The sequence below is a fragment of the Giraffa tippelskirchi genome, chromosome 11 (genome assembly GCF_054371585.1).
Source record: "Giraffa tippelskirchi isolate mGirTip1 chromosome 11, T2T-mGirTip1v1.2.pri, whole genome shotgun sequence".
NCBI classification, from domain to species: domain Eukaryota; kingdom Metazoa; phylum Chordata; class Mammalia; order Artiodactyla; family Giraffidae; genus Giraffa; species Giraffa tippelskirchi.
Window position 1 is genome coordinate 149756685 of NC_137285.1, and position 72089 is coordinate 149828773.

At 43.8% G+C, this 72089-nt stretch overlaps 1 protein-coding gene, 1 long non-coding RNA gene and 1 pseudogene across 8 annotated transcripts; 1 reads left to right on the forward strand and 2 right to left on the reverse strand.

Moving 5' to 3' along the window:
* Positions 1–579: 579 nt before the first annotated feature.
* On the reverse strand, positions 580–28391 carry PATL1 (PAT1 homolog 1, processing body mRNA decay factor). 7 transcript variants are annotated; one of them, XM_081544580.1, is made up of 19 exons: positions 28240–28391; positions 26209–26320; positions 20572–20789; positions 20189–20269; positions 19189–19383; positions 18153–18254; positions 17614–17703; positions 17161–17381; positions 15489–15578; positions 13155–13335; positions 12559–12682; positions 11645–11742; positions 11148–11207; positions 9958–10106; positions 8531–8690; positions 4795–4950; positions 2691–2779; positions 2443–2592; positions 580–2125 (listed from the first exon to the last, which is right to left on the reverse strand). In XM_081544580.1, exons 1-19 carry the CDS (start codon positions 28252–28254, stop codon positions 2104–2106), a joined length of 2313 nt encoding a protein of 770 aa, XP_081400706.1. In that variant the 5' UTR covers positions 28255–28391; the 3' UTR covers positions 580–2103. The 7 variants fall into 7 exon arrangements, with proteins under 7 accessions (XP_081400706.1, XP_081400713.1, XP_081400709.1 ...); XM_081544587.1 differs by having other exon boundaries at positions 2688–2779; positions 28240–28370; XM_081544583.1 differs by lacking the exon at positions 28240–28391 and adding an exon at positions 27911–28153 and having other exon boundaries at positions 2688–2779.
* A 256-nt stretch (positions 28392–28647) lies between these two features.
* LOC145527122 (uncharacterized) lies at positions 28648–32899 on the forward strand. The gene is made up of 2 exons (XR_014069507.1): positions 28648–29341; positions 32624–32899. It is a non-coding gene; the product is annotated as an uncharacterized LOC145527122 (long non-coding RNA).
* Positions 32900–61784: 28885 nt separating this feature from the next.
* Positions 61785–72089, reverse strand: part of LOC145525307 (olfactory receptor 10V1-like) — a 14589-nt pseudogene continuing 4284 nt past the window's right edge.

Genomic DNA, 72089 nt, shown 5'->3' on the forward strand with positions numbered 1-72089 from the left:
AAGAATTACCACTTTTTTCTTACCTTTTTTTTTTTTTACCTCTTTTGAGAAGATATAAATGAGAGCTAAAGAAATACTAACCATGAGGGCAGTTTAAGGCCAAACTGGGCTTTGTGAAGTTTCTTAAATAAAACTCTCAGCTGCCTAAAGATGAAGGTGAATTATAGTCTATCCACTAAATTTTCTAATTCTGCATTGCAGTTAAAGCGGGGGGGGGGGAGGCAGTGACTGTTGAAAGCATCCTAGGTTTTCTTTTTAAAGTATGTATTTATTTGGCTGTATTGTCTTATTTGTGGCGCACGGGATTAGACCAGGGATCGAACCCGTTTCCCCTGCACTGGGATTGCAGTTTGAGCCACTGAACCATCAGGGGAGGCCCACACCCTAGGTTTTTTAAGGAAAGTTATCATGTAAACGTAAGATCTTTATCTGTCTCCCTTTTGACAAAATAAGAGATAAAAACATCAGGTGATACCATCCTTGCCAATCCCCAGCACCAAGAGGTTTGCTGATCTATCTAAATACGTAGAAACACGTTCAGAAGCATATTCAGAAGTAACAAGCAGAAATGTAGGCACATTTTTTTTCCAAGTATACAATTTGTTTTTATTTACAATACCCTATAAAAATGTAAATTTAGAAACTTCTTAATTAATTAAAACCAAACAAAAAAGATAAAAGCACAGAAAAGGAGAGAGAACCATCGAGCCTTCACTTGATGGGCTGTGAAGGGAAGGCAGGGGGGCCGCCTAGTGGGAAGGCAGGGGAGGATAGCAGAGGGGACGGACACACGGGCCACGGGGAAGTGCAGGCGACAACAGGAGCGGAGGGCCTCACTGCTGTACATTTATGTGCAAAACGTTCACTCGCATATTAAATACCGGAACCTGCCCCCTCCCCCACTACATTCGGAAAGGTGAGAGCAGCAAGGTGCGCTCTGGCCAGTCGGGTGAGAACAATCAGACGCTGTCTGCTCAGGGCCGGCATCCCCAGGGACCCGAGCCCTCACCCGGGCGCCTGCTGAGCGGGAGAGGGTGGCGACGGATGCAGACCCAGGCCCTGGCTGCCGGGGAAGCGCCAGGTGAGCCCAGGGGCCAGGGCAGTGCTTCCGCCCGAGGCGCGGAGGAGACCGAGCGAGCGGCCTGCGCTCCGGTGGGGAGGTGCGGAGGTTCCCCCAGGACACCAAGTGAAGACAGGGAAGGGGGGAGTCAGAGCAAGGCTTGCTGCAGCGGTCTCAGGAAGACAGAGAGGGAAGCGAAGCTGCGCGGCGGAAGCAGGCTCCAGGTCAGCCGTCTTGGCAAGCCTCCTTCCTCCCGAAGGGACGGGGTCAAGAACCCGCGGCTGGAGCAGGACAAAGGCTAACCGTGTGCTGTTTCCACAGAACCGAAGGAAACCCGAGTGGGGAGGAGACAGAACAGCTCAGCCGAGGGCTGGGCACCGGCCGATTGAGAGCTCTGAGTTTATTAAACGTGCTGCATACCCTACATTTTATTAGAACAAGTAGAACCCATCAAATTAATCAAAGATGGATGAGGAACAGATTAAAAACACATCAGCTGGTTTGTGGTTAGAGAAGGGATGGTGTGCCAACTAAATTTCTCAGTCTAAACTCGTTCTTTAAGGACCCTTTGGGGACCACATAAATGTACATATTGGGGTGTGTGTGCACGCATATATATATATATATATATTTCTACTTCATCAGCTTTCCTACAGTCATAGTAATATGGGGCGATGAGGGAAGGAATCCGGTGGCAGGCCGCAACCTACTCTGAGCTGGAGTGGTGGTCGGGGGGTGAAGGGAGAGGTTATATGTATGTCTCGAGGGCAAAGAGAAGGCAGAACGGAAAAGAATTGAGTAGCGTGACATGCAGGACTGTAACACAGAAGGTAAGAAAACCAGCGGAAGAATCACCCAGCCAGACTGCACAGGGCAGTGGGGAGCGCCCGGCGTTCAGAGACAAGCCCTGCGATGGCACTCGGTGCCACCAGGCGCTCTGGGGAGTGAGCTACCTTCCCTCCCTCGTTAAAAACACCACTCCACTGGTGATGGCAGCAGTGCGGGAGGCAGCAAGAGGAGGCACAGGACGCATCTGGAGGCCTTTACCGTATCCCCTGAACTAGCCTACGGCACAAAGAGAGAGAGGAGACCTGTGTGAACGAGTTCAGAGAGCAGCAGTCACCTGTACCAGAACCCCAGCCCTGTGTGAATCCTCCTAACGGGGCACTGAGCGATCTGGACCCCAGCTTTATTTCACTGTGAGGGCTCTGCTGTGGCCACACTGCGTTACATCCAGCAGACACTTGTGTATTTCACAGAAGTCTTTAATCTCTTCCACCGGATTCATGACGTCTCACGCCCCTCTCATCCCCAACCTCCTCAACGTGACTTCTAAAGTGCCAACTTCACTGAGATGTGGGATTCTCCTGTTTCCAACTTACTGCAGTTTTGTCTCCAGCAAGTTCAGTTTCTGTCGGTCAACATAACGGGAAAAGAGGGATACTAGGTTTGTGGGTATCGAGATTGGCTTGGCCAGGCCCGTCTGGGGAATCCGCAAAAGTTCTCGGGTTGCCACGAACATCACCTCCGTCCTGACAGGGAAAACCGAGAATAATAATAATGTAAGAAAAGGAATGAAAAAGAGGACCTACAAGAACTTCAAAAAAGAAACACGGCCCAGACTGACCACGGGTTGCTTTGCGCCGGTTCTACAGCGGGGTCTGAGCTCTGTAGGTCTTCCCCACGGCTCAGGACGAGGAGGAGCAGTGACAGGCCGAACTGCAAGAGGAGACAGAGGGCATCAGACACCACTGCGCCGCCGGGGCCCAGGCGGCCGGGGGGGAGGCGCTGAACCCGGGCACCCCAGCCCCGCCGCCCCTGGCTCCCTCCTCCCACCCTTCAAAGAAAAGCTGACTCCTCCCTGCCACAAGATAAGGGGGGGTTTAGCATTTCTCCTATTTACTAGAACAGAAATAGAAAGCAAAGTTGCTGCTGCTGCTGCTAAGTCGCTTCAGTTGTGTCCGACTCTGTGCGATCCCATAGATGGCAGTCCACCAGGCTCCGCCGTCCCTGGGATTCTCCAGGCAAGAATACTGGAGTGGGTTGCCATTTCCTTCTCCAGTGCATGAAAGGGAAAAGTAGAAAGGAAAGTTACATGAAGACAAATTTTGATACAGAAAATTAAAGTTTATCGAAGAAACAAAAAATAAATAGTTTGAATTAAAAAAAGAGGTGTTAAGCCCCGTGGGAAAATATACAAAGAAAGGGAAATGGAATGATCAGAGTATGAAGAAAACATTTCCTTAAAAAATGACACACATATCTGAAAATACAAAGGCTTAGAGAGGATGTCAATGACAGTTTAAAAGATAAAAAGAGAGGGAGGATAAACAGATTCATCCACCATATCTAGGACTGTTAAAATTTAGCAACAAGCTGTAGAGAGATATGTAAGTATTTATTTTACTCCGTGGGCAGTAACAGCAGAAAACATGGACTTCAAAGGGGCACAGAATGAAAACACAACCATGGGCGAGACCACGGTTAAGCGCGTGAGTCATGGCTGTCGCGGACCACGAAGAGAAGCTGGGCGGATTCTGGGGGTCCATCCCTCCTTTCTGAGTTCGCCTCACGGAGGATAACCCTGCCTTTCCACAAAGTTCCCTTCATGTTGCTGACAGAAAAACAACAGGTTACATAATCTCGTCTGACTTCAGGCTTTCTGACTGCCTTTATCAAAATTAAAGCTAAGAGACCAAATAACGTGGAAGGCACATAACTTATCCCCCCCGGACCCCTGTCTTACGTCCCAAGGCACTGTCACCCTCTCAGGCTCTGAGGTACTCACGGCCCTTCAAGCCAGGCTCTCCAGGTTTTCAGGTGCAGGAACAAAAACCCTTTGGGTCTCCTTTTCCCTTTACTGTAACAGATGGTCCTGAGTGAGCGCCCATTGTGCACCCAGCATAAAACTGCATCGTTCACGGCTTCCTTCTCATCTAAGTGATGCTGACATCACCTCCACTTTACAGATCAGGAGACCCTGGCTCAGCAAAGCGAAATGATCTGATCATGGCCACGAACCTAGGACGCGGCCAACGAGGAGTGGAAACCTGCTGTCTAAAAGCTCACGCTCTCCTCCTGTATTTATGCTTCCCCTGGGAGTCTCTGGATCTTTAATCTGATATAAACGAAATATGACCTGGGATGTCTTGACAGAGACCGCTAATTACCTACCTAATCCGCTTTCCTCCTACTAGATCTGACTTTACCCGTGGTGACAATGGCGTGAACTCAGATGTTTCCAGCTTTCCCTGCACTTGGGTGTGGCGTGTGGCTGAGAGCTGGCCGTTGAGATTAAGTAGAAGTCGGTGGTTAGAGCTCCAGGCAGAGGTCCAAGTGAGGAGGCCAGCTCCTCCACACCCTTCAGCCCTCCAAACCGCTCTCTCCTCCTGACGCGGAGCGGAGCCCGGAACTCCACACCCACCATGGACCCGAGAGGACGCAAGCATGGCAGCTGGTGCTGGGATGGCACAGCGGGGGACTGAAGGAGTCTGCACCCCGACACACACCAGGTTTTCTCCACGTAAGGTACAGAGCATCCTGTCTTGTGAAAATCACTACCATCTCCAGCTTCTGTCACCACGAGCTTAATGGAACTCCTGGCTGAACGTTACACTTCCAACCCCCCTCACCCTCCTGTTTTCCCCCCACGACTGCCACAGCAGCCGTTATTTTTACCCATAACTTGGATTCAGAAGCCTGGCGGGGCTCAGGGGCGTGAGGGGGAAGAGCACCTTGTTCTGGAGCACAGCAGAGAGGTGCGGGTTGGACGGAGCTGGGGCCGCTGCACTCTGAGGTAGGTTCATCAGCTGCTGCAGAAGGCTGGTGATGGTCATTGGTGGAAGATGGTAGAGGAGGAGAGAGAAGGGACTCAATAGGCATGGCAGCACCTACCGAAAAACAGAACAGACAGGCCATCACCGTCTGGCAGCTGCTATTCCAGCTACAGCCCGTGAGTGGGCAGGGATGGAGGGATGCTCACTGCCCCGGGCGAGATGCGACAGAGGAGTGTGACAAGCCCGGCAGATACTGTCAGCGTCTCAGCAGCGGGTTCCACGGTAACTGCTGAGAATTTTTTCCACTTGCACAGGAAACAGCATCACTCGTATGAACCAAGGGTGCAAAGTCACTTCTCAAACACATAACAAGGTACATGATAAAACAGCGGTATTCATTCTACAAATACTCACATGCTTACAATGCACCAGGCACTACGGGCTAAAAACATATGATAAACAGGACAGACCCTCAGGGGTCTAAAATACAGAGAAGCCAGGAGGAAACTGGCAGCTTTAATATCCTGTGAGAGGCATCTAACATAGGTAGATTCTTAAGAGTTATAGAGTTACTGAGAAGTATTTTCAGACTTAATGGTATCTCGATTTATCTTTATAAACGCTCAATGAGGACGGAGAAATGATCAACCAACGTCTATAGATCAGAGAAGCTAAGTGATCAGAAACTCAGACTTTGGTCACAAAGCTAGTAGCTCGAACCAGAATTCAAGGCTGTTGGATTCCAGCCTGCTAGTCCACTCACTCTGGTTTGCCATAAGGCGCAGACTGGGAAACGAACACACAGAGCTACGGGTGTAACTAGGCTATGGCACTGAAAGGACAGCGAGGTGCTTCCAGCACTCAATGGCCGCGGAATAAAACATGACGGCTGCTCCCCCTCCCAGCAGCATTCAAGGACAGAGGAGACGCCTTCACGATCGACTATTCTGAACAGACAGAGCTTGAAAAATTAGAGCATTCCTGTGTGCGTGCCAAGTCACTTCAGTCATGTCCAACTCTGTTCGACCCCGTGGACTGTAGCCTGCCAGGCTCCTCTGTCCAGGGGATTCTCCAGGCCAGAATCCTGGAGTGGGGTGCCATCCTCTCCTCCAGGGGATCCTCCCGACTCAGGGACTGCACCCAGGTCTCTTCCATCTCCTGCACAGGCACGTGGGTTCTTTACCACTAGTTCCACCTGGCAAGCCCAGAGTGTTTTTAAACATACACAAAAGTACAAACAACAGTATAGTGAAGTCCACGTACCCACAACCCAACTTCAACAACAATTCAGTAACAGGTTGCCAACCTTATGAAATCTATGTTCTTCCCATATCACATCATCTTTTTCACAAACAGCAATATTTCAATTCTCTCACAATATTATCATACCTGTGGAAGTTTAACTCCTTAATTATCATCTAATATCTATTCCAAACTCAAATTCTTCCAACTGTCTCAGAAATGTCTAGGAGCCGATTTGTTCTAATGATGATTCAAATTAGACCCACACGTTGCATGTGGCTTTCAGGGTTTTAGAATCTGTTAACAGGTCCTCTGTCACTTGCCCATCTCCTTCTCTCATGCCATTTATTTGAAGAAACTGGGTCATTTGTCCCATAGTTTGAATCTGGCTAATGGCACCTCTGTGGTATCACTTAACAATGACCCAATCTTCAGTCTTTCCCCCATAAAAACTGGTACTAAGGACCAGAGGTTTGACTAAACTCAAGTTCAGCAGAGGGGGCAGGGTGGTGCGCAGCACGGATGCGCCACGGAGAGCTGAGCGCTGCCTGCCGAGCGGCGTCTGGAGGCACGCAGCATCGCGCTGCTCCCCTCCGCGGGGCTAACGGTCGTCTGTGCGTTCAGGTGCGGCCAGCCTGCTCCAACCAAAGAACTGAGAAAATCCCCATTCATCTCTGACCTCCTGCTTTCAGCTCCAGTAATGGCTGCTGCCCAGACGGACTGTTTTTTCCATTAGAAGCTGTAAAATGGTAATTTTCTCATTTCTTTGGAATTTATTAGCTGAAATTCTTCTATAAAGAAGAACTTCCTAATGTCAACACTCTAGTCACCTTGACATTTGTCTGTAATGCGGCAGGATAAATGCTTCTTTTCCTTTACTTACCACTTTTCAGAATAATGAGTTGATGGCCGAGCAAGCTCTCGAAGTGTTTAGTACATTTTTTTCATATCATTTTGAACTCATTAAACATATGTGATCTACAGCAATCCACAGGTGTTAATTTTTGTTTCTGACACAAATTATCCCATTGTGACCAAAAGGAGGTTCCTTCAAGTTGGTCTGTGTGTCTTTTACACAGAACCATAGTAATCTTTCAGCTTTCCTGGCTTCTGACACAATACTCCATAATTATCTTGTACATTTTATGCCTCAGACCTGGAACCTGCTATTACTTCAAACAAACAGTATTTAGAGACATGGTCTATTACTCTTTAACATCTACAGGTAAAGTCTTAGCCTTTATATTCAACCAAGTTTTCCTCACTGGCAGGTAAGCTCCGCTAGAGCAGGCCTCTCTGGATTCCTAACTCCTAGCTCCAAGAACTAGGTGCTATACTTATATGACCTAATCAATGCCTGGTACATAGAAGTGCTTAATAACTGTTTGCTGAGTAAAGAAATTCATTCAATTCTATTATTTCAGAAAAAATAATTTTCACATCTTTCGGGTTCATTCTCATAAATTCTATTATTCTGCATCTCATACTTAATAATACTAGCCCTTTGTGCTAACCGTATCAATTTCTTGCTTTGAACTTCTAATACTATTTCGAATTTTGCTAATCTTTCAAGCACTGCGATAGGAATAAGCAGAGAGCAATTCTTACAAACTTGATAACCATATTTCAAATTCCAGCCCATGGCTTCCCTAGTGGCTCAGCAGTAAAGAATCTGCCTGCCAGTTCAGGAGACATGGGTTTGATCCCTGGTGCGGGAGGATCCCACATGCCTCGGAGTAACTATGCCGGTGTACCCCAACTACTTCAGCCCACACACCCGAGAGCCTGAGCTCCGCGACCAGAGAAGCCCGAGCACCGTAACTCAAGCGGCCCTGCTTGCCGCCACTGGAAGAATGCCTATGCAGCGACAAAGAGCCAGCTCAGCCAAGAATAAATAAAACCATACCACCACTAAAATAAAGAAAATAAACCCCACAAATTCTAGCCCAGTGTAAACTGTTTAAGAGCATTGGCCCAATTCCTGTGGGACATCATCCAAGGAAGTCTACAGGTCAGTGTTAAGCCACTAACAACACCCCATGAATGATCCTTCATATCCAACAAGGTGACCAGGATCATAAACTGCAAATAGAGAGTGGTCAGACCCAGCTGGGGGCCTGACCTTCTCTCTGTCAATACCGACTCAGCAAGTCTAGGGTAAGGCTGAACTATCTGCTTCCAAAGCAGTTCTGATACAGATCACAGCTTAACAACTGTGTCAGGTAAGATGGAATTACTGCTTTCCTCATGTTTAGGAACATGGTCTGTTGGATAAAGAAGTGGCATTAAAAATACAAAGGAGTAAAGTTTTTGCTTTAAATACTTAAATCATTGAGCCAAAGATCAGGTAAAAGAACACAAAAGGGAAAAGGGGTAAAAATAAGTCTGGCTTCTAGAAATCTTATCCACTGTGAAGACCCAAAGGAAAGAGGACCCCCACACGGCGGGTCACCTCATCCTGTGCGTCCTTCTTGATGAGGAAAGGGAGGTTCCTGGCTGTTGTCATGAGAATGTCAGCTGCTTGCTCTGTGGAGAGGAAAGGCAGAATCCGGGCCACCATTCTCTTCCCCTTTCGGATACACATGATCTGTACAAAGTGGTCATCACTCGGCCTGCAGAGGAAGAAAATGCCAACTTAGGTCAGCAAGAACAATGCAAAAAACCCCCTTTCGCTTCTTACGTGTTACTGGATGAACACACTGCATTTTATTTTCACTCTGCAATGATCTGTACTACAAAAATTGAGAATTACTTTACCAACCCTCAACCAAATAATAGAAAGCAAATTCTTCGAGTTTCATGAATACTGAAAATCATTTCAAAAACTGTACATTAAAAAAACTAATCAAACTATAGGCATTGATTTCTTTTATTAACTTGCAAGTAACTACACAAATGACATGGTTAAAACAGCAAAATCTGAAAATATATATAAAAATAATAATATTCATAATCACAGAGACAATTTACTAGTGTTATCATTTTGAAGACATCTCTGCTGTGTATATTTTTGTCTCTCATTTTTTAAAAAGGGGGGCATCTATATAATTTATATGGCTTGTTACTTGATTTTTTTCACTCAACAACTTATGAACACTTTTCCATGGCAATAAATAATACTTTACACAGATTTTACTGGCTGCGTAACAGTCCAGTCTACGGAGAAACCCAGATTTATTCAACCAAGCTCCCTGTCAGTCCAACTCTGGGAAAGATGTGCTAAAAAGAAGGTCCTTTTCAAAAAGTTTTGTTTTGCGTATGTCCGGGCTTAAAAGAATCATCAGTTCTCTTGAATGGGCAAAGACAAAGGAAGCGTCCTCCTGCATTCAAATAAATATTGTGATTTATAGAACATTTACCATTGGCAAGATTGTATTCCAGATACTGGGTGGGAGAGAGATGACAGACAGAGAAATTATACTAAGGACCTTAGTCTCCACTGGAAGACTGACTGGCTTCCATAGCAAGTAAGAACTGCATGGCAATTCCAAGAAAGTATGAATGTTTCCACTTTCCATCTTTAGTAGGAAAGAAAATACATAAAGATTACACGGTTGAACATCAGTAAGCATAAACTAGATACAATCTATAAGCTCAACAAAAGAAACTAAATTATGTTTCCCACTGTCTCCATCATCCAGCACTGTTCCTAATAGATATTGAAGAGGTACTTGCTAAATAAATGAATTCAAGATACACAGATTTCCTTCCCCCCAGCTCGAAAGGATTCTAAAATGTTTTATATGGGGTGGCATTTGAGTTAAGCCAAAAGGAAAGACTCTGAGCTTACTGAAATGGGAAGGAAAGGTAAGGGTAGAACGTATAAAGCTCAAAGGAGTCTAGCGAGACAACGTTTTCACCAAAGGACACAACTCTTACCTCTCCTGCCCAGGCCATTTCCCCCTCAAGTTGTCAAACATGCAACAAATTCTGTGCTTCCTTTCATCCATCAGGGCCGGTCGCTCTTCTTCCAGACTTAGGAGGTAACGCCGTTCGTAATCCTCCACGTCAAGCAATAAACTGTAGGTCTAAGTGAGAGACAAAGTGGGCCTCAGCAACTCAGAGCATCAGGTAAATGACTTCGCAGTTTAGGAATGCCAGGTAACAGCACGAGAGTGACAGCTCACCAAAGTAAGAATGAGAGGGGAGACCCGCTCTTTCAAACCCAGAGAAACATAGTGAAATAACTTAAAAAAGAAACAGGTATCGTTTGCTGTCCCTTCTTGACCTCTAACCCAGCAGGCGACGGCAGTGAAATGCCTGTCCACTTTCCAAACCTCCCAGCAGCAACAGCAGCACTACTAGTACTGTAAACAGCGGGCACCACCGTGGCCAGTGACGCCCTCTCTGTGAAGATGCTTGCAGCTAACTTGACCACAGGGCCCCAGGCACCGCTCTAAGCGCTGTGCAAATACTCACTCACGGGGACACTCACCACGGCCCAGCGAGAAAGAGACTCTTACTGTTTTCATTTTTAAAGGTCAAGAAACCACGCGCAGCACGGCAAGGGTAAAAAACTCACCTCCAGTCACAGACTCGGTGAGAAACGACCAGGACGCGATCTGGAGCCGTTCCCAGAGTCTGTGCTCTCAACTCCCTAAACTCTATGCCCCACAGCGTGGCGTTTTAAGCTTCAACACCAACCGCCTGCTACTGATTTTCCTTAGAACCCAGGACAGTGCCCAGCACCCAGGGAATGGTCAATAAATATATGTGAACTGAATGAATAGACAATCAATTCACAGGAAGAACAAGGTAATTTTTATTTTCATTTTCTTAGAAAAATGCCCTGCCCTGAAACACTCAGCCATTAACTGAACAAGCTTGGACCAAACCCCAGGACTTCTATTGTAACTGCAGTGTTTTCTCCATGAGGCCACAGGTGAGGTAAACCACATTCCTTCCCAGCATGCCCTGTACACAACAGGCACTTTACACAAACATGTACATTAATTAAAATCACAGGACACTAACCGATTGTTTACTTTCCCACGTGTTGTGTACACATACATTTCACAGTTCGTTTAATTGAAACTAACTACAGCAACTTTAGCAATTCTAAAACTTACTTTCTCAATTATGAAAAGGGTTTTTCGTCTTTTGTCCCGAACCTGTTTTTCTTTTGTCTCCTAAAAAAAGACAAGACTTTTCAATGTGAACTCTTTAACCATGTCAAAAATAATTTACTGCTGGTAAATTCTATAGGTAATTCTATTTCTGACAGAACTGTGAGGATTAATAATCAAACAAAAGTAACGTGGACAAAGGTCACAGAGTTGACTGAATAAACCCACACATAAACTATTAACTAAATTCACAGATAAGCAAAAGGTATTGGAAAATGCAATGGAAATGAAGATATCATAGGATAATCTTAAACACATAGAAAATGATAGTTTTAAATACTGGAATAAACAGCTAATGCATTTGTAGCCAGGGTTACCCAGTTCAAAGGCTCCTGCCACCCCAGGTCCTGCGTGGCTGCCTTAAGATTTCAATCCAGGGACCGTCAAAGAAGCAGTGATGACCCAGACTTCCTTAAACACATAATTCTGTGGCTACTTACATCATCCTCACTCCGAGACGTCACAACAGCATCAATCATTTTTCGGGGATTATTCACGCTAGAGACAGTGAGCTTTCCCAAAGAGCCCTCAAACTGCACTGCAAGGACAAAAAATTGCCAACAAATAAAAACCCAGCAACGCAAGCAGACAGCATTCAAAGATCATTACAGTCTCTCTTTTCTGGCCACACTGCATGGCCTGTTGTTTAGTTGCTCAGTCGTGTCCGACTCTTTGTGGCCCCATGGACTGTAGCCCGCCAGGCTCCCCTGTCCGTGCAATTTCCCAGGCAGGAATACTGAAGCAGGGTGCCATTTCCCTCTCCAGGGGATCTTCCTGACCCAGGGATCGAACCTGCATCTCCTCTGTCCCTTGCACTGGTAGGTGGGTTCTCTACCACTGAGCCTCCAGGGAATCCCCACTGTGTTGCACGTGGGGATTTTAGTTCCCCTCACCAAGGATGGAACTCAAGCCCCCTGCAGGGGAAGCACAGGGGCTTAACCACTGGACTGCCAGGGAAGGCCTATGTTATCTAGTCTTTACTCAGGACCTAAAAATTTACTACAAAAATCTATGTATTATCTAAGGTAATCTCTTATCAAAATCTATCCTTTCCCATTTTTTTTTTTGGTTGTAATAATAAAAAGTCTGAAGTATCCCCTATGTATTTTACAGATACTAGAAATTGTAACATTTTAAAAAGTCATGGAATCTCAAGCAGAAATGGACTTAGAAGGTCATCTGTCAAACTATTCAGTCCGTGCTTGAATAAGGCGGACCTCTGCATCTGTCAAGGGCAATGGTGCCTTGTGCGTCAGTTCTGTCTCCATCCCATCATCTACACAGCTGCTGCTATCCTGCCCTGTCAGCAGCACAGCGCACCTCTCCGTCGTGGGTGTGTGGACAGGGACCTCACCTGGTTTGTAGCTGTGCTCCAGCTTGGCCACCTGAGGCGTGATGAGCTTGGTACGCTCCTTTTTTGGGCCGTCACCTTGCACTTCTTCAGCAGCTGACAGTTTCTCCAGTTTTTCAAAGTAATTCTACCACGTGAGAAGATGGTTTCAGTTGCAGCAAGCACAGAATATGGCTGCTCTTTACCATGAAACAATTTATACCAGTGGCAGCAATACTACTCGTACTCTATATACGTATTGGTTTTTAACTTTTGTTAGATTGCGAAGAATTTACTTTATCAAAAAAATCCCACCCTTCAAAATTAGCATCAATGGAAACATCGTTAGACTGCCAAACTTCTTAATTGAAAGAACCAGATTACTGATGCCAAAAAGATTTGAAAATATTGGTTTGAGAGTCTCTACAGTTTAGAAATAAAAGGCATATATGCAAACCTTTCGGTGAATATTTTGAGAGATTCTTCAGCTTGAAAGACGGGACAGAATTCTTACCCACTTGAAGACTAACCTCAGAAGAAAACTCTACCAGTATTTAAATGAGTACCTTCACCAGGGTAAGCGACTAAACTTATCTTTCAAACTGGCACAGAGTACATGCCTGGTAATAAAAATCATCCAGGTAGGGATCAGTGCTTTGCAGCTGCATCATCTGGATCTTAGAGACCCAGTCTTTTTCTCGCGGCAGCATGAGGTTGGCATACGGATCCTTCCGGATATGATCCTGATGACTGCTCCGGTGACTCCCTCTGTCTCCCGCACCATTGAGATTCCGATGCTGACTGCAAAAGAAATACAGGCCACGTGCACTCCAAGTGGATACATGAATTACGCCTTATGACAATACTGCAGTAAACTAGGCCAACTGAAAAAAAAAAGAAGACTCCCCTTTGCTTTTATCAAAAGAGGAGTGAAAAAGAATAGAATCTTAACAGAATTTGAGAGGAAAGAGCTATGCAATACCTAATCAGAGGACGAAACTAAGATCTGGGTGCCTTACCATAAGCTAAGCACTTTCACCTCTGGACGTGTGTATAAGCCCCACAATAACCCTATGAGGTTCCTAAGTTTATTTTCCCCACTTCAGACAACAAGCTGAGCTCAGAAGAGATCAGGTAACTTGCCCGAAGTCGCACACCTGGCAGCAGTGAGCGGTCTGGACACAGGCCAACTTGACTCCAAGTCTACACACTTTTTAAAAACTTGTTGAAAATTATGATATACTTTAAACATATAGAAAAGTCCAACAAACATTATTCAAAAATCCATTTATTCACCATTTGGACTTAATGAAAAAATTACCTGGTCAAATTTGCTTCAGATTTTTAAACCATGACGTTCAAGTAGTAAGTGCTACGTTTACAGCTGAAGGCCCACCTACAGCCCTCAGGATCACAGCTTCCAGCTTCCCTTCCTTCCTACAGGAACCACTATCCTGACTTTGATACACACCCTTCATGAAATATTTTTATACTTTTATTATTTGTACATCTACCTTTAAATATCATACAGTAGTATTCCATTTTACATAAATGGTATTAGGCATAAAATTCTGCTCCTTGATTCTTATTCAATATTATGTGTTTCATACTTGTCCACATTGATAATATACCCCCCCCCGGTATATTCTGAAAAGTAAAACTGCTAGGATTCAATGTATCCACGTTATCAACCTTATTGTTTATTGCCAAATTCTCTCTCCAAAGGCTATACACACTCCATTCCTGCTGACGACGACAGTGTTGAGACACTCCATGTTTGCTGTCTGAGGATATAAGACGGTTATCTGATTTCAATCTGCACTCTTCTGATTACAAGTGAGCCTGAAAATCTTTTTGTTTTTATGAGCTATGTAGGTTTTCTCTATTGAAAACTACACGCTTGTGTTTGATGCCTTTTGTTATAGGTAAGTTTAATATATTTTTACAATTTCATCAAAAATATTTGTAAACACCTTTATTCAGTGATAACTGCTGTACAAAGAACCGTACAATTTAATGTATACAAACTGGTAAGTCTGGACACATGCAAACACTTGTGATGCCATCAGCATAAACAAGGCACTAACTTACACATCCATTCCTTGGGTCCCTTTGTTCTTCTTCCCCTTTTTGGGGGTGGGGTGGGGTAAGATACTGAACATGAGATCTACCCTTTTAAATTCTGAAATGCACAATACCACAATGTCAACTACAGGCCTGAGAAGCTTTGTATTTTAGCAGTCAAATGTATTATCAATCTTTTCCTTTATGGTTTCTATTTTCTGTGTCTTAAAGGCCCATACTAGTTTTTTACCTCTGCAAAAAATATTCCAGAATTTTTTTTTTGAAAGAAAAAGGAAATTATACACAAAGAACCATAAAAGGGAAGGCTGAAAAAAACTTTGAAGTTATGTTTAATTCTCTTCCTTTATGTGTAACAGTGATGATAAAATATAAGCTCCAGGAAAGCAAGGACTTGTTATGTCTTGTTCTTCTTTCCATCCCCCAAACTGACCACAGTAGCTGGTACACAGCTGAGGCCACATAGATAAATATATATTTGAATGAGGATTAAACAGAGGTAAAAATAAAGTGACTGTTGGCTTCACGTAAGACCCAAATGTAATGCTAGAGACTATACTTCAAGATTACCTCTGAGCCGAGACGGTAAACAAAACACACTTAAAAGTACGGGAAGAACTAGGTGAGGAGTGAGTCTAATATGTTGACCACTCCCTCACCCCAGATCTAAACTGCCCTTCAGAATTATATTAACTCGGAAATAAGGTGATAAGCTCTAGTCATTCAAAGCTCGTGCATTACATAAAATAGCACATGATATGGCTTAGCCAGTTGGAATAAGCTCACTATTGATTAAATCTACTTAACAAGTGGGCTCATCGCTCAAACGAGCCCTGAATGAAGACGCCGCGAGCCAGGGGGTTAGGACTCACCCTCTGCCCTGCTGCTGCCTCTGGTGCAGGAGCCGCCGGTGCTGCGGGTGGAGGTGGGTCGTGTCCGGTCTGAACACCGGGGCCTGCGATCTAAGAGAAAAGGGAAAGATTTCAGCCTGTCCTTTTGATGACCTGAAGCTTTAAAGAAATTGGTCAATACTGGATAACTTCATACAGGTTCACCCAAGAGAATGTCGGTGTCCACTCTAGAAGGAAGACAGCTGTATTTTCATGTCTTCCACAAAAGACAATTCTCAACTCCTAAGAAGACAATCATAAAATCTGAGTGAATCAGCAGTAAGCTAGTTTAATTCTCTTTGCTCCTAACTGTTCAAGAGAAGTCTCTAACTGAATTTAATGTACTCAAATTCACCTTTGGAAATGACACTGAAAATACACATGTGATGGTTGATTCACTATGTCAACTTGTCTCAGATACCCAGTTGTTTGGACACTCATCTAGATATTGCTGTGATGGCATTTTGTAGATGCTATTAACATTTACAATTAGCTAACTTTAAGAGATAGAGAGATGACCCTAGATAATGTGGGTGGGCCTTGCCAACCAGTTGAAGGCCCTAAAAGGAAAACCAGTTTCCCAGAGAAGGAATTTTGCCTCAAGACTGGAACACAGGAAGGCCTGACTGAGTTTGCAGCCTGCTCACCTGCCCTACAAATTCAGACCTCAGGTTGCAACCACAACTTCTAACAGAATGTCCAGCCTGCTGGCCTGCCCTATGGATTTTGGACTTCCTAGCCCCACAATCATGTAAGCCAATGCCTTAAAGTAAATCTATTTATTTATTTATATCCTATTGGTTCTACTTCTCAGGAGAACCCTGAGACAATGTGATATATAATAAAACACAATTTCACTGAAGCAGGAACTTAAACCTGTCTTATCGTAAAATCCCAGTGGAAGCAAGCAAGTAGCTAAGCACTGAGATTAGCTGACAATTCAGCATCTATATCTCTGTTCCTCTTTTTTTTTTTTTTTTTGGCTGCATGATGTAGCTTGCTGGATCTTCGTTCCCCTGACTGAACCTGGGCCACGGCAGTGAAAGCACTGAGTCCTAACCACGGGATCGTCAGGGGACTTCCCCCTCTGTTCCTTAGTGTAAGATAATTCCCGTTAAGTGAGAAGCTCTTTGTGCACGTTATGTGCGTGTGTCAAATGCATACGTGAGACATAAGGAACCTTAAAAGAAATGAAAAAGGCGATTATTAATGTGCAAATGTAAGTAGGAAGCATCTTCTTGTTGTTTAGTTGCTAAGTCGTGTCTGACTCTTTGCGACCCCAAGGACTGTAGCCCATCAGGCTCCTCTGTCTGTGGGATCTCCCAGGCAGGAATACTGGAGTGGGTCGCCATTTCCTTCTCCAGGGGATCTTACCGACCCAGGGATGGAACCCACATCTCCAGCACTGGCAGGTAGTTCTTTACCACTGAGCCCCCTGGGAAGCCCAGGAAGCATGTGACTCGAGAGAAATGTGATTCATATGAAACCTTGGAGACCATCAAACATTTCTGTGTTTGGCAACTTGAGGATCAAGTAACATCTCAAAATATTATCATTTGAAAATAGCAAAGAGACTTCCACCTTCTGTCAGTAAACGTCAACAATCAAGAGACTCGGCGGACAAGGGACACACAGCAGCACTCTTTCTGTATACCTTAGGTTTTGCAGGTGGGGTCCTGGGCCAGGGGGGTGCTGCTGAGGAGGTGGTGGTGTGGCAGGGGGTGGGGCGCTAAAGAAGGCACGGAAGCCTGGCGCCGGGGGAAGCATCTGCCCAACTCGCCCCTGCAACAGCTTGGGATTCATGGCGGCAAGCGGGCTGCCCACGAATCCAGGGACCCGTGCAAACTGGCTGGGAGACATCCGTCCAGGCTGCAGCTGCAAGAACAAGATCTTGGATTTAGTTGATTGGCAGGTCCCCTTACTTTCATCCACAGAATAGTGAATACTGCTTCCATCAGTAACTTTGCTTGAGAAAGTAATGGGGAGAAAAAAGAAGAGGCAGTAGGAATTGATTAGTAGCAAAAAAAAAGGGGGGGGGGGATGTGAGCTAGTGAACCTTAGGCAAGTTAGGTGAGCTCTTTATGGGCTGAGCTAATCCTAGGCTTACCTGTGCTCCTCCAAGAAGCTGTGCTCTCTGGAGGGGGCTGAGGACAGGAGGGACGCTGGGGGGGAAAGGGTGGCCCAGCAGGGAGGAGTTCTAAAAAAAAAAAAAAAGGAAAAGTAAACATTAGTCATACCATAAAAACAGGGAAATAACAGGGGAACTCAATAGAAATGTACAATAGACGTGGACAGGAAGACTCTCAAAGGGTAGAGCTGAGCTGCCTACTGAAGGAATGTGAGAGAGTAATGCTAGAAGTCACGAAGCACTAGGGTTATGTAACGTGAAAAAGCAAGCAGCAGAATGAAGGACTGGAATAGCACGAAACCAGATCGTATCAAGTTTAGATCTTTACAGATACGTAATGAGTTGAGGTAAGAAACAGCTGAACACGATGAACCCTGTCTCCTGACCTGGGGACTCTAAGATCCAGAAATTCAAGTATGGAGATTATGAAAAACCTGTATCATTTAGGAGGTATCAATATGGCAGGCACTGATCAGAGAAGACACACTGTGCGTCTCCACGAGGCTGCAGCGACATACCGGGACACTGCAGAGCTGGTTTGGAGACACCCTCTCACCATAGGGAGCAGGATAGCGCGGCGGCACTGGGGGCCGGACATGGACAGGCTTTGGACACAGGATCTACGAGGACAAACATACATAAACCACACTCAGTGAGGTCAGTCTTTTTTCCACCTATACTCCCTCCCCTCAAGTACTGGCAGAGACACAGAACTCAATGCAAAGCCCTACTTCTAAGCAAACTGCCGTGGCTCTGGTCCACGTGCAGAACCTTCGGTTCCTTCCTCTCGCAAACAGCAAGCAACGTGCCACTTTTTAACTGAGGAAGATTTAGCTAATTCTCCAATTATCCCCACCCTTCCACGCTATCTGAGGGAGGTACCAGCAGATATTCTGACTTGCAAATTCTCTCCAAGAGGATATGTTTTGGTAGCAGTGAGGGAGACGGGATGATAAGAAAGCTGGAGGGTTAACTAAGTCCTATCCTGAAGCCCCTGTGATATGGCCGCCATGCTCAGCTCTTTCATGTCCACTGTGACTCCACCGTTTCTGAGGGTATTGAGCCTAACTAGGCCATACCAATACCACCCTCCCCCCATACCTTCCACATTGGCCTTCCTTTCCAGCTGCTGGTTTCAGGTGGAGGGAAGTCTATGGAACAGGACTGCACAGGCTCTAGGGAAAGCAGGGATATCTTAAAGGTAAAAAGGGATGTGGACAATGCTGTGTGTTCCCACTCCCCCCAGCTTTCAGCTACCTCTCTGCCAAGGTTTTGGGCAGCCAGCAAAACACTTTAAAAAGGATATTTACACTAAATGTGGTTAACTACCCTTTTTCTCCCCCAATTAAAAGGCAGCAGCAAAAGGAGCAGCACCAGCAAAGGGCATTGGGGAATGTGTCTCTTATTTGTGCTAACTTCTCCTCTATTCGGCTATTTTTCTTTCTAATCTAATGCCTACCCCACACTTCCACCCTCCTCCCAGTAGCACATTTCCCAAAGAATTTTGCCCAGATTCCCAGCATCCTGGGCTGAGTGCCTGTTGATAAGCGGTACCTGCTGGTTGAAGCTGGGCACAGCCATCTGCTTAGGTGGGGTGCCTATGGGGACAGCTCTAACAGGAGGACTCCCAATGACAGGCGAGGTGGACCGCCTTGGTAATGCGCGCTCGGAAAGGTCCCGATCGTCTTCTGGGCCCTGGGGGGGCCTCTGAGGCAAGGCATATTCTAACACAGACACTGTAGGCATTTCCTAATTGAGGAAGTAGTGTTAAAAAAATTAGCTAGCTTGAAATCTTTTAATCACCTTTACAGATGCCCAATACCTTGAGAAATTATTTTTAAAATTTTTACTTAGTTTTATTTCAGTAAAATTTACCCCCTGTGGCGTATAGAACTAAATTCTGATAAATGCACAGAGTCATGGACCTACCACCATAATCAAGACACAGACATTTTATCACTCCCCAAACTTCCTCAGTATCATCCCTTTGTAGTCAAACCTCCCATCGCCCTCCTCCACCGGCCAACATCACTCTGTTCTGTCCTGACACTTGTGCCTAAAAATGACTGTGTGTGTGTGCGTGTGTTCAGTCGCTTGGTCGTGTCCGAACCCCTGCGGCCCTGCAGACTGTAGCCCGCCAGGCTCCTGTCCATGTATTCCAGGCAAGAATACTGGAGTGAGTTGCCATTTCCTCCTCCAGGGGATCTTCCCGGCCCAAGGATAGAACCCGTGTCTCTTGCAACTCCTGCACCGCAGGCAGATTCTTTATCACTAGTGTCACCTGGGAAGCCCCTAAAATGACTTTAATTGAAATTGAGATAAGGTGTCAAAATTTTCAAGTTCCAATGGTTCCCTTTCAACCATTTCAAAGGAAAGCACAATCACGTGAGCATTACCATGGAGTCTGAGGCTCAGCTATGGCTGCTGGATGATGCGACCAGCACGAGACCAGCAGAGAACACGCATCTCTATGTTGTTCCAGTAAGGAAAGGGTAACAGCAGGAGCCAGGCTTCAGATGCTAGGAATTTTATATAATGAGAAAACGTTTAATACCTGAGCAAGCAGTGGTCCTCGGATTCGCCTCAGAACTTCAGATCCATCCCAGATGCTGGAATTGAGACTTCCTGGTTGGGGCTAGCAAGAAAGGCAAACACACACACCAGTGTGGAATAGTGCAGGCTCCCTGGGGAACTTACCAGCCTGTGGTGAACAAAGCTCCCAAAAAGCTGCAACTGTTGAGGATAAAGAAACTATAACATTCTAGAAAATACCTTATATCCCAACTTCATCTCCAGAATTGCTATCATAAGGAATATTATCACCAAATTTCTACGGCACGGGTAAGTCTCTCCGTATAGTAAATGAAATGAAATAGCAATAGCAAAGCCCAATACTCTGCTTCATCTACTAGTCTGCTCCAGCTCACAGCCACTTACTTGCAACACTGGCCTGGTCTGTACCGCCCTCATGATAGCTGGATCTTCGAGTTCATTTTCAATCACCATCTTACTGAGCCTCTCTGCCAGATTCTCCTCATGGTCACCCAACAAGTCCATCTCATCCCGTTCTCCATTGCCGGTTTGTTCGTTAGCCGCTGCAGGCAGCTTTTCTTCCAGCTCAGCCAGGCGCTCATGTGCTTCCTGCCAATCATCATCTATGAGGAAATCGACAAAGAAACAGAGTTCATATCGGAATAAAAAGTTTCATGAAATTCTTCTGTTAACCAAACAAACAATTCCAACTCCAGAAGACAGGTGGGAAGTTACATTTCCACCTAGACACGTGAAGTAAGGTTTAAACTAAGGGGGCACATTTAAAGTGGGCGTCTCACTATCGAGAACAACAAACACCTATCAGGAATAAAATTCAAATTTTTAGAGTAATAGATTAATACATTAGCAATGGCGTCTAGATTCTATTCTGAAACTGATTTCTAAATTGGTGACATACACGTATACTACAACCTGTTGAGATTCTGTGACATTTTAGGCAAAAACTCATGCTAGCACACAACTTTCTCTTAGATAACTGTCACCTTCTTTACAAGCTTTTAAATCCATTCATTTCATCCAATTAGTGTGTTTTGAGCATCTATTATGTGACAAACACTGTTCCAGGTGCATGGCATAAGTCGCCATAAGAAACAGACAAGGAAAGTGACATCTGAGCAAAAATTCAAGAGTTAGGAAGTCAGCCATGTGGATATCTAGGGGAAGAGTGTCTCAGGAAGAGGACGGTCAGTATAGAGGACTTATGATGAGAGACTGACAATTTTCAAAGCGGCAAGGACTGTGTTTGAACTGGAACGAACAAGGGTGAAGGGTAGAAGAAAAATGAGGTTGGCGAGGATTGGGGGGAGCTCTCGAGGTCCTTTAGAGCTTCTCTGAAATGGGGCCCCTGGAGGTCAGGATGTGGCTGGATTGGTGAAAGAATCGATCTGCCTGCTCTGCTGAAAACAGATTTGGAGAAGGGGGTAGCACCACGGGAAGTATGGAGGTCTGTCAGGAGGCTCCTGCAAGGCCGCCGGGGGAAAGGTGAGGGTCAGCCCTCTTTTTTAACTGTCTCCATTTCTCGGCACTACTATAGTCTGTATCACTGACACTAGGTTATTTTCTCATTTTTTATGCTGACAGAGCATTATTTCACAGATGAATCTTCAGAAGCCTTTATCAGCTTCTCCAGGACTAGACCAAACCTCCATCACCTCTCTCATCCCGGGCTCCTTAAGCACATCAACCATCACTCCCTTCTACCTCCGTCATAACACTACTGTTTTGCTCCTTTTAGCACTCAAATTCAGATACCTCTCTTTCCCTCCTCACTGACGCCTTCTCTGAATCATCTTTTAACTCTTACCTTCGCCTCATCTAACCAAGACCCCGTGTGTTCTCTTGAATATGTTGCATATTTTTATTCTTATTTTAGTTTTGTATGTTCTGCAAAATCCAGCAGAGAGAGACAACAGGTAATTCTCTTTATAACTAACATCACAACACAGAATTCTGAAAAACTGTCCTTAATGACAATCCTCCCCATTTAATTTTTCTATATATCTCATTTAAAGAAAGGAGTAGACGGGAAACAACAGGCAAAGGAAAAAAAAAGTGTCTGGTATATACTAAGGGTGTAATCAATGGTAGCTACTTCAAAAAAAGATTTAGACTTTCATATGCAACTTGTTAAAAGTATCTTTACTCTTTTTTCCTGTTTACAAATGCATGTTTGCTAAAAAAAAAATTTAAACATTATACAAATATGTAACTTAGTGAAACTTCCCCACAATTCTTCAGGAATGTTAAATTTTTCAAAGTAGAAACACATAACTACTGATAAAAACAAGGTTAAGTAGGACTTCCAAATTTATAATCTGATACGATCAGAACCACTGTCTCATCTTGGAGCACTGTGGTAGATCTGAATGTACTATGTGCAGTAAGGGAAAAATCTAGTGTAGATGAAAATTTATAGTACTAAATTATCAGTTATTAAAAAAAACAAAAAATAGCATAATTGAAAATCAACTGTGACATTAATATTTTTGTGTCATCTTTGCTAAAGAGTAAGCTAAGCATGCTGTGAAGGACCAACTGCTTTTTCCAACCTTACTGCCTCAACAATGCCAAAAAAGGAAAAAAAAAAGAGAGATTCTATAAACCCGAATTATGGGATTTTTAAAAAACATTTATTACCCAAATTTAGGAAACTGATTTGTTAATGGATTAATTCTAATGTAGAAGAGTTTTCATTCACTTCTCATAATCCTATTTACTAACTTTACTGTATGTCTCACCAAAGATGATAATCTATTTGTCCTTAGTAATTAATTTAAAAAACACTGATTAGTAGCCATATTCTGTAAGAAAGGCTCTGTTGTGAACTGTTACTTTTTCAAACACGTAAGTAAAGAAATCTAGGCCACAGAACACCATCGTTGTCATTTTTTGTGAAAAATCACCTGAAGCAACACCCGAGACCAGACATGCCCTTGGTATAAAAGGATACTTTACTCTGTCTCTTCTTCAAATGACTGAAAAATATAGTTACTTAAACATGCCCTTGTTTGACCTCAACCCACACTCATCAAAATGACAAAGGGTAGAGGAAAAAAATAACAAGAGAAATGAAGGGAAAGAGATACCTATTTTCCTTCAACTAATTAACCTATACTCTGGGACTTACCTGGTGGTCAGATGGCTAACACTCTGTGTTCCCAATGCAGACAGCCCTGGTTCAACCCCTGGTCAGGGAACTAGATCCCACATGCCACAATGAAGATTCCCATGTGACACAACTAAGACTCAGTACAGCCAAATAAATACAAATGTTAAAAAAAAGTAACCTATACCCAGATGTGAGTTACTAAAACCCTGTCTGCTCTTATAAACACATACTTGTGGTAATTCCCTTCAAATCTGTCTCAGGGATACACCTGAATAACAACAAAATAAAGACGAAATAGAGTTCAATCTCAGTGTCTAAAGATTTCAGCAGCTATCAGTAAAGAGGAGGAAGAAAGAATGAGGATCCTTCCACGTGGAGGCAGAAGATTTCCAAGGATTCCCCAAAGACTGTTAAAACATAACTCATAGTTTACACTGATTGTATTTATAGTTACTTAACCTCTTTGGCACTTTCCTGCTTCATTGGCTAAAATGACGATAATAATAGTACCTACCTCATAAGGTTGCTATGAGGATTAATATATGTAAAACATTTAGAATGGTCCCAAGCATATAATAAGCACCCTGGAAGTGTAAGCTTTCATTTTCAGAGAATGAGTTGAGGTTACTGTGGCCCATTTATTGCTCAAAGATGATGCAAATGTTTTTTCCATGCAAAGACAGACTAGTTTCTTACGGAAAGGTGACATCAGAGCATTTGTAGCCAGTGACTTAAAATAACTACCGTATTAACAGGTATTACTCAAGACACTCATTCCTGAGTTAAAAACCATCGAGTCAAAACATGTATCATAGGTCTAACATTCTACCTCCTTGTTTAAATTCTCTACCCACCTGTGGAAGTATATTAAACAAATCACAGGTGGACTTAGAAAGAAATTTTCTTTTTATAAATGTGTATACTATTTATATCAAGGTGTTAGGAGGAACTAGGATTTTAACCTTACAATTGTCTCAATGTTAAGGGCTCACATTTGGAAATCTTTTCTCCACTATGGACTCTGTAGACCAAGAAGTCCTTAATCAACCTTGTGCCTCAGCGTACAAAAATGGGCTACCCACATGCTATTTCACTACTCTTACTTTTTACCACCTGTTCTTTTACTGTGTAACCTAGGGGCTTTTTCAATGTGTGTGCACTTTTCGCTTTTCCATCCCATAAAATACAATTCTGCATACTTTAAAATTCTTTTAAGGCAATACTTTCCTTATCTTGGGAGAAACACAGAAACTCAGAAAAAAAGACTGTCGAGCACTCTGGAAGTCAGGGAGAAGGCAAGACTATTTCTCTCCTGTCAAGATTCAAAACTGAGGACATTTACTATGTCTCGTCTTAAGATACTTCATTTTAATACAGACGAATTTGCTACAAAATGGTAACATTCAGTACAATATTTTAAGAAAGACTTCCAGAAGCAAGCACACACTTGTTTATACCTTTATTGTATTCTATAGGTTTTTACTAAAGTTTCAAATAAAATTTGCAATTCCCATCAGTTCCCTGCTTTTGTCATTCTCTGTCCTTCCTCCCCTTCCCTGTGATCTCCATGGAGAAAGAACAGCATCTTAGGTCACGTCATCCTCTTGGACGAGCTCATCCCTTCAACTATGGCTGTAATCCAAAAGGTCTTCAGTTCCCTTTTGTAATGAGCTTTGCTTCTACCTTAAATACTTCTCTTGCTGCTCCCAAAAGCGGCAGTTTTAGCTCTCCAGTGAATTCTGTAAACCCTGACTGTACAGAGAACATTTTTTCATTTTTGCCAGTTCACTCAACTCAGCCTAAGCTTAAACAAACTTAAGCCGTTTAGGTCACTGCAAAACCAGTAACCAATACAACACTTTTAAAGACCTCTTGTTTGTTTTTGATAGTCAACATTTTGGGGCTACCCAATACTGATAAGTTTCCTCTTGTTCTTATTACTTAAGTTTGAATATTTGTTGCTTAGACAGAGTTCAAAGAAACTCCACATATTCACATATTCCAGTGTAAATGTGGTCATTGTGGTTTTGCAGCACCATCAGTCAAAGCAAAGATAGCTGCGTCTCTCTCTCTTTTTTTGGCCTTGCACATGCTGGATCTTAGTTTTCCAATCAGAAATGGAACCAGGGCCCTTGGCAGTGAGAGTTCAGTCTTAAGCACTGGACCACCAGGGAATTCCCTGACCTATTCATCTTTTAAGTACAGTTTAATTTTAACTTATTCGTATGCTTGTTCTAGAATCTCAAATTATGAACTTTATCATATAAACTTGCCCCCTAAATTTCTCATCTCAGTAATTGTAACTGTGACCTCTAGTTTAGTTTGGCTCTTTAATTTTTTAATCTCTTCCAACACCTGAAATATTATCTCCAGGGATGAGAAAATCTCATCTGTGCACAGCACTTTTCTAACTTATGAAGACTTTCTATCACCAAAATTCTTGGAATCAAAAATTCTATTTTACTGAATATATTACAGTAGAACAGCAGGATCATGCTATATACTATTGATCAACTAAATTTTAAAACATACATATCTGAATCTGAGTTTTCTCCTAGTCCACTAGTTTTCCTTAAGTTACATGTTCCACAAATAAATATATCTTTCTTCTAGGATTATTTTAAGCCTTTATAAAATGTGTACTTCTCTAATCACTTGATTTTCTCATAGTGTCAACTGAGGGCCACAGATCATAAAGCTGGAAGGGACAGGACTTAGAAAAACACCTGGTTTTGTAAGTGAGGCAAACAGAAGCCCAGAGGAGGAGGGTAGGTGCTTGCAGTGAAGAATATAAGTCTGCCAACTCTTTGAATGAGAATACTCCTGCTAAGACAAAAGTATCAACGCTGATAAAAGACAGCATTTGAAAAGAGCAGGAAACCAAGACATTATAAAAGAAAGCTGTCACTTACCTACTGCACCTGACCCAAATGTATCATCATTGAATTGATCAATCTCTTCGTCCTCCTCTCCCAGGCCCTGAAATGCATCTTCATCTTCATCCAGGGGACAATCCTCCAAAGACTAAAAAAAAAAAAAAGAGAAAAAAGATTAGCTATTCAGGAAGTTCACAACTTCATTTTCAAAATGTTCTAAAAATGTTCTTCTTACCTTACCAATCAACACAATTGCTTCATTATGACTTTCTGTACAGATGGCATTTTTTCTATCCCCCAATTTCCCTCACACTGGAAGATTCAGTACCTTTTCTTTCAGCTTCTCTTTCCTATTTATTTAACCTCTTCCCCCAAACTTCCATTTCTCTATTTATCAAGGCTCTAATAATAGCATTTCCTCATGCAACCAAGAAATTAGGCCTGCAACTTCCTTTCCATCACTGGTTACAATGACAACTGAAAAGGAACACTTTATTTTGCCTGAGTTGTTATTTTTCACTGAAATTCTCATCTTCCCCATGTTCATGTCGTATTCTCAACTATGAATCCCTTTTAAAGCTTTCTCTTCATTTTTCTTCACCCATTTTGTTTTCCTATAGGCTCAGCCTTTGGTGGTAGAAGAGAAAGCTAAGTTTTCAATCACAGTGAACTCTTGAAAAACTGTGATGTGACAAGTTCAAGCTCCGTCTCTACTCCTACAAGTGATGCCAACCTAGACAAGCCACATCCCTTCTGATTAATTCATTCAATACCTCCTGAGCACCTACTGTGTCTCAGGTTGTCTTCAACTTTAAACCACAATCTCTTTTAAGTGGTAATGCAGGGACAATACCATCTCCTTCAGAGGTGGTGTGAGGCTCAAATGAGGCAAAGTTTTAGACAAACACTGGATATAGCTAAACAATGCTAGATATCACCATAACAACCTAGGTGTGTTCCAAACACTCCCTTCCCTCCCCCTTCATTTCACTTTTCAACTGATTAATTTTCCAAGTTTTCTTGGGAACTTTGCCTACTGCATCTCATCACTTCTCTCCATATTTACATAAAGCCAGTTTGATCTTGAGCCATTCCTATCAAATAATAGGACTATGTGTCCACAATTTTCAAAGACTCAGGGTCAGAAATCCACACTCTCTCTGCAGGCACGTTTCTGATATACATTGACTGACCACCTCTCAGCGAGGCTGTTCCCAGATGAAAAGTTAGGTTCAAGGGCCGGTCTACTCATCTTAAGTCCTCCCAAACTCAACACGAAAGAAGCATGCACTGCCTCCCCATCAGAGGCAACTTCTCGAAGCACTCGCAAATCACGAAAGTCCACTGAACCAAATCACTGCTTCTCAAATTGGACAGACTCTTAGGGATCACCTAGACCAACCCTGTCAGTTTTACAAGCCCCAGAAACCCTGTCCAAGGGATCAGGAGTCGCTAGAGGTCACACGGCGAGTTAGCGACAGCGCCAAGACTGGTCCTGCATTCCCGGGACCTTCCCCCAACCCACGTCTCCGTCCACTCGCCCCCGAGGAGCTCCTGCGAGACACGCCCCTCCCCAACCCCCAGTCCTCTTCAGTAAACAGTCCTCGGCCTCAGTCAGAAGGCAAGTCCGGGCCCCCGGGACCTGACGGTCGCCCGTTTGTAAGGGGGAGACGTTTCCGTGTCCAGGGCGGGAAACGCGCCTCTGGCCGTTCCCGAGTGACTCCTCCACAGGAATCACCGGCTGCGGGTGCGAGGCTCTCTCCGCGGCGCTCCTCCGGGGCGGGGGCGGGGGGCTGTGTGGTCCCGGTACTTCACGGGCCCGCCCCACCCCAGCAGAGGTCAGCTCTCTCCGCCGGCCACCGACAGGGCGGTCCCGCCCCCGAAGCTGGCTCACGACCCGCGGCTGAAACCCGCGACCCCAGAACCGACGCCCTCCGCGGGGTCCCCCGCGTCCCCCCGGGCGCCCCCTCCCCCCGAGCGCGGGACCGACGCGCGTGAGAGAGACGGAAAGAGAGCGGGGCTTGTGCGGGAGCGAGGGAGGGGTCACTTCCGGTCGCGGCGGCTCACCTCGTAGCGGAACATTCTTGGGGAGGGGGGGGAGGGAGCGGGGAGGGGAATGGGAGAGGGAGGGAAGAGGCGCCGACTCTCCGGGCTCCTCCGCGCGCGGGTCCTCCACCGGCTCGCGACCCCTGGCCGCCGCCGTACGCCGGAGCGTGCGTGGGGACGTGCGCAGGCGCGCCTCGGAGAGGGCGGCCGCCCCGCTCGGCGCCCGGCGGCGGCGGCTGCGCGGGGACAGATTTGGCGTCCCGCTTCCTAGTCTCAGCGGCGGGAAGGAGGTCCCGCGGCGAGAGACTGCGCACGCGCCGCCCGTCGGGGGCTTCCTCGCGGTCTGCGCTGGTAGCTCCGCCCCTCCTCCGGCTCCTCGGCGCTCGCCCGGCGCTCAGGTTCCAGTCACGAGTTTTCCGTCACCGACGGGGCGGAGAAAAGCCTTGTGATGGTCACAGGACGGGGCTTTGAAGAGTCCCAGGCTTAAGTTAACCTGGGCTGGAAGAAATGGAGATTCCTAGACTGTCTTTCTTTCCAACGTCCAGCACCGTCTTCGAGTTACTCGGCGTTCCTCACGACGGACCGTGTGCGCCGAGCGCGGGGGCGGGCGGGGGGAGACGTTCAGGTCTTCCGAAGGGGCTGCGTTCGTCGCCACGTTCAGCGGCGTCACCCGCTGGGCCGACAGCAGGTCAGGGCTGTGATTTATGTGTCTCTTAAGTGGTGAGGGCGTTAAAAAAAAAAAAGGCCTAAGACTTGTTGAGGGAGGCTCCACCCGGGAGGTGCTTTTAGGCACCAGGCCCGCGGAGTGGGAGAGCGAAGGGCCGCCAAGCCGTGGGCAGCACGGTCTTCGAGGCTGAGTGCGCCGCTGGGTGACACCGGCTCCTGAGAGGATCAAGCCCCGGAAGGCGTTTGCCCGCGGCGCCGGGCTTCCGGAAGCCTGCTGGGGAGATTTACCTCTGCTAGCCCCGCCCGCCCTGCCCTTTCGGCCTCAGGACTCTGCTCGAGGATTAAACTCGCACCATGAAGAATTAATTCGAAGAATTAAGGAGGGCGTTTCGCAACTCCTTTATCCTGGTGTCTCAGAGTGCAGCCTCGCCTTAGGAGTGGCATAAATTCCTTGCGTGTTAGTATGACCAGCTTAATCAGAGTCTGAGGAATGGAAAGTGTGAATTTGAAACAGGAAGTTCTGGGTGGGAGGCAGTGCTTTGTCATTGGCTATTAGGTTTGGAGCAAGTTACCTAAGGTGTCTGAGGCTTTATTTCTCTGTAAAGTGGATTTAATGATACCAGCCTCACAGAGTAGCGGTTCAATGGCACGATGATTCTAATACTACTACTCATGATTGCGGTTTGTGAGATAGTGATACTGTTAATCGCGCAGTTGTGTCGCTCTTTGCGACCCCATGGACTGTAGGTCAGGCTCCTCTGGGCGTGGAATTCTCCAGGCAGGACCACTGCGGTGGGTTGCTATTCCCGTTGGATCTTCCCGACCCAGGGATCGAACCTGGGTCTTCTGGATCGGCAGGCAGATTCTTTGCCTTGTGAACTTGTGAGATAGGTACTATTATTTTCTGTATAGATGTGGAACCTGAGGGTTAGAGATGTTAAATAATTTATCCTAAACCACTTCCCTTGTAGGTCAGTCGGTGTAGAATCTGCCTGCAGTGCAGGAGACCCGGGTTCGATCCCTGGGTCAGGAAGATCCCCTGGAGAAGGAAATGGCAACCCAATCCAGTATTCTTCCCTGGAAAATCTCATGGACACAGGAGCCTGGTGGGCTGCAGTCTATGGGGTTGCAAAGAGGAATTGGCAAGACTGAGAGACTAACCTAAACCACCCATAGCAATGGCACCCAGGTCTCTCTGATTCCAAAAATCCAATCTCTTAATCACTGTGATGGTTTTACAAAAGTGAATGTTTACATGTGCCACACCTAAAGCTTGAAATGGAGCAGGCTAAGTATAAGATGATAATTAGAATCCAAGCAGGAGAAGGCAGTAGCAACCCACTCCAGTACTCTTGCCTGGAAAATCCCATGGACAGAGGAGCCTGGTAGGCTGTAGTCCATGGGGTCGCAAAGAGTCGGACCCGACTGAGCGGCTTCACTTTTACTTTTCACTTTCATGCATTGGAGAAGGAAATGGCAACCCACTCCAGTGTTCTTGCCTGGAGAATCCCAGGGACAGGGGAGCCTGGTGGGCTGCCGTCTATGGGGTCGCACAGAGTCGGACACGACTGAAGCGACTTAGCAGTAGCAGCAGAATCCAAGCATTCATACAACATTTTACAATTTCATATGCTAGGTACCAGCAAGTCTTAACAATGATGAAAGAATTGGTGCCGTGTAGACCCGTGCATACGTGCCCAGTTGTGTCCGACTCTGTGCAACCCCATGGACTGTAGCCCACGAGGCTCCTCTGTACATGGGATTTTCCAGGCAAAAATACTGGAGTGGGTTGCCATTTCCTCCTCCAGGGGATCTTCCGGTCCCAGGGATCAAACTCAAGTCTCTTGAGTCTTTTGCACTGGCAGGAGGATTCTTTATCACTGCACCACTTGGGAAGCCTGGCAAATTGTGACCAACAGTCAAATCTGGCCAGCTGCCTGTTTTTGTCAGTAAAGTTTTGTCGGAATGCAGCCATCCTTATTTATTTACATATTGTTTTTGGTTGCTTTAGGGAACCAAGGGAGAGTTGCATACTTACAATGGAGGCCATTTGGCTAGCAAAGCCTGAAATATTTACTGTCTGGTCTGTACAGAAAGAGTTTGCTGATTCCTCATGTTGTGGATCCTGTTTTCTGATGATTATGTTAGAAATCAGAAATTAAAAAAACTCCACACCACTAATTAATGAACTACTTGAGAAAACGTAATGGGAAGTAGGAAACATTTAGAACTAAGCTATAAACTTATGAACAGAAAGACTTTCAGGATACAGCTAAAGCAGTTTATGTAGAAAATAGGATAATCTCAAAGAATAGGGAAAAAATTTATAAAGAGCAGACGTGAAAGAAAAAGAAAGCAAGGTATCATAGGTACCATGAATAAAATTACCTGTTTTTCTCACTGTAAGGCCTGTCTTTAATGGAGGTTCATGAGAATCCCTTTAGATGAATAGTGTATTTTTTGAACTACGTAACAGGCTCATTCTTTTCTTTTTAAAAATATTTATTTGGATGTGCAGTGTATTAGTTGCTGCATGTGGGATCTAATTCCCTGACCAGAGATTGAACCCAGGTCCCCTGTCTTGGGAGCACAGAGTCTTATCCACTAGACCACCAGAGAATTCCCAACATCTATTCTTAAGATGGAGAAGGTACTAATTATTTTCACAAGTAATTCTGGAGAAATACGGTATGAGGTCTCTGGAGAGTGTCCTTTGAGTGGATGGAATAAAAGTCTCTCCGTCATGCCAGTTGTATGAAAAAGGCTTTTGACATCAGAGAGAGGACATCAGTTAGTGAAAACCACCATGCTTTAGCATTGTCTGTCCTTTTTCAGAAGTTGTAAATAACCCACTGTGGTATTTACAGAATCTAGACATCCTCTTTTTTTTTTTTAGATGGCGGTAAAAGAACATAAAATGTACTTTCTTGTGAGACTAGTTTCAGATGTATTAATTTTCAAGTAGTTCCCAGCCTCAGCAAGAGGGCTTATTAAAACACTGCCAGACGGAGGAGCCTGGTAGGCTGCAGTCCGTGGGGTCTCGAAGAGTCGGACATGACTGAGCAACTTCACTTTCACTTTTCACTTTCATGCACTGGAGAAGGAAATGGCAACCCACTCCAGTGTTCTTGCCTGGAGACTCCCAGGGACGGCGGAGCCTGGTGGGCTGCTGTCTATGGGGTGGCACAGAGTCGGACATGACTGAAGCGACTTAGCAGCAGCAGCAGCAGGCCCCATCCCCAAAGTTTCTGACTTAGTAGTTATGAAGTGGAACCTAAGGATTACATTTATACAGTTTTGAAGTGATGCTGATGCTGTTGGTTCTGGGACTACACTTTGAGAACCACTGCTTTAAGTTATTACCCTTGAGTGCTTGCAGAGGGTTATAGAGAGGGAGAAAAAAGAGTGGTGGGCTGCCCAGAGGGTCATCTCTCACATAGTCAACAAAGTTGTGATGGACCTCCTAGAAAGTTATGGGAACCCTTGGTGCAGCAGACCTTAGACAAAAAGATTAGCAATATAATGAAAATAAAAATGTATAAGACAAAAACTTGTGGTAGATGAAAAGAGCCCACAGATTCTTTGACTGTTCTCTCATCAGGAGGTGGGTTCTGTCTCCACGATTCCTTGAATCTGAACTGGACTGTGATGGCTTTGACCAAGGGAGAGGTGGGGGAGGCCTAGTGTGTCAGCTCTGTGTCTAGTCTCTAAGAAGGTTGACACTGTGGGTCCATGTTAGATGCCTAGTTACCTTGCCGAAGATGTCACATGGGAAGGCTCTGAGACTCCATGGAGAGGAAGAGGGGTCCAGCTGTAACCAAATCACCAGCCACACTAGACTGATGAATGAAGCTGTCTTGGACTCTCCAGACCAACTCAGCTACCAGCTGAATATCATCAAGTGACCCCATTCAACCCCATGTGGAGTAGAAGAATCACTCAACTGAGCCTTTCCCAAATACCTGACCCATAAAACTGTGGTGATACAATAAAATGGTTGTTTTAAAACACAAAATTCTGGAGTGGTTTATTACTACTAATGGGTACCTGGAACGTCTCTTTAGAAAAATTATACCAGACTTTGAAATAAGGAAAAAGGTTACTATGTGCCCTTTCTGTGTTGTAACAAGAACATTGTCTAATGAGCCTGCTTAAGGATAACTTGAAGTTCTAGGGGAGGTAATTTTATTTGACTTAGTATTTACTGTTAGTGAGGTGCCAAACTCAGTACAAGTTAGATGTTATTTTGTAGAAGGCTGCTAAATTTCAAATTATTTTTGTTCAGTTGAGATGATTTCATTTTGATAGAAAAGGTAATCCCAAAGGGGACGGTTTAACTGCCTCCCCAGATATTAACTGGTATGATATTTAACATTTGAGTCTTACTCAGCAGTCTTTGCTTGGTTTGGTACATGTTTTCTTCTATTTCTTTTAAACCAGCCTTACCATCCTGCTGGTTTTCTCATTAATGAGATAAATAAATGGCCCATACTCATATTGGCTCACAGACTGGTCCCCATACACGGAGGATGAGGAGAGACTGAAGAGAGCCATTCCAGACTGGTAGGTGGTAGGAGGTGCCTGCAAAGCATGGAACTTACATCCTGAGTCTGTCTTGGGCAGTCAGAAGACAGATAGATCCACCGCACTCACCTTCCAGACTCGTAGATTATGTAGAGCCCTGGACAGAGTCCAGTCACGCATACCATCCAGGTGGTCTCAACACCACCTTACTCTCTTGTCCTTGAAAGTAGCTCGCACTGTGGGAAAGGTGGGCAGAACATACCTTCTGAGTACAGTGGAGGGGGTGTGGAGCATCCAGTATCCAGGGTCCAGTTCCAGGGTCAGCGGATGATCATGTCCTCTTAGTGATGACCTCCAACAGCTTGTGATACATTTGACAGTTTATTATGTAAAAAGTGGAGAATCTGCTGTGTACTGTTTTGATCATGGCCTGGGTGGTTTATTAGGTGTGAGTTAAGTGCTGAATGGTAGGGTATTAGTTTACTCTCGCTGCTGTAACAACTTAACCACAAACTTAATGGTAAAACAGCACTTGAAACAGCACTAATTTATTCTCTTACAGTTCTGGAGAGCAGAGTCTAAAGTGGGCTGTAGTACTGTGTTCTTGCTTCCAGAGATGACTAGGAGAGAGTCTGTTTTCTTACTTTTTTTTAGTTTCTAGAGGTTGGCTGCATCCCTTGTCTTACAGCCTCATCCTCCATTTTTCAAAGCAAGGAGCATAGCATCTCCCGAACTCTCCATCTGTCTCTCACCTTCTATTGTCACATTTGTCTCTCCCTCCCTCCTTCCTCTTATAATCTGTGATAACAGTGGGGTGGGGGGAACTGCATATTCATAATCCAGGGTAATCTCTTCATCTCAGGATCCTTTGTCTCATCTGCAAAAATCCCTGTTGCCATAGAAAGTAACATACAGGTTCTGGGGTTAGGACTTGGGGACCATTTGGGAGAAGAGTTTTCAGCCTACCTCACGTGGTGTATGTGAACCATTGTGGGGTATCCAAAATGGTTTTTGGCGGTATAATGAACATTTGAACATTTAAGTGTTGGTTCTGTATACTATTTAAAGGTGGAAAAAAAGATTTCACCAGGTGGAACTATGAAGGGCGTTGAAAGGAGAATCAAGAATGAGTAGGGGAACAGGCAGGCTTCCCGCCCCCTCCGGCCATGGGTCCTGGAAGGGGCAGCTTGGTGCTGACAAGGCCTTGACAGTGAGAACAGGCTGTAGGGCCATCTCTCCTGTGTGAGTCTGTGGCTGGCTCTTAGAGGTGAGGAGATGCGATGGTTTGCTGGGGTGGACCATGGCATTTGAGGGTAAGACAGCAGAAAGCCAGTCGTGCTGCACATGTTTCTGTTATCGAACTGGTGAGAGAAGGGGGCGCTTACAGTGCTGTTGCTCCTGTTATTTCCTGTTGACTCTGAGCATTGCAGAGTGGAGGTGGGGTGCTGAGAACTAGTCCCCTCATCATTCACACCGGTGGTCCCCAACCCTTTTGGCCCCAGGGACAGGTTTTGTGGAAGACAGTTTTTCCAGACTGGTGGAGAAGGGGAGAGTTCTGGGCTTTTTCAGATGCATTATTTGTTGCGCACTTTATTGTTCTTACGTTGTGATACCGTTATACAACTCACTGTCACTTGCTACTCGCTGATGGGGTTTTGATATGAGTCTGCAAGCAGCTGGTTTATGGTGGTCCCTGTGAGTCAAACCTCTCTGGAAACGATGATGTGTATTTGCAGCCGCTCCCCAGCACTAGCATCCCTGCCTCAACTCCACCTCAGATGATCGGGCGATACGTTCTCATCAGATCTGACGGGAGGCAGAGCTCGGTGGTAACAGCTCTGGGGAGCAGCTGCAAACACAGATGAAGCCTCAGCTTCCTCACTGAATGCTGGTCATTTCCTGCTGTACGGCCCAGCTGGGAACCCCTGATTTACACAACTCAGGAAAGAGTCTTTTTGTTTTTGCTGCTTGGTCTGCAGGATCTTAGTTCCCTGACCAGGGATTGAACCTGTGTCCTCAGCAGTGAAAGCACTGGGTCCTAACCACTGGACAGCCAGGGAAGTCCCAGAAACTGTTTCTTATTCAGCATTTCATTCTCTCCGCAACACCTGCTTCAGCACCTAACAGTATAATTGTTCAAACATTTCTGAGTTCTTCTTTTTAGTTGTAAACCAACATATAGAAAAGAGATGGTTCATAGGCAATGTCTTCACACACTCGACCTTGTAGGTCCAGGTGCTCTTCAAGTACCCCTTAGTATTCCCTCCTCTCCTTGATTTCTTGTGGTTTCTGCAGAATCATCAGAACTGGACTGGATGGCGGCATCCCATTCAAAATAGATCTTTGCCCATTTTACTGGCAAGAGCTAGTGCTGAAGAAACGGTGATGGGAAGGGTCGGGAGAGAGGGAGCAAATCCCAAGAAAGCTTAATCAGCTCCTACTCTTAACTTCCTGTCCAATATCTTGGCTTTCCTATGCCTGAGCTTAGCGGTACCATGTTTCTGGCGTTAGACTCCCATATTTCCCCACACCTAAATGAGACAGGATGGGCTTCCCTGGTGGCTCAGCAGTAAAGAGTTCACCTGCCAAGGCAGGAGACGTGGGTTTGATCCCTGGGTTGGGAAGGTCCCCTGGAGTAGGAAATGGCACCCTGCTTCAGTACTCTTGCCTGGGAAATCTCACGGACCGAGGAGCCTGGCGGGCTGTAGTCCGCGGGGCTGCAAAGAGTGTGGCAGGACTTAGTGAGTGAACAGCAGTGACAGATGAGGGAGGACAGATCAGCTTCCAGTTTCTGGCCTTCCCTGGGGCACTGGGGGAAGCAGAGAGAGATTCAGAGCATTTCATGACCTGTTGTTACTGGAGGGACCTCGGCTGGATCTCTTTTTTGGGGGGCAAAATTCACAAAAGGAAGAGAAGCTTGTTCAACAAAGTCTGAAAATTTGCCAGCGTTCCATGAATACCAGTGCAAGCCTGGCGGTATTCTACTAACAATCATACAGAAGCCCGATGAAATTACAAGGGTGCTTAAGCACTCAGGCACACTTGTTTCCCTCACTTGTTAGCTGACACTGAAGACAGGGACACATTTCGATCAGGAAGACGTCTGCACTGTGGTTTTCTTTTGTTTCTTCCCTACTGAGTAAGATGGGATATCTATAATAGAAAACACAAGATGTGTAGTATCACACACATGACAGTTAGGATTTGATAGTGAACTTGGGATTACATAACGTGCATAGCAAACCATCCTGGATTTAGTGGGTTAAAACAACAATAATGATTTATTTGGCTAATGAATCTGCAGTTTGGCTGGGACCACCTCTGCTCCAGTTGGCATCAGCTGGTACTGCTTGAAGGCTGGGAGTGACTCAGTGGTTGGTTGCTAGAATCATCACTATCTGGCATTTGATGCTACCAGTCAGCTGGGGACCCAATGGGGTTTTCAGCCAGAGCACTTACTTGTAGGCTTTCTATGCGGTTTCTTACTGTCTTCACAGCATGGTGGCTGGGTTCCGAGAGCAGGTATCCCAGAAGGGTCCGTTGGGGGTGTGTCCCTTTTATGATCCAACCTAGAAAGTCACAAAACATCACTTCTGCTTTAGTTACAAGTCCATCCAGGTTGGAGGGAAAGATGGACCCCACTTCTGGAGGGGAAAAGTGTCAACATTATCATGTGAGGAGAAGATGTGGGAAGGAATGTGACATCAAGGTCATCTTTGGAAAGTACAATCTGTCACAAGAGCCAAGAAGTAGGAACTCACACCCTTTGGATAAGACAGGCTCAGAAACCTCTGGAAACAGAAGTCAAAGCTCACAAGGTAAATATTTTTCTCCCCTTAAGAAGTCACCACCACCGCCAGCAGGACCACTATCTGTGTTTATTGTAACTGTGTGTGAGGAAGGGATACGTTTGGAGGAGGCTTGAGGAATCTTTGTAATTTGGGAGCTAATTAAATCTCTGGTAAGTGTATGCCTTGATTCCATGGTGGCGTATAGGCAAAGGGCACATAAAATCCCCCTGAAACCCAACCTATCAATGGCTGCCATGTTCATTTCAATCACTCCCAAGACAGTGGAGTTTGTGTTCACTAACATGTCATGTTAGTTACCTATTGCTGCATAAAAAATAGCCCCCGAATATAGTAGGTTAAAACAAAAGTCATTTATTATCTCACAAAGCTTTTGAAGGTTGGGAGTCTGGAGCAGCTTAGCTGGGTGGTTCTGGCTCAGTGTTTCAGGAGGTTGCAGTCATCTGAAAGCCTGCCTGGGGCTGGAGGATCTGGACCCAAGATGGCTCACTTACACGGCTGTTGGCCAAAGGCATCGGTTCCTCCCTGGCTCTTCCTAGAAGGCTCAGGTTCCTTCCAATGTGGACGTCTCCATGGGGCTTCCTGATTGTCCTCAGTACGCGGGAGGTCCTCTTAGAGTGAATAACGTGAGTGTGAGGCTGCAGCCGCAATATCTTTTATGACCCAACGTCAGAAGACATTTGTCATCATTTCTGCCACATTCTTTTTGCTAGAAATGTTAAGTACACCCGACATTCAAAGGGAGCGGGATTAAGCCCCACCTTGTAAAGAGAGATATATCAAAGAATTTGTGGATGTATTTTGAAACCAGCACAGCCTATGTGAAGGCAAACTCCAGACCTTTTCATCATGGCAGTTTTCTGGAGAGATGAACATATTCTCATATTATGATGTAAATTATTATAAAATGGAGTTTCCCAGGTGGCTCAGCAGTAAAGAATCCACAGGCCAATGTAGGAGATGCAGGAGACGCAGGTTCTATCCCTGTGTCGGGAAGATCCCCCGGAGAAGGAAATGGCAACCCACTTCAATATTCTTGCCTAGAAAATTCCATAAACAGAGGAGCCTGGTGGGGCTATAGTCCATGGGGTTGCAATGAAATGATTATAAAATAGAATGCAAATAAGGTGGTATTGGTGCAGGAATATACAGACTGATCTATGGAACAAAGTAAACAGCCAAGAACGTAACATAAATGTGCCTTCAGTGTGTGATAAAGAGGGCATCTCAATTCAATGGATAAAGGAAACATGGTTTGAAAATTACACTAAAGCAAGTGATTAGTTATTTTGGGAGAAAAGTTACCCTTACAGCGCAGCATGAAACAGAACAAACACACAGCGCCTAACAGAGCGACGACGCAGCTCCAGAAAAACGCCAAACCGAAAGCAGCAAGAACAGAAAATGAGTGGATACTTGTGATTTCAGGATAAACTTTGTAAAATTTTACAAAATGGAAAATTGGAAAAATTTCCATTACTGTAAAAATGGAAAAATCTCAAAATTTAAATACTGAATTCCATAATAATAAATATGTCACACACGTATATATAATCATTAACAAAATTTTAAAATATTTTCCACACATATGAGAAAGTGTTGACTTAATATACCAAGACTTAAAAACAAATCTTAAAGTTCTTTAAGCATCTTAGAAAAATTCACACAAATTTAAATGGCTATAAATATATGAAAAGATGAATTAATAAACAAATGTAAACCAGATAAATGGTTGCTGTTGTAAAACCAGCAAGTTGACAAATAATAAGAGAGAAAGAAAAAAAAAGAGAAGGAAAGAGAAAGAAAGAGGAAACAAGAGGGGGAAGGAAAGACAGAGGGAAGGAAGGAAACCAGCCTGGAGTTGGTCATAAAATTATAAGGTCAGTACCTTTGTGGAACAGCAGACTGGTTCCAAATCATGAAAGGAGCACATCAAGGCTGTATACTGACACCCTGCTTATTTAACTTACATGCAGAGTACATCATGAGAAACGCTGGGCTGGATGAAGCATAAACTGGAATCAAGATTGCCAGGAGAAATATCAGTAACCTCAGATATGCAGATAACACCACCCTTACGGCAGAAAGTGAAGAAGAACTAAAGAGTCTCTTGATGAAAGTGAAAGAAGAGAGTGAAAAAGTTGGCTTGAAGCTCAACATTCAGAAAACTAAGATCATGGCATCTGGTCCCATCACTTCATGGCAGATAGATGGGGAAACAGTGGAAACAGTGTCAGACTTTATTTTTCTCGGCTCCAAAATCACTGCAGATGGTGATTGCAGCCATGAAATTAAAAGACGCTTGCTCCTTGGAAGGAAAGTTATGACCAACCTTGACAGCATATTAAAAAGCAGAGACATTACTTTGCCAACAAAGGTCCATCCAGTCAAAGGTATGGTTTTTTCAGTGGTCATGTATGGATGTGAGAGTTGGACTATAAAGAAAGCTGAGTGCCGAAGAATTGATGCTTTTGAGCTGTGTTGTGGGAGAAGACTCTTGAAAGTCCCTTGGACTGCAAGGAGATCCAACCAGTCCATCCTAGAGGAGATCAGTGCTGAGTGTTCATTGGAAGGACTGATGTTGAAGCTGAAACTCCAATACTTTGGCCACCTGATGTGAAGAACTGACTCATTTGAAAAGACCCTGATGCTGGAAAAGATTGAAGGCGGCAGGAGAAGGGGATGACAGAGAATGAGATGCTTGGATGGCATCACTGACTCAATGGACATGAGTTTGAGCAAGCTCTGGGAGTTGGTGATGGACAGGGAAGCCTGGCGTGCTGTAGTCCATGGGGTTGCAAAGAGTCGGACACGACTGAGTGCCTGAACTGAACCTTTATGAATGGGCCTTTGTTCATGGCTCAGTGTTAAGGAATCCACCTGCCAATGCAGGAGACTCGGGTTCAGTCCTGGTTGGGGAAGATCCTCTGGAAGAGGACGTGGTAACCCTCTAGTGTTCTTGCCTGGGAAATCCCATGGACAGAGGAGCCTGGTGGACTACAGTCTATGGGGTCCCAAAGAGTCGGACACTGACTGACCGAGCGCACACCTTTGTGAATAATCTGTGGGAGTGCAAATTAGTGGTTTTTCTAGAATGCAATTTGGCAGTGTGTAAGTAGGGGGTTAAAGTATTTTAACTTTAAGGAAGTAATCAGGGTCCTACACAGTGACTTGTATATAAGGCAGTTTATCACAGTGATACTTAGAATCATGAAGGGTTGGTAGCCATCTATTTTTTTTTTTTTAAGTCTCATGAGCTTAGTTGCTCTGAAGCATGTAGGATCATCCTGGATCAGGGATCTGACGGGTGTCTCCAGCATTGACAGGCAGATTCTTTACCACTGAGTTACCAGGGAAGCCCTGGTAGGCATCTAAATGTCAGTAAAAAAAATAAATGGATATGTTATGACAGTTATGTTTTTGAAGGCTACTGGAGTGTGGCAGATGTTTGTGCTATAAGTTAGAGAATGAAGCAGGGTATCAAAGCTCCCTGCTATATGATATACTTAATGTATAAAGTACCCAAATCTTATCTGAGGTTTAGCTGGTGAGGTTAGAAGGACTTCCTGGTGGTGCAGTGGTTAAGACTTTGTGCTCCCAGTGCAAGGGGCATGGGCTTGATTCTAGGTCAGATAACTAAGGTCCTGGATGCCAAACAGGCAAGAGGAAAAAGGTAGAACCATAACAACACAAACCGGCAAGAGCGGAGAGGAAGATGGTCTCATTCAGGTTCTGCCAAGCAACCACCGTTAGTCCCTTCACCCCTTCCTGAAATTCGCCATTCGTAATGAGAAGAAAATGGAATGAAGATATTGTTTCTAGTTTTAAAGCATCACCCATTACACTTTTTTCAATGACAGTACATATCACATATTTATGGATTATACTTTTACAACTTTTCAAGACTGATTGACCTTGAAAAAAACATTTCCCCAAACTCAGTCAATAGAGAGGAGAAAAAGAAGAGTTTATGAGCGGAAATTTGAAGAATCATTAGTGCTCCTAGAGGGACTCTCAGGTACTCCACAAATAGTTATTGAATACCCAGTATATGCAAATCTCTGAATAGCAGTGTGGAGAGATTACAAAGAAATAGAAACATTCTTTGCTATCACTTGATCATTAATTCAATAAATAGGTATTGAGTGTTTAGTTAGGTACTATTTTTGGCTTCCCTGGTGGCTCAGCTGGTAAAGAATCCACCAGCAATGCGGAAGACCTGGGTTCGATCCCTGGGTTGGGAAGATCCCCTGGAGAAGGGAAAGGCTACCCACTCCAGTATTCTGGCCTGGAGAATACTATGGACTGTATAGTCCATGGGGTTGCAAAGGGTCGGACACAACTGAGCGGCTTTCACACATTTTAGGCATTGTGGTGAATCAGTGAACAAAACAGAAATACCTGCTAATCAAGGGTTCACTCTCTCATTTATTTACTTTTCTCTGAGTCATGCAGCTTGCAGGGTCTTAGTTCCCTGACCAGGTATTGAACCTGGGCCCTTGGCAGTGAAAACACTGAGCGTAACCACCGGTCCACCAGGGAGTTCCACTACTCACTCTCGGTTCTTGTATTTTAAATGATACTATCTTACTTTCAGCAGCTTAAACCATACTCAGGAGCTAGATACAGGAACTGTTCTATTACTATTTCCTGGTAGTAAAGTAAGTAGTAAATCCAGTTCCCCAAGTGCTTGGGTGTGCGTTAGTCCCTCAGTCATGTCCGACTCTTTGTGACCCCATGGACTGTAGCCCGTCAGGTTCCTCTCTCCGTGGAATTCTCCAGGCAGCAATTCTGGAGTGGGTTGCCATTTCCTTCTCCAGGGGATCGTCCCGACCCAGGAATAGAACCCGGGTCTCCTGCATTGCAGGCAGATTCTTTACTGTCTGAGCCACCAGGGAAACCCCAATGCTTAGGTCACCTAATCCCTAAATTCATCATTTTCTGGAGGATTATTTCCTGCCGTTTACATGAGCCCAGAAGCTCCCCCACTCGCTAGTTCCGTAAATGTCAAAGGACTCGAGACAGGGGTGACGAAGGTGCAGGAGACAGACAGCACCGGCCCGTTTCTGGGCTGTGGCTGGAGCCGGGCTGTAAGTGGATGAGGCCACAGCAGCCGTCCTGGAGGAACCACAGTCAGGCGGGAGGAGCAGGTGGAGAAGGCCTCGGGCCGTCCCCTGCCGCGCAGATTTTCAGGGTGGCGGCCACAGTGAAGACGTAGGAGACGGAAGTCAGGGAAAGGGGAGGGTTAAGGCGACGACACCGACAGTGGAGATCATGGCTTCTTGCCTTCGGGGATCTCCACGCGCCACCGCCAGATCGGGAGTGCATCGCAGTAGAGGTGCGTGATTCTGCTGTGGCCACAAACGGGCAGGTGGAGAATCAGAGCTGTCAGGGGTAAGGCGGGGCTGAAACCAGGGGCCGGGGCTCCCACAACCAGCTGGGTGCACCGTGCCATCTCATGACGAGGGAGTGACGCAGGAGGGCCCGGAGAGCCACAAACCGATCATAAGCCGCGGTCCCCAAGAGGATGCAGTCAGCACAGTCCAGAGAGACGAAGAGCGTCTGCGTGCCACACCAGTGAGCGAGATGGGATTGGCCCCACGGTCAGGAGGTTGAGCAAAGCCAGAAGGGCAACAGCGGAAGAGTGAAAGGTTTCCAGAACCGCCAGATCGGCCAGGAAGAAACACCTGGGGGTGTGGAGTGAACGCTTTGCCCAGACAATGAGAAAGACGGTAGCGTTACCAATGAGACTTCCAATACAAAATAGCAAAAAAGCCGCAAAAACCAACCTTTGCACCTCCAGGATGGGAGAACATGGATCTCTGGTTTTCATCCCCCATAAAAATGGTGCATTGGGTTTTCTAGCAGAAGAGAAAGAAATACATTAGGAAAGAAAGCGTTGCATGCTTTAGGATGATGGTGAAGATACTGTTTTCGCACCTAAAGCTTTAATAATTTAAAATTTTTTATTGAAAAATAGTTGGTTTTCAGTGTTGTGTTAGTCTAAAGTGTGCAGCAAAGTGATTCAGTTATGCAAATATATTTGTATATGTATATAGGCCTCCCCAATGGCTCAGCAGTAAAGAATCCGCCTGCAATGCAGGAGACCAGGGTTTGATCCCTGGGTCAGGAAGATCACCTGGAGGAGGGCACGGCAACCCACTCCAGTGTTCTTGCCTGGAGAATCCCATGGACAGAGGAGCCTGGTGGGTACAGTCCACTGGGTCACAAAGAGTGGGACATGACTGAAGTGACTTAGCACGCATGCCCATATATATTCTTTTTTTACATTCTCTTCTGTCATAGGTTATTACAAGATATTGAGTGTTGTTCCCAGTGCTATACAGAAAGTCCTTGTTGATTATCTATTTTATATATAGTAGTGTGTATATTTTGATTCCAAACTTTTAATTTATCCTAAAGCTTTAATAATTTTGGAGATGAGTCTATGCTGGGCAGGCCACTCTCTACCCTTGCCTGTGTTGGTCAGCTCACCATTTTCAACAGAGTTGGCTGAGGTTAACTATAAAGTCTATTATTATGAATAAGAGTCACGTTAGTTTGCCCCATGTGGTAACTGACCTCAGAATTGTGACTTCATTTGTTTTGCAAGAACAAGCTGAGCTAAAAACCCTGAGCCTCTAAATGTATACATTGTCTAGCCTTAATATACTGGCCATCAAATATAAAGTTGTAATGATCTTGATTCCAAGACCTATAGTATACGTCAGGGTCATAGCATCTGATGTAAAAGATGCTTCATTTTTCTCTTTGCCAAGAGAGAAAAAGAGGTAAATTTGAGTCCATTCAGCAGTGCTGAGCATGTTGACTTATTACTGGTTTGTGATTGCAGAGAAAGCTCTGAGCCCTTTACTACACTGGGTCTTCATTGTAGGCACAGCACTCCCATACCTTTTATATACTTTCTCTGTCTTTCTAACCAAGAGTCAAGTGAAGTACAGCAGTTTTAGAAACAGTGTCAGTATAGACTTCTAGCGTTGGGGAGTTTGTAAAAATTCTTCTCCCCATCAAAATTGGACAAAGCCCATATTCTTCTAGATGGCTAATCAAATACAATATCTTGTACACCTTTCTGAAGCAAGCTTTTATTCTATATTAATGATCATTTATTATATATGTCTAGTTTCTCATAGATATATGATCACCTGCAGGATACAGACTGCATTTTATTCCTTCCCCTTCATTGCCTACTCTGGGGGTAGTGCTAAGTTGTGTCCGACTCTTTTATGATGCCACAGACTGTAGCCCTTCAGGTTCCTTTCTCCGTGGAATTTTCCAGGCAAGAATACTGCAGTGGGTGGCTATTCCCTCCTCCAGGGGAGCTTCCTGAACCAGGGATCGAACGTGCATCTCTTGTGTCTCCTGCACTGGCAGGCAGATTCTTTACCACCGCGCCACCTTGGAAGCCCTGAAATGCCCCCTGTGGTGACCAATGAATGTTGAATGCATAAAATAATTAATGTCTTTTTCATAACCTGGGTAGGTTTTCATTTAGTGTGACACACAGTTCATGGAAGGGCTTCCCTGGTGGCTCAGAAGGTAAAGCGTCTGTCTGCAGTATGCTGGCCTGGAGAATTCCGTGGACTGAAGGGGTCACAAAGAGTCGGACATGACTGAGCGACTTTCACTTCACAAACCTTGGGGCATGACTAAATGTCTTCCAGCAACTCAGGAACAGTTTGTTAAAGATCACTTTATACTTTGTCGATGTATTTATGTTCAGATAGCTTATTTAAATATTGTTAAAATGTTCAGCAGGTAGGAGGTTAGCTATTAATACCTCCGTCTTGGGGCTGGGACACAGAAAGTGTAATTTAACTTGACTCATTATCTTTCAGGGATTTACAGCATCTAGATCTCCTTGTAGGTAGCAATGATGACATACATCTTGGCTTGATTCTCGTCACAAAACCATGAACCATCTGTGATCCTGTCACTGAAAACAGTCAAGGAACTCAGGACAAACCAGCGAATGACTTTTCCCAGGTCATAGATCTTGTATACACAGAAGCATGACCTTAATGACATTTAAAACTAGAGGAAAAGATAAAAAGAATTTCATCCAAAATTTCTAGCTAATGCTTTGAATCTACAAGCTATCTGTGGTTGAGCTGCTCTAAAAATACTACTGATTCGAATAAAAGTTACACGAGTGAGACTTGGCTGAGCCTACAGGCAGTTCATATATCTGCAGACTCAAAGCGGTGGGTATAGGCACCACAAGGGCCAACCTCTGGTTCCTTAAAACACAGTCATACTGACTGGTCCACAAAATTGGCAATAAAGTCTGGTAGGGTTAAGAGCTATTTAGAAGAATGTAATAAAAACTCTATAACCAACCTGTCTTTTGATAGATCTAACTCACTCTGAGTAGCACATGCCCAGGAAAATATTTTAAAAGAAAAAAAGGCTATTTGTGTGAAGATATTTCTAGTGATTGCATTCATTTGAATTAAAAAAAATACCCTCAGTAATTGGAAACTGGGTAAGTATATTTTTATGTATTACGATTGCTATCATAGATTGTTATATAGCCATTAAGTGGTATTGATATATGTAAAACCATATGGAAAAATGTTTAAATGAGACTCAAAGTGTTAAAACACAAATTATTGTGTTTACTGATTGAACTTGTGTAAAAATTTCTCTACATTAGAAAGAATCAGAAGAAAACACTGTAATTAATTAGAGTTTAACATTAAGAGGTTCTCTTTTTTCTATAAAATACTGATGTGTGAAATAAAAAATAAAAGATTAATTGTTAAAATGAAACAACAAAAACTTGAGTCTGGAGTTGAGAAGACCTTACCAGCTGTGTAACTAGGACAACCTTATCTCTGTGCATTTCAGTCTCATCTTCAAAGTACAAATAATTAGCATCTGCCCTATAAAATTGTTGTAAAGGCTAAATGAAGGAAGGATTTATACAGTGCCTGGTGTTTTCATAACAGGCTAGGTATTATAATTGATTAATCAAAACTGTACTAGTGGCCCTGTGTTTTATCATAGATGGCGTGAGTTATTCTGATGTAATATTGTATAAGAACCCAATGATAATTTTTTCCTGCTTTCATTTCTTTCTGTACAATAATGTGACTTCCTGCATCGGATTATCTCCACAGACAAAGTATAAGTACATTGGTGTGGCATTGTTACTACTCCAAGTTGAACCAGTACAACCCAGTCTCATGAAGAAATCCAGTGACCATAAAAATATTCCTATCTCTGTGAGAAATTGCCAGGGTGCCTTTACCTTCCTGGGTTTTAATTACTGTAATGGATGACTAAGACTGTTTACATATATTTTCTCTTATTTCAGGTTCTCCAAGAAGGAGGGTCTCAGGGCCCTTGAATCTTGTGCATACGAGCGCACACGTAGCGACTAGTACCAGAATGTAGGAGGCAATGTAAGACTGAATTCATGAATGAATAAATCAATGATTTCTTGCTTTTATGTGCTGGGAAAGAGAGAGAATATATAGCATAGTCTGGGAGATTTTGAGGTTCTTGTAAAGACTAGTTCAATGCAGGGTCTTACTTTGATCCTTTATAAGAAAAAAAAAATAGTAAGGAGCTTCTCTAGACCATCCTGAATCTTGGGGCCAGAATCAGAGTCAAAAGAATTTCTACTTGATACTTCAGGATCACACAGATTTGTGTTACATAATGGGATCTTAAGGAGTAGACCTGTCTACCCACGAAATGATCATTACCATTCTTGTGACTAGATACATAACCTCTCAGTTCTCTTCATTTTGAAGTTATCGGATACTTTTCTACTCTGAACCCAAACAGGAAATCGCTCAATTGATTCCCTTTGTCTTTACTTGCACTAAATTGGGAGAACAAGGTCCCGTGATGAACGGCAGGTCTATAAGTCTGATTATCTGGATAGAAAGTCAAAACAAAACAAAAAAAAGAAAGTCAAAACTTAGATCAAAATTCTGTGCTGCTGCCAGCCTTCCAGATTTTTGCAGATGTTACAAAAACCAAGGACAGATCATCTTTATTATCCTAAGGAATAATTAGGATCATTTCGTTGTTATGAAGAACTCTAAATGGTATCATCAGTATCTTTACTATAGTCTGTATCTTCATAGTTGGATCTTAAACACAGAGGTAAAGAATCTGACGCCCTAAAAGGCAGCTAAGAGAGATGCTGGGTTTGGCTGAGAACTTACCTTCCCATAGAAGAATAAACCTGTCTTCTAAGCCAAGTATAATGCTAAAGACTTCCCACTGTCCCTAAGCCTTTACAGCTCCTGCAGGGATCTCTGACACTAATCTTGTGGGGATCCCTAGATCCCCACCCAGACACAAGTGCCAGGTTTTGGCATACACCTTGTCACTGCTACTCCTTCTCAGAGATCAGCCTTCCTACAGGAATTTCTGTTAAGTCAAAGCTCTTCTTCAGCAGTTTGGCATCTCGTTCTGTTTTATTTAGAGTGAGGCATTCCCCTTTCAGAGCTTGGACGCTAAAAGTGTTGCACAACCAAGTAAATTTACATCTTCAACAGTGGTTGGTAACCCTTAGAAATTTCAAAGCAGGAAAAGCAAAAAGCCTTTATTAGTCATTGTTTAGTAGCTTTTAAAGAGTCGACTTGACACTTTTCACTAGTACTTTGCCTTGATGATGTCATTCTCTTCCTCTATGGTTTTAAAAATTGTTCCCAAGTACGCCTGGAAGGGTTTCTCCCAGATGGTGCTAGTGGTAAAGAACTCACCTGCCGAGGCAGGATAAGCAAGTCTCCATCCTTGGGTCAGGAAGATCCTCTGGAGGAGGAAATGACAACCTACTCCAGTATTCTTGCCTGAAAAATCCCACGGTCAGAGGAGCCGGGCGGGCTGCAGTCTATGGGATCGCAGAGTCCCACGCGGCTGAGCAGAGAACAGAGGTTCACCAGAAGCTAACACAGCGCTGTGAGTCACCTGTACTCCAGTAATTTTTTTTTAAATGAAAAGCTATAAAAAATAGTTCCTAGGGTGTTATGTGGATGTTGTATTCTATGATAGTGTTGTTAAACCAGAAGGCAACCACCAGAATAATCTCTCTTCTAAAGCTTACTTTAGACTAGTGCTGTTTTTATGTAAAGAAAAGATATATTAAGTAATACAATATCTAGTTACCTAAACAGTTGAGAGATTGGATCAAACATGAATATTTTGAATCAAGTCCCCTGAAATTTTATGTGATGAAGGCAAAATTTTGGACTAGCAGAATACCTCATTATTTTTCAGATATTCTGAAGTTTTGTAGACACAGTTCTAGCCTGTGTCTTTCAGCTTCTGAAATCATTACTGTTTCTTCTCTCAAAATTGGTTTGATATCATTACCACTTCTTCTCAAAATTGGTTTGATATCACTACCCCCATAAAGGCATGCCATTATTGTTCTCCCCCAAAGGGACTGAAACTTTCCTATATTATAGAAGGATTAAGTTAGAGGAAAAAAAAAAAGGTGAATAAATTCTTATGAATTTAAAAAATACTCATTTAAAAATAATGTAAAATATACATGTATCACAATATGTGGTTTTTTCCAGGTGCTCTTGCCTTACTCTTTTACTCTAAAAGGGGGCACAGCACACCCTTTGAAAGGATGACAGCCCAAGGACACAACCTAAACCGATTAGAACCAAATGGGGTGAGATGGCGGACAAGTTGACTTCCCTTAGACCTTGAGTCTCAGTATGTGATCGCTGTAACACATCAGCAAGTGAAGTGACATCCCTACAGGCACCAGGACGGTTCCAAAGCCAACTATCAAAGACCGAAAAGTGGGTGATGTTCCAATCTCTGGAAATTCCTGCCCCTTTCCACAAACAATTGGAATAATCCTCCCACTTATTAGCCTATGAAATTACCCAGTTCATAAAAATTAACCACACCATGTTTCAAGGTCACTCTTACCTTCTGAGATGGCCCATACTCTGTCTATGGAATGTGTTTCTCTCTAAATAAACCCACTTCTTCCTGGTGCCTCAGACGGTAAAGTGTCTGCCTACAATGCGGGAGACCCAGGTTCAATCCCTGGGTCGGGAAGATCTCTTGCAGAAGGAAATGGCAGCCCACTCCAGTATTCTTGCCTGGAAAATCCCATGGACAGAGAAGCCCGGTAGGCTACAGTCCATGGGGTCACAAAGAGTCGGACACGACTGAGCGACTTCACTTTCACTTGTCTTACCTAAAAACCAAAAACACCCCCCCCCATTTAAAAGTAATGTCAAGTGTATGTAAAATATACATATATTACAATGTGTAATGTTTTCCAGACACTTTTGCATTACTCTTTTATTCTAATACTATTTTGTGAGCTTGAGATTATTATTTGTGTTTTACAGATGAATTAATAGACACTCACCCAGGCTAAGTCATGTACAATGCTTGAGACAGGGCTGAAATTCAGATTTCATATCTTGAAGTCCTTTTTCTTTTTTTGCACAGCACATTGCTTGGTACTGAATCTTACAAAAGTCTTAAGAGCAACAGGTTAACACAGAAAAGCCTCACCTTCTGAGCCTCAGTGGCACAATGCCGGGGGGGGGGGGGGGTTCTTTTATGAGATTAGGCGTCCCCTGTGGCTCAGCTGGTAAAGAACCCGCCTGCAATGCGGGAGACCTGGGTTTGATCCCTGGGTTGGGAAGATCCCCTGGAGAAGGGAAAGGCTACCCACTCCAGGATTCTGGCCTGGAGAATTCCATGGACTGTATAACCCATGGAGTCACAAAGAGTCGGACACGACTGAGCGACTTTCACTTTCACTTTTCACTCTTTTTTCACTCTAGGGCCTGCGGCTTCGGTAGCTGCAGCACATGGGCTCAAGAATCGCATCGCAGTTCCCGGGCTACAGAGCACAGGCTCGATAGCTGCTCCACGGCGTGTGGGATCTTCTCGGACCAGGGATCAAACCTGCGTCTCCTGCATTGGCAGGCGGATTCGTTACCACTGAGCCACCAGGGAAGCCCCCCTTTAAGTTTAATTTTATTCAAACTTCTTTCAAGTAAAACTTTGTTTTTCATTGCGTGTTTCTCTTGGTCATGTAACCCCTAGAAAAGCATCATTTCCAAGGTCTAGCAAATTAAACTAGCAAATCATTTGTTTTTTAATACAGTTGGAACAAATATGAATTCCTTCTGTATATATTTCTGTATAAAGGATACAGATCACAATCATTGAATAAAAAAATGGAAAAATTGAATTTTTAATTACAATAAATATGTACTCAAAGTTACTGGGATATAATAATTTCTTGTAATATATTTATACATCTTGCTTTCATGGAAATAAAATTTTTGTGATTATTTCAATGCTTACTGGTTCTAGTATTTCATTTTTTATAAAAGTCACTAGATTTCACAGTCTTCTTTCTTGTGCCACTGTAGACCTTACATTTTTAATAAATATTAAATTTGAGAAGCTATACTCCCTATTTGGAGAAGGAAATGGCAACCCACTCCAGTATTCTTGCCTGGAGAATTCCCTGGACGGAGGATCCTGGTGGACTATAGTCCATGGGGTCGCAGTCGGACATGACTTAGTGACTAAACTACCACCATACTTCCCACTAGCCACTGACATTGGCAAAGTTAAACTTGAGAGTTAAAAAGTCCTGAGAACTATGCAGCAAATTACAGTAAATTATTACTGTAAATATATCACACTATTAAACAGAAATTTCATACGAGAGTTTAGAAAATTATTTAAAGTTCTAATTCTTTATATACTGAGTTTACCTCAGTATTACATTCTTTATTGTGTTTGTACTTAATTTCAATCATAAATTGAAATTTATGTACGGCTACAGTGGTTCATTTTTTCATAGTTCTTTAAAGTTAACAAGTCAACTAGGATACTGAAAAGGCCAGGGTTTTCTTAGTAGTATAAAACTTTCTTTGAAAGATAATACTGCTGTATCCAGTAGAGAAAAACAACAAATTGATTGGAAATTACATTTAGATAAGAGATTAACTGATTGTGGGATTCACAATTCACAGTAAAACTGAATTTGTTCCTTTTTTTTCTTTTACTTTTCCAAGTTGGCAAAGCTGTCACAAGACTCAGAGACTCTGAAAAAATGATTGGGCATCGATTATATATGTATATCGATTATACACACATATGTAATTGTTTTGTAGTGTCACTGGTTTGTTTGTTTCAAGAGAACTTATTTTGTCCCTTCACCTGCTTCCAAGGGCATTATTATAATTTTAGTGCCCGCCTCATTAATTAATTAATTAAATTGCCTAAAAGATTAATATACATAAAATATTATGCCAAATTATAACTTGGAAAACTGAATTTAAAAGTAGTCATTTTCTAAAGTATATCTTTGGCTTGCATTTTAGAAACTCTGTCCTTATTTATATCATCAGCAATTTTCTAAAGAGCATCGCGCATTGTCTTTACCATGTTTTTAGACTCACAGCAGCAAGCTTCCCTTTTCTATCACATATTTGAAAATAGCGCTGAATTTATATTTGGTGAATGTGTCTTCAATAGGTTCCAGGATTTTGTCAGAATTGAAAATAATTGCTATATCTCTTGACTGATAGAAAGTTTCAGTCGTAACAGAGTTTTGCTACATTGTTTACCATAGAAAGACCTAGATTGTTGTTGTACAGGATCTTCTATTTCAATCTATTATGTATTTCATTCAAATTTATACAGTTGCTGTATATTGCATGCACTCAAATTATTTTTATCTAGAGTAAGCGCTTTCTGGCAGAAAAAGTGGAAAACAATTCTCCCTTAGTGCCTCAATGTAAGGTCCAGTATATGATTCGTCCTCAAAAAGTAGTATCTGTTACTATTCAACTGTAAAATCTCACTATATTCTGACTCATTATATATGAGACGTTCATTGTTTAGGTTATTTTTCCGCTTTGTGGCCCACTGTTATCCTATTGCTTAAAAACAAAATCCCTGCCTGCCATTCTGCTGCTGCTGCTGCTAAGTCGCGTCAGTCGTGTCCGACTCTGTGCGACCCCATAGACGGCAGCCCACCAGGCTTCCCCGTCCCTGGGATTCTCCAGGCAAGAACACTGGAGTGGGTTGCCATTTCCTTCTCCAGGGCATGAAAGTGAAAAGTGAAAGTGGAGTTGCTCAGTCGTGTCCGACTCAGTGACCCCATGGACTGCAGCCCGCCAGGCTCCTCCGTTCATGGGATTTTCCAGGCAAGAGTACCGGAGCGGGGTGCCATTGCCTTCTCCACCTGCCATTCAGGACCCTTTATAAATTCTTTTATTACTTCTTAAATTCCATTAGATTTTCCAGTAGAATTTCAGTTTGGTCCTGCTCTCTAAGGAAGCTGTTTCCTGCATGCTGTTCAGTCCCTCAGTTGTGTCCAACTCTTTGGACCCCCCGGACTGCAGCCCACCAGGCTCCTCCGTCCATGGGATTTCCTAGGCAGGAGGACTGGAGTGGGGGCCATGGCCTTCTCCATGAGCGGTTTCCTAAACAGGCCTGTCCTGCCCTCCGTGCCTTTGCTCACCCCCTCCCACCTACCAGAACATGCCCCGATGTCACTCCCTGTCAAACCCCGCCCTACCCTAAAATGCCTGCTTGAAGAAGCATTTTCTCCATAGAGTCTTTCCTAATAGCATAATTAGAAACAGTCTTTTTTTAAAGTTATATAATGAAAATGAAGGAAATGAACATAACTTTTTGTGAAAGAAGATAGTGTATTATTACAGGTACCTTAAAAGCATGCTATATAAGAGATCAAGTGGAAATTTAAGAAAATGTTAGTAACAGTTGTTCTTTAGTACTGGGAATAAAGATGAATTTTAACAACTTTTAATTTCTATCCACTTAAGCACTTTCTTTAATAACTATGGATTCAGTTCAGTTCAGTTCAGTTGCTCAGTCGTGTCCGACTCTTTGCGACCCCATGAATTGCAGCACGCCAGGCCTCTCTGTCCATCACCAACTCCCGGAGTCTACCCAAACCCATGTCCATCGAGTCAGTGATGCCATCCAACCATCTCATCCTCTGTCGTCCCCTTCTCCTCCCGCCCCCAATCCTACCCAGCATCAGGGTCTTTTCCAATGAGTCAACCCTTCACATGAGGTGCCCAAAGTATTGGAGTTTCAGCTTCAACATCAGACCTTCCAATGAACACCCAGGATTGATCTCTTTTAGGATGGATTGATTGGATCTCCTTGCAGTCCAAGGGACTCTCAAGAGTCTTCTCTAACACCACAGTTCAAAAGCATCAATTCTGCGGCGCTCAGCTTTCTTCACCGTCCAGCTCTCATATCCATACATGACCACTAGAAAAACCACAGCCATAACAAGACGGACTTTTGTTGGAAAAGTAATGTCTCTGCTTTTAAATATGCTATCTAGGTTGGCCATAACCTTCCTTCCAAGGAGTAAGCGTCTTTTAATTTCATGGCTGCAATCACCATCAGCAGTGATTTTGGAGCCCAAAAAAATAAAATCTGACACTGTTTCCACTGTTTCCCCATCTATTTGCCATGAAGTGATGGGACCAGATGCCATGATCTTAGTTTTCTGAATGTTGAGCTTTAAGCCAACTTTTTCACTCTCCTCTTTCCCTTTCATCAAGAGGCTCTTTAGTTCTTCTTCACTTTCTGCCATAAGGGTGGTGTCATCTGCATATCTGAGGTTATTGTGAACCTCCAGATGTTCAAGCTGGTTTTAGAAAAGGCAGAGGAACCAGAGATCAAATTGCCAATATCCGCTGGATCATCGAAAAAGCAAGAGAGTTCCAGAAAAACATCTATTTCTGCTTTATTGACTATGCCAAAGCCTTTGACTGTGCAGATCACAATAAACTGTGGACAATTCTGAAAGAGATGGGAATACCAGACCATCTGACCTGTCTCTTGAGAAACCTGTATGCAGGTCAGGAAGCAACAGTTGGAACTGGACGTGGAACAACAGACTGGTTCCAAATAGGAAAAGGAGTACATCAAGGCTGTATATTGTCACCCTGCTTATTTAACTTATATGCAGAGTACATCATGAGAAACGCTGGGCTGGAAGAAACACAAGCTGGAATCAAGATTGCCGGGAGAAATATCAATTATGGATTACTTTTGTAATGATGTCAAATTTCAGTTCAAACATAAACTTAAATTCCTGGGCAAGGCAGTTTACCTATTTGGATATGCAATCTTCCCTAATAGACCTATAACTAGTTTACTGAAAAGGAAGCCCAAAAAAGCAGAAAGAGAAATATACTTGTCATCAAAGGGCCTTGGGCAAATCAGACTCTCAGAACCTAGGTGGACTCCCTGTTTGTCGAATAAGGATAATGTAAGAGCGAACTAGAAACATTTTGTTCTTGAGGATCAAGTAAGCATTTTGTAAATGGAAACTTGCTATACAGTTAGAAGAAACTATTATTATTTCTGAGACCAGATTCCAAGCTAGAACCCGAAGGCTGGCAACCACGATGGCATGTTTTAGACGGCAGGCTGTGAGAAATTGTCTTGTTCTTTCATTTCACGTGGTCAGCTGGAAAGAGCACTGGGCTGATAACAGGATGGGCTAGGGTTCTAGGTCTGGTGTTGTCACTAACGAGTGTTGGAATCTTCTAAGAGTCCTTCCCACTTTCTTTTTTTTTTTTTGCAAAAATTAGACGTTTGGGTTAGATAATGTTCAGTGGTCCTCTGCCTATGACAGATAATTGATGGTGAAATGCCAGCATTTTGCTTCCAGTCATTAGGCTGATTTGTGTACTATCTGCTGGGTTGACATTCACTCAAATCTGTGCAAATATGGTGAGAGGGAATGGACCAATTAAAACATGGAATCCAAGTTTTCATAAAGCAGATGTAGATTATGGAGTTTCATATTTAGAACCACACAATACACCGAAACATCATTTATTTGAGAACTTGTGAGCTGCCTTCAGTGTGAGCTGGACTTAATCAGAGCACTTAAGTTGACAGACTGTGCCTGCCCCTTACTAGCTGAGTGACCTTGGGCAAATCCCTTAAGTGTCTTGAGACTCCATTTCTCAGTTTGACAAATGTACATTATAATGTTCGTTTCATAGGGATTCTGTAAGAGGATAAAAATGGTGATGTTCTTGAAAGAGCTATGCATGTGGAAAAGTACTGTACACGTGCAAGATTTCCACTCTGATGGTCAGGGGGTGAGTCATCTGAAAATACAGCATGTCCTGTTTTCACTCATCTTAATGAATGAAGCTGGTAAAGGAAATAACCAAAAGCCATGGGTATTTTTTTAAAAGTAAACAAAAGAAATAATTAGTTTCAAAAGCTTACAAGAACCAGAAATGGGAGTTGGAGTTTTGAATGTTGACACAGGAGCAAGAGATCTGTCAGGAGACCAGGGCTTCAGCTCAGTAATTAGCCACTCCCTGGATTATTACCTGAGCCTTATTAAATAGAGTTAGAACCCTTAGGGATATATATATATGGGCAAGCTATAATAATTCTCCAGTGACACTGTGTGACCTTAAGACACAATTATCAGACTCAAGAGAAAAGTTGAATTTGTATTACATTAATGAAGAGAACTCTGATAATAACTGGGAACAAAAGATTCACCACACATCTAAATAAAAATGCCAGTTCTCAAATAATGGGGTCAATAGTTCAGAGATGTTTTCTTGTTTCCTGCATTGGCACAACTCTTTTTTAAGACTGCACGGTTTATACTCTTTTCCCTCTTTCCCATGTCTTTCAAAGCCTTAGTATTCTGGTTATTTTATTCCTTGTAGTCTTGATGTCTTGGGAAAATGCAATTTTTTTTCTCTGAAGGTAAAATAAGCAATTCTGTTAGTTCCTCCTGGCAGGTCCAAATGTCCATCTCTCTTCTGGAGTGCGCTTCTCTAACTATTTTCCTAGAAAACTCCAGCTCATCTTTCCTCAGATGCTCCAATGCCACCTCCTCTGTGAAGGCTTGTGTGGTCAACCCAGTATCTCACAGCATTTTGTGCGTGTTTCACTTTAGCCCTTGTTGCATCAGTCCAGTTCAGTCGCTCAGTCATGTCCAGCTCTTTGCAGCCCCACGGACTGCAGCACGCCAGGCCTCCCTGTCCATCACCAACTCCCGGAGTTTACTCAAACTCATGTCCATTGAGTCGGTGATGCCATCCAACCATCTCATCCTCTGTCATCCCCTTCTCCTCCTGCCTTCAATCCTTCCCAGCATCAGGGTCTTTTCAAATGAATCAGCTCTTCACATCAGGTGACCAAAGTATTGGAATTTCAGCTTCAACATCAGTCCTTCCAATGAACCCAGGACTGATTTCCTTTAGGATGGACTGGTTGGATCTCCTTGAAATCCAAGGGACTATCAAGAGTCTTCTCCAACACCACAGTTCAAAAGCATCAGTTCTTCGGTGCTCAGCTTTCTTTATAGTCCAACTCTCACATCCATACATGACCACTGGAAAAACCATAGCCTTGACTAGACAGACCTTTGTTGGCAAAGTAATGTCTCTGCTTTTTAATATGTTGTCTAGGTTGGTCATAACTTTTCTTACAAGGAGTAAGCATCTTTTAATTACATGGCTGCAATCACCATCTGCAGTGATTTTGGAGCCGAGAAAAATAAAGTCTGTCACTGTTTCCACTGTTTCCCCATCTATTTCCCATGAAGTGATGGAACCAGGTGCCATGATCTTAGTTTTCTGAATGTTGAGCTTTAAGCCAACTTTTTCACTCTCCTCTTTCACTTTCATCAAGAGGCTCTTTAGTTCTTCTTCACTTTCTGCCATAAGGGTGGTGTCATCTGCATATCTGAGGTTATTGACATTTCTCCCAGCAACCTTGATTCCGGCTTGTGCTTCATCCAGCCCAGCGTTTCTCATGATGTACTCTGCATATAAGTTAAATAAGTAGGGTGACAATATACAGCCTTGATGTACTCTTTTTCCTATTTGGAACCAGCCTGTTGTTCTATGTCCAGTTCTAACTGGACATGCATACAGATTTCCTGACCTGCATACAGATTTCTCAAGAGGCAGGTCAGATGGTCTGGTATTCCCATCTCTTGAAGAATTTTCCACAGTTTATTGTGATCCACACAGTCAAAGGCCTTGGCATAGTCAGTAAAGCAGAAATAGATGTGTTTCTGGAGCTCTCTTGCTTTTTCGATGATCCAGCGGATGTTTGCAATTTGATCTCTTGTTGCATCAGGTCACGGTGATTTGTTATCATGTTTGTTACCCCCTCTGGCCTGTTAGCTCCTTAAAGAGAGGAGCATGTCTTTTCCCATCTTTAGGTCTCAAGATCTTACGCTGTCTGATGTTGAATATGGGATGACTTCAGAAGAGAGAATGGAAGAACTCAGTGGCTGAACAAAGTGGTCTAATTTTTTAAAAATATTTGGCTGCTCCAGGACTTAGTTGGGGCACACAGAATCTTTGATCTTCGCCACGGCAGGCCAGGGATCAAACCCTCTGCATTGCGAGCTTGGAGTCTTAGCCACTGGACCACCAGGGAAGTTCCACTTAGCCTAATTTTTGACCTGTATCTCTTCTCTGAAATGGATAGATGCTCAAAAGACAGAGCTAAGAAAAGAAATCTCTTGATTAGTATTCATCTCTTTTCTTGCTTCCTCAGTGTTAAAGAATCCACCTACCAATGCAAGAGACGTGGGTTCTATCCCTGGGTCAGAAGGACCTCCTGGAGAAAGAAATGGCAACCCACTCCAGTGTTCTTGACTGGAGAATCCCATGGACAGGAGAGCTTTGTAGGTACAGTCCGTGGGGTTGTAAAGAGTCAGATACAACTTAGCGACTAACCCACAAGAAGAACCATCCCCCATTACTCCATTCCTTCCTTTCTTTTATCTTCCCCTGCTTCTTGCTTGTAGTAAGTGAAATGGTTCATTGTCAAAAAATAAAGCAGTACATGGATTATGACCTAAGGACAAAATAAATATTCATGTTTACATGCTGATATAAATACATAATTGAATACAATTAAAGAGGGAGAACAGACAAATCTCCCAAACAGTAGATACTTCCCTCTCAATCTGGGAGAGAATAACTCTGTTATATGGACATGAGTTTGAGCAAACTCCGGGAGATAGTGGAAGACAGGGAAGCCTGATGTGCTGCAGGCCATGGGGTTGCAAAGAGCTCGACATGACTTAGCGACTGAACAACAACAACAAACTCTGTGTTCCTCAAGTCTGAACATACGTGGTGGCTTCCTTCCCAAAAAACCAATATGGAGGGAGAAAAAAGGGTCCGTTTACTCTGGAGAACCTGACGAACGCCACCTCCATCAGGTGTTCACAGTCAATGTCAATAGTGAAGTCATGCTTTCAGTGTGTACCCTGCACGTGATGTGCTTAGAATGATGCTTCCTTCACCTCTGTGTCTTTCTTCCCAAAACTCAGAACCCCTTGTCTAAGTAAGCAAGTAAGTGTTAGTCGCTCAGTCCTATCTGACTCTTTGTGACCCCATGGACTGCCCCCCATCAGGCTCCTCTGTCCGTGAGATTTTCCAGGCAAGGTTACTGGGGTGGGTTGCCATTTCCTTCTCCAGGGGATCTTCCCAACCCAGGGATTGAACCCAGATCTCCTGCCCTGCAGGCAGATTCTTTACCAACTGAGCTATTCCCCAAACTCAGAACCCCTTGTCTAACTGTCAGACAAATTCAATCTGAAGGAAATTCTACAAACACCTGACCAGAATGACTTAAAACTGTCGGGTGATTAAAAACAAGCAAAGTCTAAGAGACGCACAGCGAAGAAGAACCTTAACGGACATGACAACTGAGTGTTCCGTGGTATCCCGGATGGGATACTTGAACAGAAAAAAGGTAATATCTGAATAAAGTATGAAATTTAGTTCTTAAGAAATGTGTCAATATTGGTTAATTAGTAATGACAGATGTACTTTAATAATGTTAACAATAGGGGAGACTGAGTGTAGTGTATAGATGCTCCCAGTCTTTTCTGAAACAGACATGCCCCTGGGACTCCCCTGGTGGCGCCGTGGCTGAGACTCCGAGCTCCCAGTTCCGGGGATAGTCTGTTGATCCATGTCCAGTTCTAACTGTTGCTTCCTGACCTGCATACAGGTTTCTCAAGAGGCAGGTCAGGTGGTCTGGTATTCCCATCTCTTTCAGAATTTTCCACAGTTTGTTGTGATCCACACAGTCAAAAGCATTGGCGTAATTAATAAAGCAGAAGTAGATGTTTTTCTGGTACTCTCTTGCTTTTTCGATGATCCGATGGATGTTGGCAATTTGATCTCTGGTTCCTCTGCCTTTTCTAAATCCAGCTTGAACATCTGGAAGTTCACGGTTCACGTACTGTTGAAGCCTGGCTTGGAGAATTTTGAGCATTACTTTGCTAGTGTGTGAGATGAGTGCAATTGTTCATTGTGGTACATTTATGAGATACTCAAAGATATATTAGGTACGGTCTGTGGCATCAGTGAGGTCACAGTCTGACTTGGGAGATAACTGTTTTATCTCCCAAGTTGTTGTTAGGGAGGCCAGAAATGTGTCCCTAACAACAAAATCCAAAGCGAGACTGTCCCTTGCCAGTGATGCTCTCGTAGTTGAGGATGGACAGACAGTGAGAGTCAGGGAAGGTTCTGTGGTGGAGCTGAGCTAGCCCTGAAAGAATGACGGCAAATCAATGATGATTCAATTAATTTAATGTTTTTGAAATCTCTAGATCCCAAGCTAACAGAAATAGTTTCTTTCTCCCAAGAGGTCAGAGTGTACCTAGAGAGGTAAATACAAGCATACCGTGTTACAGATGCAGCGATGCCATTATATTCCAGCACAGAGGGTGCTCAGGCACAGCACGACCACGTGTTCTGGGTGAGAGGGTGGCCAGGGAAGCCTTTTTAGTTGATGTGCTGCTGGGCTAAATAGCTCAGAATAAAATTATGTTTCCTTTAAAAGTAGGTAAAAAGCGGGCTTCCCTGGTGGCTCAGTGGTAAAGAATTGCCTGCCAATGCCAGGGACACGGGTTCCATCCCTGGTCCAGGAAGATCCTACACACTGCAGATCCTACACACTGTGGCCCATGCACCACAACTACTGAGCCTGTGCTCTGGAGCCAGGAGCCCTGACTGCTGAGCCCGCGGGCCCAAGGTCCCAGGCTCTGCAACGGGAGAGAGCGCGGCAGTGAGAAGGCCAAGCATCTCCATTAGAGAGTCGCGCCCACAGCCACAGCTAGAGAAAGCCCGCTCGCAGCGACAGAGACCCAGAGCAACCAAAAATAAATAAATAAATGACCCTTTTAGAAACAATATGTAAAAGGGAATGAATGGATGGTGGGATAGCATTTAGGTTTTAACCATCTTCCATATTTTAAACAGAAAAGATGGAACGTAGTGAGCTGTAAATCACTGAAAAATCCTTGAAAGGGATGGAGAGGCAGGCTCAGACTCCAGGAGAGACTCTACAGCACAGAACTGTCATCCCGAGGAACCAGCTGTTTATCTGAAAGGGTCGGGGGAGCAGGGGGTCCCCAAAGATGGAATGTTTGACCCCAGAACCACGACTCAGGTGCTTGACTCCCAGCAGCAGAATGGAAGCCTCATGCTCAGGGCACTGGTTTCTCCAGGTTACTGGACTTTAATTCACATCTCAAGGGATTGCATTTGATTGGTGGAAAGTAAATAATACCCTAGTTGCTAGGCAGTCTGGGAAATCGAAAGCTTGTGAGCTTGAAGACTCACCAGAGGGTGGTTGCAATAGGTTATGTGCAGACCAAGTTGCCATATCCTCCACAAGTGGTATGCCAACTGCAAGAGTCAAAGACTACCTAGTCCACCACCCGTGTGTGTGTGTGTGTGTGTTCATTATAAATTGTTGTTGTTTAGTTGCTAAGTCATGTCCGACTGTTTTCTGAGCCCAGGGACTGTAGCCCACCAGGCTCCTCTGTCCATGGGTTTCTCCAGGCAAGAATACTGGAGTGGGCTACCATTTCCTTCTCCAGGGGTCTTTCCAGCACAGGGATGAAGCCCAGGTCTCCTGCATTGGTGGGAGGGTTCTTTACCACTGCACCATCAGGGAAACCCAATTATAAATTGCAAACTTGAATATTCTCCATGTGTTTGACTGGTGTGGGACAATTTCTGATCTGTAATTTGCAGTCCATTTAGAGAGCCCACTTACCCAAGATCCCACCTACCAACTAAAGATCCTGTATGCCACTACTAAGACCCGGCACAGCCCAATACATAAATATTTTTTAAAAAATAAAGTAGTGATTCTCTTCAAAACCAACCAATAAACAAAGAAACTAGTGATGACCAAGAGTCCATAGGAAGTTACTCAAGACAAACATGCCAAATGCAACTCACTTGAAAATAAGGCTTCTAAGTGGCTACGTTTATACAAGTGTTTTAGTGTATTTTGATTGTATGAAAGGATTTGATTCGCTTTCTATGATGTCCTTCTTGAAGAGATGGTTTAGTTTGGATTGCATGGTGAATGGTTACTTTTTGCTGCAAAAGGAACCACTCCAAACTCAAAATACCAGTCATTTTATTTTCCCAGGCTTCTGTGGGTTAGCATCTAGGCTAGCTCAGCTGGCAGTCCTTCTGCTGGTCTTCCTGGTGTCACTCATGCGGCTTCAGACATCCGGCAGTCTGACTGGGGTGGGTCTTGGAGCCTCAGCTTGACGTCCGATTTGTGCTCCATGGGGTGCCGCCCTAGCCCTGCTTCCTCACGGGACAGCCTTAGGGCAGCAGGAGAGGACAGGCAGCAAAGGGAAGGGTAAGCCTCTGCCTGGAGCACCTCTGCGGACGTCCCATTGACCAAGCCGAGTCACATGTCCATGCAGGACAGAGGTCACCTAGAAGCACGGGCACAGGACAGCGGGGCACTCTAGGGCCGGGTCACAATGGTGACAACACCACAGATGGTATTAATCGAGCGGATTTCTATGTAGTTGGACGACAATTCCCAAAGAGGAGGACTGCATTCATCCTGGCCTATTCTAGATATTTGTCAATGACTTGGAGAAAGAAAACGAAATAAAGTTATAATTTGGGCCATGACATAAAATTCTGATGAATGAAATAAATCCTGAAGACCACTTTGTCAATTTTGATCATTCCAAAACCAATAAAAACACGATGTATCAGTGTTAAATAAAAAGTTTTGCGTGTACGTTAGTAAAATAAATCATGGTCAGGCAGCACGGAGAGTTGTCTGGAGGCTGTACTCGGGGACTTGCCTGGTGGTCCAGCGGTCAAGACTGTGCTTCCGATGCAAGGATTGTGGGTTCCTCCCAGTCAGGGATGTGAGATCCCACATGCCCATGTGGCACAGCCAATAAAAGAAAGAAATAAACAAAGAAAACTATATTTGATCCATATTTATGAGACTAAAATGATCAAGATGAATTAATAAAAATAAAGTTCACAAGTAAGAGTGATAGTTCCCTCAGAATAACATATTCCCAGTGGATTTTATTTCTGGGTGAAAATGTGTAGAAGAACATGGAGCTAGAGAAAAATCTAGAAGGTGACTTGTATGATGAAAGATTTCAAGTATAATCTCCTGGAGGAAAAGTTGACGGAGTACTTGCTCTAGAGAAAAGAGGACTGAAGACTAAGAGAAGAAGCGTAATCGGGTCTGCTAGTTCATGTGAAGAGCTGTCATGTGGAAGAAAGGTCTTAACAGGGTAAAAGCAAGAACAGCGGGAGGAAGTTGTCTGTAGACAGATTTTAGCTCAAGGTAGGTTACAGTACTTTAATGGCTGGAGTTGTCCAGGGAGGAGTGGAATATCTTACAAGTTAATGATCTCTCTCCCTGGAAGCTCAAGCGGAGTCTGGAACTCTCTGAGGTAGAAGAGATTCTCGGGGAATCCAAATTCAACATTCCCAGCTTCTCCTTCTCCTCCTGTATTTTCACTTATTAAATTAAATAATGCTTTCCTCCATTATTATTATCCTTTTTATTCCTGGAGTGCTCTTTAAACATTATCAACAGAATCACAAGTTTTCATTTTGGTTAAGAAAACAAGATATGTGAAAAAATAAAAGTCCACCTTCCTTTGGCTAATTGCAAAGCCTCCTTTTTTTTGTCCCCATTCCCGGTCTGCTTGGCCAATATTTGGAACATAATGTTATGACCTTCGAAGGAACAGGTGGACTCTTCTAGTTCAGGTTTGTCTTCTCAGAAATAAGGAAACTGAGGTCTAGAGGCTTCGAGAGACTTGTACAAGGTAACGCATATTCCTGCCGGCAGAGCAAGCCTAGAGCAAGGAGAGCATCGCTGTGTGAAGACGGCTGAGTCTTTAGATTTCTGAATACTTGTGTTCTCAGCCTGGTATATATCTTGCTAGCCACTTTAATTTTCTTTTCTAAAATAAAGAAGACAATTATACTTACAATGGGCTAAGTGAGAGAACCCACATAAAGTACCTCACACCCAGTAGATGTCCAATAAGTAAGTGTTGCTACTCCTCCATCCACGCCCAGGACATCGTGTCGCCCCGTGTGATAAAGCTGTATTTCAGTCGGTAGCCTTCACATCCTCCAGGGTTCTAGAACACCATGTCTCTGTTGAGGACACTCTTGGCTCATGCAAACCATCCAGGCATAATTATTAACAGCGTCCCATTTCATTCTCGGAAGTGTCCTGATTTAAATAAGTCATGGAACCATCCTACCCAGAACCTGCTTAATGCCCTCCTTAGGGCATTTTTCAATTCTTTGTTCCTCGTACTACAGATCAAGGGGTTTAAGACGGGAGTGATGAACGTGTGGACCACTGACACCACCCGGCCCGGCCCGGGAGAGGAGCTGGGTCTGGGGGACAAGTATATGAAGCTGGTGCAGCCGTGCTGCAGGAGGACCGCCGAGAGGAGCACGTGCAGCAGGCCGGGCGGCGCCCTTCCGCGGCTGGAACCGTAAGACCGTCGCCAAGATGAGGACGTAGGAGACGCGGATCATCGAGAGGGGACCGCTTAGGAGGATGAAGCTGATGACGTACAGAGCGGTCTGGTGAACACGTGTGTCCGCGCAAGCCAGGCGCAAGACAGCAGGCGTGTTGCAGTAGGAGTGGTAGATTTCACTATTGTTGCACAATGGGAGGTGGAAGATTGAAACAGTCAGCGGTAGCGACAGCAAGAACCCTAGTACCAGGGACCCCACCATCAGCTCCACACACAAGGGCCAGCTCATGAGGAGGGTGTATCCTGAAGGGTAACGGATCGCTATCATCCGGTCATAAGCCATGACCGTGAGCAGCAAGCAATCAGCCCCTCCTAGGAATACGAAGAAAAACATCCGGGTGCCACATCCAGTGATAGAAACGGGGGTTCTTCCCTTTGAAAGAAGGTTTGCCAAGGCCAGGGGAGGCGATGCAAGATGTGTGGAGGATTTCTAGAGCTGCCAGGTTAGCCAGGAAAAAGTAATGGGGGTATGGAGGGAATGACTGATCTGAACAATAAATGCGATGATGGCATTTCCACCCAGGCTGGTCAGGTACATCGCCATTAAGGCCACAAAAATCACCGCCTGGACCTTAGGGTCAGCTGAGAATGGACGAAAGAAGAATTGTACCTTTGTGCTTTTATTTATTTCCTCCACGGGTACCGCATTGGACTATGAAAAGGGAAGATGACATGAGCCTCTAAGAATCTCTTTCAAATTAAAACGTTTGTTTTCTGTTGGGATATAGCTGATTAACAGTATTGTGATAGTTTCAGGTGAACAGTGAAGGGACTCAGCATACATATACATGTATCCATTCTCCCCCAAACTCCCCTCCCATCCAGACCTCCACATAACACTGGGCAGAGTTCCCTGGGCTGTACAGTAGGTCCCTGCCAAACCCCTGAGCATGTCTTCCTCCCCATTCTAGGTGTCGCTTTTCACATGACGCTTTCCCAGCTCCTCCACGCACAGAGGCACTTCGGCAGCTTTCAGTTTACAGCCGATCACGTGACAGTACGGTTTGTGCACATGCCCCTTCTGCCGTCTCTTCCTTTTCCTTCCTCTGCTGAGACTGAGAAATCCTCGGTGGTGGGGATTCTGACGACCTTTACTTTAATTCCGGTGTCTAGCACAGGACCTGGTAAAGAAAATGTCTCAAGAAGTATTTCTGAACAAACGAATGGATAAAGTCAATTTAAAGTTCAAATTTACAAAACAGATAAAATTGGGTATCAATTCATCACGGGAAACTTGAAATCAAAAGTTTTAGGAACATATAAGTAGATGCGTGTCAAAGTTTAAAGAAAACTGGGCATTGTGATGTTGTATCACAAGCTCTGTAATTTACGTACATACAGGATTGATACTGTGTATGCAACAGATAACTAATGGGAACCTACTGTAGAGCGCAGGGAACCCTGCTTAATGCTCTGTGGCAACCTAAATGGAAAGGGAACCCAGAAAAGAAGGGCTATATGTATACGAATAGCTGATGGCCTCTTCTGTACAGTAGAAACTAACAGAACATTGTAAAGCAACTATATGCCAGAAAAAATGAAAAAAATAGACTCTGCAATTTAGTTCAAACCCTGGAGACTTTATTGATTTGTTTTGCTTCCTCTCCTTTATCCAGTAATATCAGTATTTATTTGTCCCTAAACACTGATAGTGTCCTTCAAAATTTCTCATCTCTAAAGACTAATATCGTATGATATTGCTTATGTGCAGAATCTAAAAAAATGATACAAATGGACTTATTTACAAAACAGAAACAGGCTCACAGAGAACAGGCCCGGAGGGGAGGAGCTAGGGGCTGGAGGGATAGACTGGAAGTTTCGGATTGACACGTGCCGTGCTTAGTTGCTCAGTCGTGTCCGACTCTTGCGACCCCATAGACTGCAGCTCTCCAGGCTCCTCTGTCCATGGGATTCTCCAGGCAAGAACACTGGAGTGGGTCCCCTATCCCTTCTCCGGGGGATCTCTGGACCCAGGAATTGAACTGGGGTCTCCTGCATTGCAGGCATATTCTTTACCTGCTGAGTTACCAGGGAAGCCCAGGATTGACAGGTACACCCTGCTATATCTAAAATCGATAACCAGCAAGGACCTACTCTATAGCACAGGGAACACTGCTTACTGTTCTGTAACAACCTACATTTAAATAATCAAAGATTTCCAATATCCATTTCTTTGGCCCCTTCCCGCTGCCCATCAGTTCTATCCACTGTTACCTTCCATTGGGATTTTCATGATAGCCTTCCTTCTAATCTTCCATTTCTCTTCTTTTCTCTCTGTAATTCATCTTTCTCTCCATGATCACACAATTCATTTGCTTAAGGTTTTTTAATGCCTTCTTGTTAATTAAGTCACAGCTTTCACACCCCTCTGCTGGTTATTCCAGTCTCTCTTGGGTCTGACTTTTTAAGGCTAACGCCACTGTGGACAGCCCTCGGTTATCCCTGTTATGTACCATACGGCCTACTCATTGGCCTCTTATCTACCTTTCACCTTTCTGCTTCATATAATTCTGTTCTCCTTCTAGCTAGAAAACGTCTTCCTTTTGCCTAATTCAGATCCTGCCCACTTTTAAAATTCTAGGTTATGTTCTTCTTTTGTGAAGTCTTTCTGGAACACACCAGTTTAAATCACTCTCTCTTTCTCTGAATTCTTTGTCATTCATAGTGTTATGATTTTAGGGTTAATATCCAGTCTTGACTGTATCTGTATGTTCTGTTCCAAATTATATTTAAGGTTCCTGGAGGACAAGCGCTCTGTCTTATGACAAATGATCGTTTATTCCAAGTTAAGTCCTAGACAAAGTGAAAGTACTGAATACTTACTTGGGTTAGCTCACTTCATCCATTCCAGTGGTCCCCAACCTTTTTGGCAGCAGGGACCGGTTTCGTGGAAGACAGTTATTCCATGGACTGGGGTTGGGGGGGGTGGTTTGGGGATGATTCCAGCACATTACATTTATTGTGCACTTTATTTCCAGTATGATTACATCAGCTCCACTTCAAATCATCAGACGTTAGATCCCAGAGACTGGGGACACCTGTATTAACCCACTTTAGTAAGCGTGTACTGTTACCTCCCGAGTCTCCAGATGAAGACATACAGGATTAAACAGGTCCAACGTGCTGTGAAGCCATGTGAGTGAGCAGTAGGAAGGCCGGCACTGACCGTCTGCTCGCGGAGCCTTTGTGCTTCACCTTGGTCTGCACCACAGGGCCTTCCCCGAGCTTTACGTCTCCGGAGTGCGGCTCGGACGGTCTGCGGCTCGGAGGGTCAGGCGGCCGCCTGCAGGGCAGGAGACCTGGCTTTGGTCCCTGGGTCGGGAAGACCCCTGGAGAAGGAAAGGGCAACCCACCCCAGTATTCCTGCCTGGAGAATCCCATGGACAGAGGAGCCTGGTGGGCTGCAGTCCACGGGGTTGTAAAGAGTTGGACGCCACCGAGCGACCAACACTTCCAGCACTTTCCAGTGGCTTTGTTACTTGATTTTAGCTCAGCTGTAGGTAGAACTCTGGACGGTCTGTTGGAAAAAGAGCACTTAAGATCTGAGGCCAAAAATGTTGGATTACAGTATTTCTGGACTAGAAAGGCATGATTATAATCTAGACCATGGTTTATCTGCATGGCCTAATTGACCTTAATGTTTTATCCGTTAGCACAAATTTGGACTCACCTGAAGAAAAAAGTAAAATCTTAATTTGGGAGCTCTGACTGTGGGATAAACAGGGAAGGGGGAATAACGTTCTAACCGTCATTCAGAGGGCTGAGAGCCTGCTCGGAGCAGAGGTTTCTGTGTCTCCTGGAGGTGCTCATACCAGTTGGAGGATTCCCACATGAGATGTACCCAAACAAACGTATTTTTGTCCTTATAAAACATTCTCGAATAATACTGTCTATATGTCATTATAAATGAGTTTTATATGTGAATTCATAAATAGCATTCATAAAATTAATTCGCAAAATAAAATATACATTTTATGTTGTTGTTCAGTCACTAAGACATGTCCTTCTCTTTGCAACCGTATGGACTGCAAGTTTTAAATGTGTCTGTGGATCTGAGACAATGACCCGTCTGCAGACACCGTTTACTTCCTGAAAGAGACTCCAAGAGCATTTTCTGGCAGCAGCGTCTGGAAAGATGAGCCAAAATTATGTCCCTTTACTGTTAATACCTTGAGTCACATGGAATTCGCTTCTGAAAGTTGATAGCAGTAGCATATAGGCCATCTCACATAATACTTTTCAACGCAGTACTTTCACAAGCACACTCTGAGTAAATCAAATGAAATGTTCAGAACAACACATTCAACAAAAGGCATTATTCCCCTGTTGCATAACACTAGATAATATTTATTGGGTCCTGTATACCATGCTAACCATTTTACAGGCATCCTTTCACTTAAGTGGTCCTTCAGTCCTTTATTGTCTGTATTTTTTTCAGATGAAGACATTCAGGCTTAAAAGTTTTAACCAACTTGCCCAGCTAGCAAATGGGAAAGGAACACTCCTAGTTCAGACTGAAGTAAATCTCAGCTTCTATCATGGAAATAAAGTATGCCTCACTCAGCATGCACTGTGTAAGGCTGACTGCAGGTGTCCTGAGAGTCAAGTCCTTCATTCTAATCGTCCTTTATCAACAAACTTTTTCTCCGTAAAGTGAGTGCCACAAACCTTTCTCAGATCCTTACAAAGTCAGTGCTCAGACCCTAATTTATAATCTCCCTCTTTTCTTTTGCTCTTTCTTTTCACCCTCTCTCACCAACTACTCCTTTAATCAATACTTATTTTAATAAATTTTTTAAAAATTAATTTTTACTGGAACATAGTTGCTTTGCAACGGTGTTAGTTTCTGCTGCACAGCACGGGGAGCCGGCCATGCACACACATCTGTACACATCTGGCCCCCCTTCTGGGCTTCCTCCCGTTCAGGTCTCACAGAGGGCTGAGCAGAGCGCCCTGCGCCGCATGTTTCCACTCGTTATTTATGTTAGTAAATGCTAAAAGATGTTTATTAAGACCCCCCACTCTGTGTGGCATAGCTCTGGTGTCTGAGAGAAGAGGGAAGAGGGTGGAGAATGAGAGGGCGAGTCGACACTCAGAGCTCAGAACTGAAAGATCGATACGGTGATAAAAAGAATACGAGTCAGGTTCAGCTAAGGGTGTCCTAAAAGGACACTGTCTGAGGAAAACTCAGGCACATCTCTTTTTATCCAATAATGCTTTTTGAAAAGTTCATGTAATTAGAATTATTTTTTTAACCCATATGGGGGATTCTTTTCTTTTTTTAAAAAAAATTATTCATTTTTAACTGGAGGATAATTGCTTTACGGAATTTTGTTGTTTTCTCTCAAACCTCAACATGAATCAGCCATAGGTATACGCATATGGGGGATTCGTAATGAGAAGGAACCTTCTAGCTATTCTTCTAATAACAGAAGTAGACATTTTCTAGTTCTTTGACTTCTATAAGCTTGACGTTTGTGACGATGGATTTTTTTAAACCAGAGAAATCCTTGAAAGGACCAACATCTCTGTGTTTCAAGGTTAGGATAGTGTTGGACTCAATCTAATCTAGGGGCTTCCCTGCCGGCTTAGCGGCAAAGAGTCCACCTGCCAGTGCAGAAGACACAGATTTGCTCCCTGCGTTGGGACTGGTTTCATTTAGGATTAATTTCTTCGTCTATATTGCTGGTTTTCCCACTCAAGCTGGGTCTTTGCCTCAGTTTCTCTTTTCTATTTACATTTTGGGGATAAGCAATCCAGTTTAGTTGTTTGACTTTAAATACAAACAACAGGCTGGTAACGCTCAAATGTACTATTTCCAGCCCTTGGACAGCAAGGAGTCCATCCTAAGGGAAATCAGCCCTGAATATTCACTGGAAGGACTGGTGCTGAAGCTGAAACTCCAATACTTTGGCCACTTGATGAGAAGAACTGACTCATTGGAAAAGACTCTGATGCTGGGAAACATTGAAGGTGGGAGGAGAAGGGGACGACAGAGGATGGTATCACCGACTGAATGGACATGAGTTTGAGTAAATGCTGGGAGTTGGTGATGGACAGGGAGACCCTGCGTGCTGTGGTCCATGGGGTCACAAAGTGTCAGACACGACTAAGCACCTGAACTGAACTGAACCATGGTCAAGCTAATTAATATATCCTTCACTCCATATAGGTTTTTGTATGTGTGTTAAAAATACTTAGCATCTATTTGCTTAGAAAATTTCGAGTGTACCGTGCATTTTTGTTAACTTTAGGCACCATGTTGTACGTTAGAGCTTTGGAACTTACTCATCTTATAACTGAAACTTGTGCCCTTTGGCCACCCTGTCCTCTCCACTCCCTCACCCTTGGTAGCCACCCTTCTACTCTTTGTTTCCATGAGTTCAACTCTTTTAGATTCCACATGTAAGTGACAGCACCATTTGTTTTTCTGTGTCTAGTTATTTTGCTTCACGTAACCTCCTCCAGGTTCGTCTATGTTGTCTCAAATGGAAGGATATCATTATTAGGCTGACTAATACTGCATTTTTTATGTGTATGTACATATATATGTGTATACACACACATCTATGTATATACTTTTTAATCCATTCATCCTTCAATAGACATTTGGCTTGATTCCATATCTCAGATACTCCAAATAATGCTGCCATGAAGACGGGAATGCAGATATCTCTTTGAGATGCTGGTCTCATTTCCTTCGGCTATCTACCTAGGAGTGGCATGGCTACATTCCACTGCCGCATGGTAGTTCTGTTTTTAATTGTTTGCAGAACCTCTATGCTCTTTCCCATGATGGCTGCACCAGTTTAAATTCTCAGCAACAGTGTATAAGACCTCCCTTTCCCCCACAGCCTCGCCTCATTGATCGGTATATAGTGCTTGGAATAGTCCCTGACACCCAGTAAATGTTAGTTACTATTATTTTTAAAGCAGTGAGCACCCAGCAACACTTCATACACATTAGCTAGTATTTTAGTTTTTTATTTTTTTTCCTCTTTTCCCTGCTGTGACTCAAGACACTTGGCTTTGTTGCTTTGGCTTAATTAATTTTTAAAAATTGAATTGCCAAAAGAACAGAGTTGCATTTACTATATGCAAATCACATGTGAATATGTGTGTAAAGGCAAACAAAATACAGAAGCTGCCTCAAAGACACTTGCAGTGTATTTTGTAGCCAGGGAGACAGACCTATACACAACTAACTCAAGAGTAAACAGTGTAGAATGAAAGGAATGTGTTGACTATGTACCGAGTGTGAAAGAGCCAATTTCAAGCTTCCGAATCAGCATTTTCCTCTGAGGGGCCTGGTGCATGCAGCCAGGATGGCTTGGGTCCAGATGTGTCCATAAAAGGGTTGACGCACAGGGACTGGTCTGCAGTGGGCATTTTGGGAAAGCAGGCTGGCTGGGAGAGCAAACTGCCTTCAATTCCATTGCAGAGGTGATTGATGATAAGTTATCTGAATGAAGGACTAACTGTGCTTTCAAGGAATGACACTTTTATTGTTGAAAATAAAGTCATCAGTTGTGACTAGACATATATTTTTCTTAATTTCTGTATAAACTGTTTGCTTTGAAATTTTGCAAAATACTGTACTCCACAGTTTGAGGAAACACTGCTTGTTACTCCCTTTATCATGTTAAAGCTTGCAATTAAGCAGCATGCTCAGAACGTTGATGTTTATTAAAGAATATTAGAACACACAGAATAGGAAAAACCCTTTTCAGGCTCATCACTCAAAGCGTGTATTCTTTCTACAGTAGGGTGATTGTAATTGTTTAAATCTCATTTTCTGTTTAGTATTATATCACAACTATTTTCATGTTATTACATATAAATATAATTTTAAACAATTGCATAGTATTTCATCAACTGAATCTAGCATTCCATATTAGGCTGGTTTCATTATTCCCTATTAAAATTATGCTGTGATTTTTACCTTTATATAAAGGTTTCTGTTG

What these genes read in the sequence shown, in the direction of transcription:
- PATL1 (XM_081544587.1), bottom strand. An exon ending in TGCCCAGCTTCAACCAGCAG is followed by an intron (nt 18,255 to 19,188) that starts GTACCGCTTATC and finishes TTGTCCTCGTAG; the next exon opens with ATCCTGTGTCCAAAGCCTGT. An exon ending in AAATGGCCTGGGCAGGAGAG is followed by an intron (nt 8,691 to 9,957) that starts GTAAGAGTTGTG and finishes CTTCCTCTGCAG; the next exon opens with GCCGAGTGATGACCACTTTG.